Source organism: Bufo gargarizans, unplaced genomic scaffold, assembly GCF_014858855.1.
Source record: "Bufo gargarizans isolate SCDJY-AF-19 unplaced genomic scaffold, ASM1485885v1 original_scaffold_926_pilon, whole genome shotgun sequence".
Classification (NCBI taxonomy): domain Eukaryota; kingdom Metazoa; phylum Chordata; class Amphibia; order Anura; family Bufonidae; genus Bufo; species Bufo gargarizans.
This window is the reverse complement of record NW_025334759.1, coordinates 56887-128975: the sequence shown is the minus strand read 5'-3', so window position 1 is coordinate 128975 and position 72089 is coordinate 56887. Positions and strand designations below refer to the sequence as shown.

General features: G+C 44.5%; 1 protein-coding gene across 3 annotated transcripts; it reads left to right on the top strand.

The window, feature by feature from the left end:
- Positions 1-20119: 20119 nt before the first annotated feature.
- On the top strand, positions 20120-62994 carry LOC122924239 (pulmonary surfactant-associated protein D-like). Of its 3 annotated transcripts, none has more exons than XM_044275167.1 (10): positions 20120-20242; positions 23914-24100; positions 25192-25308; positions 27131-27283; positions 31876-32028; positions 32142-32294; positions 36253-36405; positions 36526-36678; positions 50814-50894; positions 62593-62994. In XM_044275167.1, the coding sequence occupies exons 1-10, from the start codon at positions 20240-20242 to the stop codon at positions 62967-62969; spliced, it is 1530 nt and encodes a 509-aa protein (XP_044131102.1). In that variant the 5' UTR covers positions 20120-20239; the 3' UTR covers positions 62970-62994. The 3 variants fall into 3 exon arrangements, with proteins under 3 accessions (XP_044131102.1, XP_044131104.1, XP_044131103.1); XM_044275168.1 differs by lacking the exon at positions 20120-20242 and adding an exon at positions 21533-21638; XM_044275169.1 differs by lacking the exon at positions 50814-50894.
- The last annotated feature ends 9095 nt before the right edge of the window (positions 62995-72089 follow it).

The following is a 72089-nucleotide window of genomic DNA, read 5'->3' as shown; positions in this document are numbered from 1 at the left end:
AATAGCAGTACCCTAAATCTGGTGTTTCAGCTGTGGCTAGCCAATTGTAATACTGTCTGCTGTCTGGCAAAGGATATATTTTTGTTCTGGGTTGAAATACAATTCCCAACTTAGCAATTCCCTAAATCAGTGGTTTCTGCTGTATCAGGCCTACTTTAAATCTATCCATAGAAGGGTATATTAGATTGAAGGTGCTGATAGGGTCATCCACAATAACTTCACACGCTACCGTGCATTTCCAAGTCTAATTCTGTCCGTAAACATATACCTGTCATCCAGCGCCTAAATACAAGGCCTACAATTTATATTTAGCTAAATCTGTCGTTATTGCTGTGGCTGGTCAAGGTTTTTGGTGTCCGTTAAAGCACAGTTTTTGTTCTGGGTTGAAATACAATTCCCAACTTAGCAATTCCCTAAATCAGTGGTTTCTGCTGTATCAGCCCTACTTTAAATCTATCCATAGAAGGGTATATTAGATTAAAGGTGCTGATAGGGTCATCCACAATAACTTCACACGCTACCGTGCATTTCCAAGTCTAATTCTGTCCGTAAACATATACCTGTCATCCAGCGCCTAAATACAAGGCCTACAATTTATATTCAGCTAAATCTGTCGTTATTGCTGTGGCTGGTCAAGGTTTTTGGTGTCCGTTAAAGCACAGTTTTTGTTCTGGGTTGAAATACAATTCCCAACTTAGCAATTCCCTAAATCAGTGGTTTTTGCTGTATCAGGCCAACTTTAAATCTATCCATAAAAGGGTATATTAGATTGAAGGTGCGGATAGGGTCATCCTCAATAACTTCACACGCTACTGTGCATTTCCAAGTCTAATTCTGTCCGTAAACGTATACCTGTCATCCAGGGCCTAAATACTAGGCCTACAATTTATATTCAGCTAAATCTGTCGTTACTGCTGTGCCTGTATTACTGTAATAAGGTACCTAAATAGATAGCCAGATGGTGTTAGGTGTCTGTAAAAAAAAGGCCTGAATTTGAATTCAATACATTGGGCCAAATAATTTTTTTCTTATTGTGGTAAACAGTAACAATGAGGAAAACATCTAGTAATTGACGCGGACATGGTCGTGGTGGTGTTAGTGGACCCTCTGGTGCTGTGAGAGGACGTGGCCGTTCTGCTACAGCCACACGTCCTAGTGAACCAACTACCTCAGGTCCCAGTAGCCGCCAGAATTTACAGCAATATTTGGTGGGGCCCAATGCCGTTCTAAGGATGGTAAGGCCTGAGCAGGTACAGGCATTAGTCAATTGGGTGGCCGACAGTGGATCCAGCACGTTCACATTATCTCCCACCCAGTCTTCTGCAGAAAGCTCACAGAAGGCGCCTGAAAACCAAGCCCATCATTCTGTCACATCACCCCCATGCATATCAGGGAAACTGTCTGAGCCTCAAGTTATGCAGCAGTCTTTTATGCTGTTTAAAGACTCTGCTGGCTTTCCCAAGGGCATCCACCTAGCCCTTCCCCAGCGGTGGAAGACATAGAATGCACTGACGCACAACCACTTATGTTTCCTGATGATGAGGACATGGGAATACCACCTCAGCACGTCTCTGATGATGACGAAACACAGGTGCCAACTGCTGCGTCTTTCTGCAGTGTGCAGACTGAACAGGAGGTCAGGGATCAAGACTGGGTGGAAGACGATGCAGGGGACGATGAGGTCCTAGACCCCACAAGGAATGAAGGTCGTGCCACTGACTTTCACTGTTCGGAGGAAGAGGCAGTGGTGAGACCGAGCCAACAGCGTAGCAAAAGAGGGAGCAGTGGGCAAAAGCAGAACACCCACCGCCAAGAGACTCCGCCTGCTACTGACTGCCGCCATCTGGGACCGAGCACCCCAAAGGCAGCTTCAAGGAGTTCCCTGGCATGACACTTCTTCAAACAATGTACTGACGACAAGACCCGAATGGTTTGCACGCTGTGCCATCAGAGCCTGAAGCGAGGCATTAGCGTTCTGAACCTTAGCACAACCTGCATGACCAGGCACCTGCATGCAAAGCATGAACTGCAGTGGATTAAACACCTTAAAAACAAGGAAGTCACACAGGCTCCCCCTGCTACCTCTTCTGCTGCTGCCGCCTCGGCCTCTTCCTCCGCCTCTGGAGGAACGTTGGCACCTGCCGCCCAGCAAACAGGGGATGTACCACCAACACCAACACCTCCGTCACCAAGCATCTCAACCATGTCCCACGCCAGAGTTCAGCTCGCCGTCTCATAAACATTTAAGAGAAAGCGTAAATTCTTACCTAGCCACCCTCGACCCCTGGCCCTGAATGCCAGCATTTCTAAACTACTGGCCTATGAAATGCTGTCATTTAGGCTGGTGGACACAGACAGCTTCAAACAGCTCATGTCGCTTGCTGTCCCACAGTATGTTGTTCCCAGCCGCCACTACTTCTCCAAGAGAGCCGTGCCTTCCCTGCACAACCAAGTATCCGATAAAATCAAGTGTGCACTGCGCAACACCATCTGTGGCAAGGTCCACCTAACCACAGATACGTGGACCAGTAAGCACGGGACCTCTCTCCTCTGTCTGGGTGCCGGGGCCTAAATATATGACAATGGACTGTTCCAGTGTTGGGTGACGTGAAGCCTGATTCTCTGCTATGACATGAAGACTGATTCTCTGCTGACACGATGCCTGAATCTCTGTTATGGGACCTCTCTCCTCTGCCTGGGTGCCGGGGCCTAAATATATGACAATGGACTGTTCCAGTAGTGGGTGATGTGAAGCCTGATTCTCTGCTATGACATGAAGACTGATTCTCTGCTGACATGAAGCCTGAATCTCTGTTATGGGACCTCTCTCCTCTGCCTCGGTGCCGGGGCCTAAATATATGACAATGGACTGTTCCAGTGTTGGGTGACGTGAAGCATGATTCTCTGCTATGACGTGAAGACTGATTCTCTGCTGACATGAAGCCTGAATCTCTGCTATGGGACCTCTCTCCTCTGCCTGTGTGCCGGGGCCTAAATAGATGACAATAGACTGTTCCAGTGGTGGGTGACGTAAAGCCTGATTCTCTGCTATGACATGAAGACTGATTCTCTTCTGACATGAAGCCTGAATCTCTGTTATGGGACCTTTCTCCTCTGCCTGGGTGACGGGGTCTAAATATCTGACAATGGTCTGTTCCAGTGGTGGGTGACGTGAAGCCTGATTCTCTGCTATGACATGAAGACTGATTCTCTGCTGACATGAAGCCTGAATCTCTGTTATGGGACCTGTCTCCTCCGCCTGGGTGTCGGTGCCTAAATATATGACAATGGACTGTTCCAGTGTTGGGTGACGTGAAGCTTGATTCTCTGCTATGACATGAAGACTGATTCTCTGCTGACATGAAGCCTGAATCTCTGTTATGGGACCTCTCTCCTCTGCCTGGGTGCCGGGGCCTAAATATATGACAATGGACTGTTCCAGTTGTGGGTGACGTGAAGCCTGATTCTCTGCTATGACATGAAGACTGATTCTCTGCTGACATGAAGCCTGAATCTCTGTTATGGGACCTCTCTCCTCTGCCTGGGTGCCGGGGCTTAAATATCTGACAATGGACTGTTCCAGTGTTGGGTGACGTGAAGCCTGATTCTCTGCTATGACATCCAGGTGTTCGCTCAACTCTAGTTGCCACCCCTACCACTGTCATAATCATCATAACCATGTCTTCGATGAGATTGTTTCTGGCACTCTCGCCCCATTTTTTGATATATGCACTTTATATTATCAGTAGTGTGTCCAGTAACTCTTGGCACGAATACTTTATCATGCCATGCACGATATTTTACTATAGACTGAGTTTTATTTCAGTATTAGTATCTTATACACAATATGCACTTTTAGTCTATTCTGAATCAAGGTGATCCAGCACATTATGAATTAATTTAGATTATGAATTAGATTTTTTATATGAATTATTATGTCAATCACTATGTCTATGGATTGTTATGGACTTCTTTTGTGGGGTTTTTCTTATGCGTCTTTTCTATTTATTATTGTAATATTTATTTAACTTTGATCATGTGATATACCATCCTTAGTAATCAATATTATACTGCAATCATGTGGATTGGTGGTATAATTGAACCTGGTGTATTAATTGCTGGATGTTTCGCTCATTTATGTATAGTGTATTTAGAGATATGTTACTGTTATATTTTAACATGCAAATAACAGCACCTATGAATATGTGATCATCGTAGGCCTAATATGGATGATTGTTATATACAGGGATTCCGTACTTCTTCTAAATAGCACCATCTTCCCCTTGAGATGTAGTTACATCCGCTTTTTCAATAGGTTCCATTTGCTTGTGTTTGCGGGACACCTGCAGTCCACTTGGTGGCGGTTCCACGCATGCGCTGCACGGCGCCATCTCAACGTGCTCCGATACGTCATCATGCGCCGGGCATGCACGGTCCATTGGCGGGGATGCGCTGAGAGATGGCTCCGTGGATCATGGTGCTTCCACGCCCGCTGTGTTGGACCACAGGTGTTCGCAACCCAGGTAAACCCTCCCGCTTAGGGTCACACATCCTTCTGGGCTATCATCATGTCTTCAGGTACGTCCTGTGTTAGGTGTAATTAGACACCATTCCACGCTTTACTATATACCATATTCATATTAGGCCTACGTTATCCCTTAGGCTGTGTATATGTACTGTGTTATAGACTAGGCTGCGGATACATTGTATTAAGTCTGCTAGTTATATGCTGTCTATGACCGTTTAGGACACTGGCAGTGTATCTCATGGACATCCCGGGAATTCCCATATATTGTGTATCACGCCTTATAGTCCCCCATTGGGGTGCTAATTATCATCAGTGAAATAGACTTTGGGTGCCCATGAGTCACAGTATTTGACCTTGTACCCACTAAGTGCCTAATTGCCTTGTGGGGTTACATGACAGTCCAGCTGTATATTTTGCGCTTCGCTTCTGTGTATACTGCTTTCCATCTTGCCTCCTTTTTCTACATATTTTAATATATAATAAAATTGATATTATTTTGGATATATGTTCTACTCAGCTGACAGGAGTGGAGGAGCAGGAGCAGCCAGAGGAGTTACAGGGCGATGAGGAAGACGAGACAGAGGACCCAGACACACCCTGTCAGTATGCAGTGGAGATGGAGGCAGGGGGACCCTCCGAGTCACTTGTACAAATGGCCCGATGCATGCTCACTTGTTTGCGTAGTGACAGCTGAATTGTCACCATTTGGTAGAGGGATGACTTCTGGCTCTCCACCTTGTTGGACCCTTCGCTACTGGTCCAAAATGGAGGCCTTTTTTACACCCACTGAGAGGGAGGACAAACTGAACTACTACAGAGACATCCTATGTAGTTAGTTGGCCACTGCCTATCTGTGCCATCGTCCATCCTCTCTCAGGTCTGACCGGGGGGCTCCCTGCAATCATATTCCATTGCCATGACTGCTGGAGGGGGGTGGGGTGGCATGAGCAGTACCAGCTTCATCAGCATCAGCCTGGGTCTACAGTCGCTGATGAATAGCTTTATTCACCCCCATAGTAAAGAAACTACTCACCAGCAGCAGCTAGACCTGGAGCAGGACCTGAACCGGCAGGTGGTGGCATACTTAGACAGTACCCTGCTAACTCACATTGAAGATCCGCTGGACTACTGGGCAGCCAAACTGGATTTGTGGGCGCAACTAGCAGGGTTTGCCTTGGAAAAGCTGTCCTGCCCGGGCAGTAGTGTGGCATCAGAGCGGGTGTTTAGTGCGGTGGGGGCCATAGTTACCCCAAGGAGAACTCGCCTGTCCACTCAAAATGTGGAGAGACTGATTTTTGTCAAGATAAATCAGGCGTGAATCAGCCAGGATTTCCACCTACCAATGCCTGTCTGATTAGATCAGGGGTGCACAACCTGCGGCCCGGGGGCCACATGCGGCCCTCAATACCATTCTATGCGGCCCCCAGCCATCTGGTAGCAGACATGTATGTCTATATCTTGTGGCTGCTCACATGAATCTTTCATGTATTGTCCCATTAGATGGAAGTACTAGAAGTGTAACTAGACATTTAGAATATATACTCTATGTTCAATATGCCATAAATATAGTATTTCACTTGGTAGTACCCCTTTAAAGATTATTTTCGGCCCTTGAAATTGTTTCAGGTTGACAATGTGGCCCCCAACCAGAAAAGGTTGTGCACCCCTGGATTAGATCATCTATGCCGCCTCACCCAAACCTTGGCTACCTGCACCAGCTACTACTCTGATGCTGCCACCATGCTGGGTGAGAGAAATATCTCGGCAAAAGACAACTTTTCACATTTTTTTTTATACAAAGTTGGCATTTGACCAAGATATTTATCTCTATATATATTTATATATGGGTATATGTAAAATGACACCCCAAAACACATTGCCCTACTTCTCCTGAGTACAGCGATACTACATTTGTGACACTTTTTTGCAGCCTAGATGCGCAAAGGGGCCCACATTCCTTTTAGGAGGGCATTTTTAGACATTTGGATCCCAGACTTCTTCTCACGCTTTAGGGCCCCTAAAATGCCAGGGCAGTATAAATACCCCACATGTGACCCCATTTTGGAAAGAAGACACCCCAAGGTATTCAATGAGGGGCATGGCGAGTTCATAGAATTATTATTTTTTGGGCACAAGTTAGCGGAAATTGATTATTTTTTTTGCTTTTTCTCACAAAGTCTCCCTTTCCGCTAACTTGGGCCAAAAAATTCAATCTTTCATGGACTCAATATGCCCCTCAGCGAATACCTTGGGGTGTCTTATTTCCAAATGGGGTCATTTGTGGGGTGTTTGTACTGCCCTAGCATTTGAGGGTTTCCGCAATAATTACATGTATGGCCAGCATTAGGAGTTTCTGCTATTCTCCTTATATTGAGCATACAGGTAATGAGATTTTTTTTTTTCGTTCAGCCTTTGGGCTGAAAGAAAAAATGAACGGCACGGATTTCTTCATTCGCATCGATCAATGTGGATGAAAAAATCTCTGCCCAAAAAAAAAAAAAAGGAGGGGAAAGGTGTCTGCCAGGACATACCATACCCACTTAGCTTGTATGCCCTGGCAAACCCGATTTCACCATTCACATCAATCGATGTGGATGAATAAATCATTGCCGGGATTTTTTTATTTATTTTTTATATACAAAGTGTTTGCCAAAGCATATGAACACCGCCGCCTCCTCAGCTCATATGCCTCGGCAAACGTTTCTTTTGCTGCAGAGGAGAAATCTCATCTTGCAGCGCCGCATACACTGACTTTTGTGTAATCTGACAGCAGTGCAATGCTTCTGTCAGAATGCACATCAGTGCTGCAGCTAGTCGATTGGTTGGTCCACCTGGAAGGTAAAAAAAATTAAAACAGGCCGCAACGCAATAAATTTATTAACTTTATAATAACATTTGAACGGAACATATAAACTTTATTTAACTTTTTGAACAGAACGTTAACTTTTATGCTTACTGGTGATTTTTTTTTTTTACCTTTATAGGACAAACCTCCCCTTTCCCATGGGACAATGTTCAAAGCGCAAATCGCCCAGAGATGTGGTGAAGTACATTATGCACTTTGTCCCAGGTGAAAGGAGAGGTTTGCAGCAGCTGTGTGTGAATGGGCCCTAATAGTCCTGTGTGCCTGTCCTGTGAGATGCAATCCCTATGCTAAGTGTACCTGTGCGTGGTACTTCCGGAAACACTCCCCTAAGCATAGGGCAGGGTGGTCAGGGCAGTCAGGACAGAAATAGCGGGTGTCACGCCTTATTCCACTCCTGCTACAGACACAATTTTTTTTCGGGGTGGCGGTCATTTTGAGGTACCGGCAACGACACTGGGGAAATTTTGCTCGTGTAGACGGCTCACTACACTGGTGGTTGAGGCCACTGAACCTCCTGGATACAGGTGGTGTCACGAGGGTGTCAAGAGCCACGTCTGACTCCGTTATACCCGGGGTCAGGAAGTCGCAGCGGGTGGCTGCGCGCTCTATGTCTAAAGATCACGGTGTTTCTTAGTGTTTGTTTTCTGTGTTTGCCTTGCTATCCTTTTTGTCTCACTCAGGGATCCGTAGCTTCTCCTCCTCAGCTGTTTCTTGTCTGCCACTCCCAAACTCCTTATATTCTCCTCTCACACTTCTCTTGTTGCCAGTTATAGAGCTTCCTGCCTGGACATCTATGCTGACCCACTGGAGCTGAGAATCTGGTTGTTGTTCCAGAGTGCTACCCTCCGGATCCCTGTTGGGCTTTTGTTGTCTCCTGTTGTTGCCCACCTGGGATTATATGTTTAGTTTGTATTGTCTGTCCTCCCCTTGGTGTTTTCCTTTAGAGCTAGTGGTGCGGACTAGTGTTCCCACCGCCCTGTTCACTATCTAGGGCTCATCCTAGGGAAAGCCAGGGTTTTAGGCACGTGATCGGCGTACGGGTGAGGAACCCGTCTAGGGACGACAGGGCAGCCAGGCGCCAGCCGCAAGGTGAGTCAGGGGTCACCACCTTCCCTCTCACTAGGGCAGGGCCTCCCTCTTTTCCTCCCTCCGTGTCACGTATGTGACAGTTACGCCGATCGTGATAGGTGGTTCTCAATGATCTCTTCCTGAAATTTGAGGAAGGATCCTGTTCTCCCAGCCTTACTGTAGAGAACATAACTATTATATACAGCCAATTGAATCAAATATACAGACACCTTCAGCATCTGGTTCTGCGGGAATCTGGTTCTGCGGGAAAGTAAATAGGGAGCCAACATCTGGTCATTGAAGTCTACCCCTCCCATAAGCAAATTATAGTGGTGGACACAGAGGGGCTTTTCAATGACACTGGTTGCTCGTTCAATTTGGATTGTCGTGTCTGTGTGAATGGAGGAGAGCATGTAAACGTCACGCTTGTCTCTCCATTTCACCGCGAGCAGTTCTTAGTTACACAAGGCAGCCTTCTCCCCCCTCGCAAGATGGGTGGTAACGAGCCGTTGGGGGAAGCCCCGGCGACTAGGTCGCGCGGTGCCACAGCAGCCAATCTGTTCTAGGAACAAATGCCTGAAGAGGGGCACACTTGTGTAGAAATTGTCCACATAAAGATGGTACCCCTTGCCCAATAAGGGTGACACCAAGTACCAGACTGTCTTCCCACTGCTCCCCAGGTAGTCAGGGCAACCTACCGGCTCCAGGGTCTGATCTTTACCCTCATAGATCCGAAATTTGTGGGTATAGCCTGTGGCCCTTTCACAGAGCTTATACAATTTGACCCCATACCGGGCGCGCTTGCTTGGGATGTATTGTTTGAAGCCAAGGCGCCCGGTAAAATGTATTAGGGACTCGTCTACGCAGATGTTTTGCTCAGGGGTACACAAATCAGAAAATTTGTTGTTGAAGTGGTCTATGAGGGGCCGAATTTTGTGGAACCGGTCAAAATCTGGGTGGCCTTTGGGACGGGAGGTGGTGTTGTCGCTAAAGTGCAGGAAACGCAGGATGGTCTCAAATCGTGTCCTGGACATGGCAGCAGAGAACATGGGCATGTGATGAATTGGGTTCGTGGACCAATATGACCGCAATTCATGCTTTTTTGTTAGGCCCATGATGAGGAGAAGGCCCAGAAAAGTTTTAATTTCGGAAACTTGGATGGGTTTCCACCGGAAAGACTGGGCATAAAAGCTTCCCGGGTTGGCGGCTATAAATTGAGTGGCATATCGATTTGTTTCTGCCACGACTATGTCCAAGAGCTCCGCAGTCAAGAACAGCTAAAAAGGGGGGCGGAGCTAGCGCCGGATGGAGATGGCTGCATAGTTCACAGCTCTCCCGAGAGGTTTGCTCATAACTCCAGCTACCAGACGCTTCATTGAGAGAGAATGGTCAAGATTGGCAACCCGAAGCAGGGTGAACATTCCACCACCTCTAAAACTCAGATCCCTCCTGGAGAGATGGAGAAATTCCTCAGAAAAGCTGCCGCCACGGTGACTCAGAGGGAAGCCAAGATGGCGCCGACACCACAGACGAAGGTGCAGAAGCGCGCTCCGGCTCTTTCAGAGGGAGAAAGTGACACGGAAGAAATGCAGGCTTGTGCCGATCTCCCCCTCACCAGAAAATATCTGGATCGAGCCCTGAGTAGGGTTATGGAACCCATCCTTACCGAAATCTCCGCGCTCAGGCAGGAGGTAAAGCACATCGGCGATCGGGTAGAGGCCGTGGAATCGCTCCAATCTGCGTCTCTGATCCACCAAGCTGCAACGACAGATGCCCTGAGCCGGTGTTCGTCTTACCTGAACGGGCTTCACAATATGATAGAGGATCAAGAAAACAGAGGGCGCCGCAATAACCTGAGGATCCGCGGGATACCAGAAGCGATACAACCAGGTGACATACCGGCAGCTGTCCTCACTATCTTCAGCTCTCTACTGGGGCCTGATTATACACGTGAAGTGATCGTGGAACGGGCTCACAGGGCTCTCCGCCCGAAACCCAAGCCGTCTGATCCCCCTAGAGACATCATCTGTAAGCTTCTGAACTTTCCGGTCAAGTCCGCCATTTTAGAGGCCGCCCGCAACGCCACAGATTTATCGTATGGGGACTCTAAGCTTGAAATTTACCAAGATTTGGCCCCCTCTACCTTGAGGAAACGCCGAGCACTGAAGCCCTTGACCGATTGGCTCCGGTCTAATAAAGTCCTTTATCGTTGGTCCTATCCATTCGGGCTGTCGTTCTCCTTCTCTGGGAAGAAAGTATTCATCGCTTCCTTCACCGACCTGTTCGCCACCTATGACATCCTAAATATCGATCCATTACCGATTGAGAACTGGGAACTCTACCAAGACCTGAAGGACCTTCCAGAACTGCCCAAAGTAGTTCCTTTTGAGGTCCCGCGTACTCCTAAGAATTCCAGATCCAGGAAGAGAGGTTTGCAGTTCACTCCAAGAAGCCTTTCCCAGGATCATTAGCCTAGGACACAGGAGTTCCTCCTCATTATGTCTGGGATCTATTTTTGTTTTTCCCATTGCTTTTTTCTCTCTTGAGTAGGTCCTGGTCTGCTGATTTAATGGCATGTTATTATAGGCAAGACTGCTTAGTTATATATCCCTGTCTATTCCTGTTGGAATGTTCAGGAAGACTCTCCCTCTCTGAAAAATCAATGGCCCTAGCTGAGATGTTATATGACCTCTTACTCGGTCACAAGACCACACTTCCCCCTCATGATTGTAGCATGTAAATGTATGCTTAATTCCTTATTGTTTGTTTTTTCCTGTTTTGTTCCGTATTCTCACCCTCTTTTTCTTCCAAGGTACGAGTCACTTCTATCCACTGCGTGTGTACGAGGCTGCGTCTTGGGGACGGCTGCTGATCTAGAGATGAGAACGCTTAATACCTTTTTGCTCTCTTGGAGGGGACACCACCGGCGCAGAGGTACTTGCATCTACACTTCACAATATGGCTGACTTACACATTGCTTCTTACAATGTTAAGGGCTTTCACTCTCCCTCCAAAAGGAGTCAAGTCTTTGCCATTCTAAGGAAAGCCAAGGCTGAAGTGGTGTTCCTCCAAGAGACGCACTTTCGGTTCAACCGTTACCCCAACATGCAGTTCTCTTATTTCTCCGATTGGTATCACTGTGGGGGTAACTCCTCAGCTTCATGTGGGGTTAGCATAGGCTTTAATAGGAGAATTCCGTTTAAGCTCTTAGACCAGGTTTTGGACCCAGAGGGTAGATATTTGTTGATTAAGGGTTCCATTGGACAGCAAATATACACCTTCATCAACATATATGGTCCTAATGCTAACCAACCCCAATGGGTAGCTACTCTGGTCCCAATTGTCAACCCCTTCAAGGAAGGGATCGTGATTATGGGGGGAAACCTAAATGTGGCCCTTTTCCCTCTCTTAGATACGTCGTCACGCAGATCTTCCCACTCAGGCAGAACTCTCAAGTTCATAAGGAAAAGCCTGTGGGATCTTCACCTGGTAGACTCATGGCGCTCCCTTCATCCCAACTCCCTAGACTACTCCTTCTACTCCCCGGCTCATGACACTTATCACCGGCTGGACTACATGTTCATCTCTAAAGAACACCTCCACCTCTGCAACTCAGCATCAATTGGCTCTATCCATATATCAGACCACTCCCCTATATATTTATTAAGATACTTGCTCCCTCTAAAAATCCTACATGTTTTAAATGGCGCCTTAACGAGACCTTATTGGGCTCCCAATACTTGATAGATCAGGCCTCCAAGCACTTAACAGATTATTTCTCACTGAATGATAGTACGGATATTTCCGCTAATACCCTGTGGGATGCCCCTAAACCAGTTATAAGGGGTCACTTTATCAGTGTGGGCTCCTTTAGAAAGAAACTCCAAGAAAAGGCAATGGATGAGGTCCTTAAAAAGATACGGGACCTTGAGTCCTGCCACAAATCTACCCTTCTAAAATCACAGCTAGAGGAACTCTCTGAATATAGGGCGAAACTCCAATCCCTCTTATCAGCTAAAACAGCAAAGTTCTTTTTGAGTGCTCAACATAAGTTCTTTGCTCATGGAGACAAGGCTTCAAAATTCTTGATAAGCAGGATTAAGGGAAGGAGATCTTCGAACTATGTTCACCAGCTTTCTTCTCCAGATGGCAAGTCTATCTTTTCAGTTTCCCAAATTGCGGAGCAATTTCGAGATTATTACAGTAACCTTTATAACCTTTCCCCTTCAGCCCCCACTGATCAACGAACCTCGCTCATTGGAAGTTTTCTAGACGCGTCCAAAATACCACAAATCTCAACAGACCAGAAATTAAAACTAGAAGCCCCTTTTTCCATCTTAGAACTTAAAAACGCAATGCTACAAATGCCAGCCGGGAAAAGCCCAGGTCCGGACGGGCTTCCCCTTGCTTATTACAAGACCCTTCAAGGAATTCTCTTACCCCATCTGTTGAAGGTCTGTAACCAATCCCTGTTGGGAAACCCGCTATCAAGAGACATGACCATGGCACACATTACACTTATACCGAAAGAGGGGAAAGACCCCAAATGCTGCTCCAATTATAGGCCCATCTCCCTCCTAAACATAGACCTCAAGCTCCTAGCCAAGATGTTAGCGAACCGACTAGCTTCCCTTCTCCCCACCCTCATACATGGGGACCAGGTCGGCTTTATCCGCGCAAGAGAAGGCAAAGATAATACGTCCAGAGTGATAAACGTCATCTGTCACGCCAAAAGACTTTCCTCCCCTTTGCTTCTCCTTAGTACTGACGCGGAGAAAGCGTTTGATAGGGTGAACTGGCAATACTTACGGCAGACTCTTCAAAGATTTGGCCTTCCTGGTCCCTTCATTGATGCGACCTTTACCATGTATGAGCGGGCATCAGCGAGAGTACAAATAAATGGAAGCTTATCAGCCCCTTTCCTGATAAGCAATGGGACAAGGCAAGGTTGCCCCCTCTCACCCCTCCTATTTATATTGGCGCTAGAACCTCTTTTGGCTATTGTGAGGAGAGATGGGGAGATATCTGGTCTATGTTTAGGAGGCAGGGAGCAAAAAGTTGCTGCATTTGCGGATGATGTTCTCATAATGACAAACAACCCTAAAGCTTCCCTACCGCGTATTCAATATCATTTAGACTGCTTCAGCGCAGCTTCGGATTTTAAAATCAATGCTAACAAATCCTTAGTCCTTTGCGTAGGGGTGCCCCAATCTACAAAAAATCAGCTAAGGGTAGGCTCACCCTTTAATTGGTCCTCACCCACGATCACTTACTTAGGAGTCAAAATTAGCCCTAATATTCAGGATCTTTTTTCCCTTAATTACACCCCCCTAAGGGAATCTATATTCGAAGCTATAGATAAACTGGCGCAATCTAACCCAACTCTCTCGTGGTTCGGTCGCAAAAACCTCCTCGCATCACTGATTCTTCCACGCCTAACTTATCTTCAACAGGTATTGCCCATCACAGTCCCCAGACACTATTATGAGCAAATAGCTAAAAAGTTTAGGGCCTTTATTTGGAATAACAAAAAAGCAAGGCTGTCGTACTCTTTGCTAACCAGGCCCAGACATGAGGGAGGGATTGGCCTGCCAAATCCTGAAAACTATGGTAGGGCTATCCTCCTAGCCCGAGTAGTGGCATGGTTGCGCCCCCCCCCCCCCCCCCCACTCGCTCTTGGTGGAAGCGGAAGTGGATATTCTACAAAGATCCCCTAGGGCTTTACTTCTTGGTTCCCAAACGATTATCCCGAGTCAATATGCCCCTTACCCATTAATAAAAGCAGCGCTAGAGGTCTGGAAATGGTTCTTGTCCTCACATAACTCCGTTCCTTTCCCCTCCCCGCTTCTGACAGTAAAGGACATCATAGACACTGCCCCTCTTACTTTACGTGCTGCTACCTCTCAAGAGCTCAAATCCACACCTTTACAGGTAGTGGCTCTGACACTACCTACAGGTGAATGGTTAGATCACCACTCGATGAAAGCCCTTTTAAACCCCCGCCCATGTGACACCTTTGCCATTACGTACTTTAGAGCTTATCTAAAACAACATGTACAAATAGGAGACCTTTATCGCCCCATAGTGTGGTTTGAATCAATCATCTCTTCTCACTCCCCTCCCAAGAAAGTTATATCGATGATTCATGGTAGGATCCGCTCGCCACCTTTGCTCGCAAAACCGGCATTCATTATGGTTTGGGAGAGGGATCTAGATATAGTTATTCCATATGGCAAGCTTCCTGGTCTCCTGAGCTCTCCCCATGGGGCCTCCCGCTGCGTTCGAATTCAAGAGAATAATTATAAGATTCTCACCAGATGGTACAATACGCCTGATAAAACATCTTTATATTCCAATTCGGCCTCGGACGTATGCTGGAGGTGCCATGGGGAGAGGGGTACATTCATACATATATGGTGGACCTGCCCTATTATTCATAAATGGTGGACTGAGATATTTGCCCATTCAAACAAGATCTGTAGGACCTCCATTCAGCCTTCCCCACAGTTGGCTCTTCTTTCTTTCCCCTCATCTGATCACAGGGGGAAACTGCCTTATATGTTTATGCAAATGCTTATAGCAGCGCGCCTCTTGCTTCCCAAACATTGGCTTCAGTCCCACATCCCAACTGTGGAAGATTGGATCCAAAAATTAGATCAAATCCAGAGGTTTGAAGAAATATCCTCTTGGGAAATGCGTGCTCATGGCACTTTTCTGAAGAATTGGGCACTCTGGTCAGATTTCAGGAACCCACAAAAATGAACTACTATCTTGCATGGCGAGGTCGCGCTACAGATCTGGGTGACCAGCATATACACTATTGACTCCCCTTCGGGAAGTCCTTACTCTATCTACAAAGGGAGGTGGGAGCCAATGTATGGAGTCAAGATGTCGCACATAGGTTTGGTCCTTTCTCCCCCCCTCTGCTGTACATTGGTCCTCGACTGTTGTGTTCTATACATATACGAACAAAATGAAGGTGTTTCCCCATAGCCAGGTCGAGCTAGGTTGATAATGTTTAATGATATGCTATTTACTCCCCAATGTAAGGCTGCTTCGCGTGACATCGTACTGCTTATGGTTGACCTGAACATGCAGTCTGGATTAATGTGATACTATCAAGTGGAATATGTTGTAATGTACTCGTCTTACTTCATGACTCTGATAAGGCCTGCGTGCTTTTACCTTGGTACCCTGTTACCCTTTGTTTCTTGTTGAAAAACAATAAAACGTAAATAAAAAAAATAAAAAAAAGAACAGCTAAAAAAAATAACTGTGCCAAACTGATCTGAGCTGTCTCAACCTGAACTCCAGACTGGGCGGTGAAAGGGGGAACTACTGGTGCGGCTGACGTTGGGGGCTGCCAATCAGGGTTTGCTAACACCTCAGGGACTCTAGGGGCTCTACGGGCTTGTCTGTGCGGTGGCTGCGACGGGGAAACTGCTGCACGTGCCACCGTACCAGCTTCAGCTGCCCTTCTGGTGCTCGCCACTTCACCATGTTGTACGGCAGTGCTGGTACTAGGTCCAGGATAGGCTGTGCTGCTGGTGTATGCCTCACCACGTAATCCGACAGCGCCAGCCCCACTCTGCTGCGCTTGAAGCGGATCCTGCGCAACCTGTGATCTAGCAACACGGGGCCGGGTACGCCTGGTGGTATCAGGGACCTCAACCTCATCGTCCGAACTTTGAGTCAGACTGCCACTGCTTTCTACAGGTTCATATTCTCACCCGCCTGATTCGTCAGATGAGGGTTCCCATTCCTCATCCTACTGGGTCAGAAGCCTGTAGGCCTCTTCAGAAGAATACCCCTTACTTGCCATTTGGTCAACTAAATTTAGGGGGTATTCCCTGAGACTACCTAAGAAAAAAAGCAAGCCTGTCTTACAAATGGGAGGCTAGCGAAGTACCGGAGGCCGCTGCGATTGATAAAAAATATCAAAACAGATTTTTTTTATCGCCGCAGCGCTTGTAAACTGATTGTGCAGTGATCAAATTTTTTTTTTTTTTTTTGTCACTGCGGCGGGGCGGGCGTGGGTGAACGCACGTATGCGCGACCGATCAGGCTTGATCAGGCAAACACTGCGTTTCTGGTGGAGGGCGAACTAAGGTGACACTAATACTATTATAGATCTGACTGTGATCAGTTCTGATCACTTATAGATACTATAACAGTACAAATGCTGATTAGCGATACGCTAATCAGAGAATCAGTGACTGCGGTTCGGTGGGCTGGGCGCTAAACGATCGCTAACTACCTAACCAAGGGGCCTAAACTATCCTAAAACTATCAGTCAATACCAGTGAAAAAAAATAGTGACAGTTTACACTGATCACTTTTTTCCTATTCACTAGGTGATTGACAAGGGCGATCAAGGGGTTAATTGGGGTGATGGGGGGTGATCTGGGGGCTAAGTGTTGTGTCTTGTGTATTCACTGTGATCTGTGCTCCTCTGCTGAAACCAACCAACGAAAAGGACCAGCAGAGGAGCACAGCAGCCATTTAACACATTATATTTATAAATATAATGTGCTAACTGGCTTCTGATTTGTTTGTTTTTTAAATCATCAGCCTGCCAGCCACGATCATTGGCTGGCAGGCTGATGACAAAATTGTGATTTAACTTTTGCCTGCCCGCGATGCGCATGCGCGGGCCGGCTCTGACCGAAATCTCGCGTCTCGCGAGATGACGCGCCAGCGCGTCCAGGAAGAATTACAGGGCCGCCGCAAAGACGCATCCCTGCGTGCTGCGGTCCTGAGGTGGTTAAGGCTAAAATTAATAATGTCACTAAGGTGCTTAAAATGCAATAGTGTCCCCTGAGTTATGCGCCAACAAGATTTACTGCAGACACACATTAAAAATCTACAATAAAAATAGTGACATTTTTGGGAGGGTTTTTCCAATTTTAACGTGACTGTTAGGAATTTAAACAACCTAGATCATTCTCAGGAGGTTGGACATCTTGTATTAAAGGGCATCTGTCAGCAGATTTGTGCCTATGTAACTGGCTGACCTGTTGCATATGCGCTTGGCAGCTGAAGGCATCTGTGTTTGACTTTCTTATGTGCTCACACTGCTGAAAAAAATGATGTTTTAATACATGCAAATGAGCCTCTAGGAGCAATGTGGTGATTGATAGGGCCAGGCGTGATGACTGCCATCTTCGGCACACAGAGCCACTGCCTTCCCTCACATTTCTTACCAGACATGCTGCCAAACTGCTCCCTGATGAGACGGTACCACTGGCTGATAGTTTTCAACATAGGTTTCAGTACCAGATTTAGGGGTCACCCTTCTCCAAGGGTGGCTGCTCCACTTCATATACAGATAAGCATAATCTCCTTCCATTCAGCCAGTGTACAAGGTATTACTATGGCGTTTCACTTATTGCCATTGCGCCTTCCTTGTACATTAGAGTTGGCAGCTTGTGGTTTTGAATTACAGCCATTGTGTTCAATGACAGTTCATACTACCACTACTTTGCATATCCCAGCATAGGTTACTTGTGGGCGTGAATTGTGCCAATGTGCTTGTATTTCTCTTTAATGCGATATTGCAATGGTTAATGTTTCCTGGCCTTGTGTCTGCATCTGTTTGACTAATAAGTTTGTTAAGTCTGCTATATATTTCTCGAGTTCCGTGTCAGTCTGATATGTTTTGAATTCTGTGACCTACCCTGGCTGTGCAACATTGATTCTGTTGGATCTTTGCACGTTATGTCTGCATCTGGATTTTATGATGTCTGTTTCATGGATACTGCCTGTGCATGTCCGAATTGTTCCCAAATTCTGTGTATGTCTGAACTTGATCCTAGTTCTGTTTGCCAATGGATTTCAATGTTTTATTTTTTGTCTGATTTGCCTAGCCAAGTTCCTGCACTTGGACGTGTTGTGTGTGAACTGTTTCCTACAGTCTTATGCCTGTTTCATCATGCCACGTTTCTGCATATGTATCTGCTATGTCTGAACTGTGTCCTGAAGTCTGTTCTGTGGATTTTGCATGTTCTATGATTGTTTGTCTGAAGTCTGGTTCTGTTCATGTTTTGCCTTGGATTTGCTTGTGTTCTGACTGTTAGTTCTTGCCTGGTTGTGTCTGTGATCTTGCCTGTGCTTCCAGTGCACTGGTAGTTCTGACCCAGTGTGACAGCTCCGACCTATACCAGAATTATTCCAAGAGGTAGCCTGGTGGCTTCCCTGCAGTGAAGTCCAGATTCCTGTATAGAGGCTAAAGGATGAATACCAGGGAACCAACAGGTCTAGCCCAATACCAAACCAGTGTGTTGGCACAGTGGTTCCACAACCATTGTCTGTAACATGGAATCCCATCTACAAGTCACTCCTTCCCAAAGAATTAGTTTGTACTTGGAGCAAAAACTGACTTATATCCCTTTTTGATAGGCCATGTGTGTATTTTTTTTATCAGTTAAAGTTAAGGTTTATTAGCTACACTTACAATTATTAGTTACCCTTACATCATCTCTCTCTCTGAGACCAATATATGAACAGAAGAGAGAGCACCATAAGAAGTATGCAAACCTGTACCCTGTCTTTTCACCATACGAAACACCCTCCTAACTTCCTCCTGGGTCCTGTTTGTCTAGATATATCCCTTTTCTTTCACCCCCATAAAAGAGGAGTTGCTACATATTTTATACTTGCATCAAAAATGATAATCCCCCTAAATTGGCTGTATGAACCCATCCTTCACCAAGCCTGGCAGAAGACATCTCCTGCAGAATGGACTTCTACAATGAAACATTTCTTAAGATATGGTTTCCCTCATCAATTTACCAAAGATATTGAGTTGACCAATGCAGACCTTTTCACATTTATATTTATACCTGTGGAACATCCTATCTTTCTTGCATTTCTATCTACAACTCTATTTCTGACCCATTTATTGGGTTTCACACGCGCTGTGCTGCTGAAGGATATCTATACAGAAGCAATGTTTTTTATTGTTTTGATTTGAATTATTATTCAACTCTTAAGTGCACAGTGAAACCCAACTTAGGTCTGTATCCTCTGTGATACAATTAAGCTCATATGCTAATACAGCAGTGTAACATATTATATTTGTCATATCTTTAAAGAGGATGATTCATTGATTAATGGTGGACTCTTGATTTCACAGGGTTTTAACACCCTCGTTGATGTCTATCTACATTTTTTCTTTTTGTATCATCTTTGTGCTTAATAAAAAGATGTTCATGAAAAACTAGCATGTGATAAATGCAAAGATGTACTAATGTTTTAATTACATGATCAAACATTTTTCATTTGGGTCACATAAAGAGGCAGGCAGGCAAATACACATGCCAAAAGGCCAAAGCAGACTAAGCCATGATAAGCTTCTCCATAAGAATTTGTAGTGAAATTGCTTGACGTAAATGAGTCATCATCACTGACTGTCTTCCATCTATTCAAATGTATATTCCTAACATAAACTATTGTTTCAGCTTCCTGGAGCTATTATATGCTAAAGTAAATGTCAATTCAGCTTAAAATATTATTGCTAATGCTATCACTATGCCTTCTGTGACTTAGTGAACTTTTGGTTGTTTTGTTAACTATGCAAGGAATGATTGCAACACTCTTGTAACATCTGAGAAAGTCCAGGTTTTGCAGCTACCATAACTCTAAGGATGTTTTGCAATCAAATTTCCCACAAAATTTTACGAAGGTATGTTTTGTTTGCCAATACCTGTCTTGAACTTATAAAAGGGGTCTAGGCTACAGTGTGTCTTTGCTATATTGCAACCAAGGCAAACCAGTATATGGTAAGTTATTTTCTCTGTCAGTCTAAGCTTTTATATATAAAGTATATAATCTTGTATTACAAATCTTTACTAAAAAAAATTAAACTAGATGAAAAGCTGCAATCCTGTGACTAAATACTTTAGACTAGTTTAGGTTCACTTTTCTAAAAAAAACAAACAAAAAAACTGAATTTAATAGGTAACACAATGATGTTGCATTGTAATAAAGTAATAATACTGTACATTATGGGGGGTATTTAATCCAATTTTCTGACTGCATTTTGTGAAAAGCATTACAATATGTAACATTTTTCACCACTTATGGCACTTTTCAAAAAGTGAGTGGGGCTTACTTAGATTTTAAAACTATACTAAAGGTTATTGTTCAACTGGATGTTGACACGGGGAGACCCAGGACCTGCAGAGCCAACATGGCAACAATGGAACAGGAACTAACCAAAAGGGATCAGTTAGGTATGATTATCACTGCAAATCCACTCAGTGAAGTCTGTAGTAAAGGTCACTAAAGATGAACAACCTCTTTAAAGCTGGCACTATCCCTAGAATATTTGTCACACTACAAAAAAGGCACTATGAAATCACTGCCCATAGGGAATGATTTGTGTAGCTTGAAAATGTCTTCAATATAACTGTTCTGAAATTACTACAGACAAGTGACTAGCTAGCAATTTTTTTTAATTGCTATATGCTGGGATTTCAGAGGGATTGCAGAGCTGTTTTTTCTCCGCAGAGAAATGTGAAAATCTTTAGCAAATTAAGTTTGTGAACATAGCCTTAAAAGGGGTTGTTTCTCACTTCAGCAAATGGCATTTATCATGTAGAGAAAGTTAATACAAGGCACTTACTAATGTATTGTGATTGTCCATATTGCTTCCTTTGCTGGCTAGATTCATTTTTTTCATCACATTATACACTGCTCGTTTCCACGATTACGACCACCCTATAATCCATCAGTGGTGGCTGTGCTTGCACACTATAAGAAAAAGCCCTGACCTCTCTGGTGGCCAGGACTGTGGCATGGCATGTAGGCTAGTGCTGTTTCCTGTGCAAGCACTACCACGAATGCGTTGCAGGGTGGTTGTAACCATGGAAATGAGCAGTGCATAATGTGATAGAAAAATGAATCTAGCCAGCAAAGAGAGCAATATGGATACTAAAAAATACACTAGTAAGTGCATTGTATGAACTTTGTCTACATAATTAATGCTATTTTCTAAAGTGAGACAACCCCTTAAAAGCATGCCTGAGTATTTTTTTATGTGTGCATAATGGTTGTGCTCCCTTCCATAGAATCTTCAAGCACGGTAAAGCAGTTACCTCACTTCCCTCTAGAAAGCTGATAAGGAGGAGTAGATCAGTCTTATAGACACATAGGAGCTTCTCTGCTCTTTAAAAGGTGTGTAGAGGAAGTGTTACTATCAGGCTGAAGAGCTTAGCTAGGTCTGACATGCCCCGATTTCCTGTGAATCTTCTCTGTTACTCTTTTACTAGAGATGAATCTAGCCTAACAGGCAGTAGACTGCTAATTAGGTAGAAGTGAGATCTCTAGTGGCCATTTTTTATTTTTCAGGTGAATGCAGGAAGACCTTTTAATTGAAGTGATTTCAAAATTATCCAATGACACCATTCTCTATTGAATTAAATTGTGTGAAAGTACAGTGACTGCTCAAATTGAGGGCTATAAAACATTGCTATGCATTATATAAACACAGAGCCATAGCTTTGCACTTGGGCCTTGGGTTCTGATGGATTTTAAAGGCCCCTTTGCCAAATGGAAAGACATCAATATTACAGATGGCTCTTTGTAGAAAAGTGGGCTCTGCCACTGATTTTGCATTGGGCCAGTAATATGTGGAAATAGATAATTCGATGTTGTAGTAGACAGCAGTTATGCTAAAGGGGTTGTCCCACGAAAAATATTCTATAGTTTTCCAACCAGCACTTGGATCTGAATACTTTTGTAATTGAATGTAATTGAAAATTTAGCATAGCCACTTAGTTATTCAATACAATATATCTGTATAGCACCACCTGCTGTTTTTTTTTTTTCCTATTTCTTTGATTTGCTCACTAAGAAGGTCGCACATGCTCGGTTTCATTCTTCAACTGCCTCCTGAGCCGTGATAGGGAGAGCTGAGACAGGCTTCCTTAGCTGCAGCAGAAAAGACACTCCCCATAAAGAGGTTCTGCACTTTCATTTAACTGATGATCTATCCTCTGCCGACCAGCTGTTTGAGAAGGCAGCGGCGCTCCAGTAGCGCCGCGGCCTTCTCACTGTTTACTGCCAGGCCACTGACGTCACGACTAGTATCAACTAGCGTGGGCGCGGCTAAGCTCCATTCAAGTTAATAGCGGTAAACAGTGAGAAGCTGGAGCGCCGCTGCCTTCTCAAACAGCTGATCGGCGGGGGTCCCGGGTGTCCAGAGGATAGATCATCAGTTAAATGAAAGTGCAGAACCCCTTTAAGCTTTCAGCTTGATATAAATCTAGAAGAGCAATGAATGGATCTCTGGATCCATGTGAGGTACAGAGTGGGTTCTAGTTTGGTTAGAAAGAGGCCCGATGTACTATATATCTATATTTAACCTCTACAAAGGACTACCTCATCATACAAGATATATTTTTATCAATTTTATCCTTTAAACAGTGGCCACCATTATATGGAAAACAGTTTATGAAAGACTCTATAGACTCCTTTTTTTCAGATTTTTATTCCATTTTTTCTTGATTATTTTTTTTCTTAAAATATATATTGTTTGATTTTTTTGATACTTTATAGGGTACTCACTACCCAGTGGTGATCACCCACTATTCTATTAAAATACTACTCCTTTAACTACATTTTTACTATTAAATTTCCACACTTATTTTATTTTATATTCACCCATCCTACCATGAGAACTATAAATACATTATTTAATTGTACCCAGATTTGAGTGTGCCTGCTTACCCTTGTTTTCCCGATGTACTTTATGATGTCTGATTTTCATTAGTCACTAATTATGAGCGGCAGGGGCTATATTCAAATTTGCAATATTTCTCAAATATTTTGTAGAATATTCATCATATATTTGCAAATTTTGAAAATTCAAAATAATTTTATTGAATGCGAAAAATCGGCAATGTAAAAATCACGTAATGTGAATTTGTAACTCTAAATACAGGCGTGGGTCACTTTGGCTACCTTTTACGAGCTGGCATAAGTTTAACGAGACTGGAGAAAATGGTTGGCATGGCAGAACCTTAGAATAGCTTTATATGCAGATAGAGTCAAGTGCTCCAATATATTCGCGATTGCGCTAATCGTCAGTGATTAGAATATTTTTACGTGCAACTTCACATTTTAGCAGGTCTGACTAAAGATTACTGATTGGTGAAGTATTGTTGTGAACTTGACATTGCTTCCTTCTCATTGGCCCACAAGCAAGAAGCAGAGAGGAATCATGTGTTCAGATGGAAAAAATGCGGAATATTCGGTATAATAAATACTCACACTATATTCGAAATATTAGCGAATTCTCGAAGTGGCGATAATCGTGATAAAAATTTGCCATTCGAATATGCGTGCTCAACACTATTAGTCATGGGATAACCCTTTTAATGAAAATACATTTCCATGTACAGTACACACTTCTGAGATGTAACCAAAATATGCTCTTGATATACCATAGATGTGTGAACTTATCCAGAAGAATATGCGGTTCTGCAAAAAAGTTGTCATTATTATGCTGACATCCTTCCTCCTGGCATCATGTGAAGCTCCAGAAAAACCAGTTGTATGCTCAGTTATCCAAGGATTTCAAGGTCTTAATGGCAGAGATGGTAGAGATGGTCCTCCTGGTACCAAGGGTGAACCAGGTAAATTCAGACAAACAGATGTAATTCTTTTTATATTACAGTAAATTACTTATTTGTGACATATTATTAGTGTTGAGCAAAGACAAATGAATTGACCTGGATCTGCATTTCAGGAAAAATTTGATTCGCTGTAAAATCGGAAATTTGTGGAGCTTTGTGGTAACGAATTACTTAAAAAAAAAACATTTTAAAAAAACATACTCACCTCATCCAATGCGTATGCGCGATCACGTTCACGAACTGTCTCGGCCGATGTTCGTCCATCACTACTCATCCTTAATCAGGATTCATTGACACTATACTGGAGCTGTTCTATGCAATATTTTAGCAGTTAAAAAAGCGACCCAGCATTTTGCAAAGGGAACATGTCATTAGTTTATTCTGCCCTCAGGACGGCATAAAAATGGAAATGTATTCCCTTTAATGTCTGAATGCTCTGTCCCTGTTTTTACAACACATCTGTCTCTTATAGCATAGATCAGGGCTGGCCAACCTGCGGCTCTCCAGCTGTTGTAAAACTACAATTCCCACCATGCCCTGCTGTAGGATGATAGCTGTAGGCTGTCTGGGCATGCTGGGCGTTGTAGTCTTGCAACAGCTGGAGAGCCACAGGTTGGCCACCCCTGGCATAGATGTTCTGCTTCAAAATAACTGAACAGTAATACAATGCTATAAATCTAACCCTATGTTATTAAAAATAATAATTTGCTATACTGGTTAGTATACTGAAATACTCCTAAATTTGGTGTATTTCAGGCACAGATGGCGCCGCAAAGGTTAGTTGCACAGCTATTTGCGACTTTGCCCTGCTCGCATCAGAAATAAAATTGTGGGCATGGCATGGGGGGACAAAGATGGCATGGAAAATGGTCTAAATGTAAGACCGCTTGGAAGCTGTCTTACATTTAGAACTGGCGCTGGATGCGCAGAAGTTATGGAAAGGTCGCGCCAGCACAGGGCCTTTATTAAGACCAGTGTCTAAAACGGCGGTCTTAATAAAGGTGACCCAATGTTTCTATCACACTAATATTTTTACCTAAAATACTGCTTTATATATATCATTATTGTCATGTGTTTTTTTTTTATTCTAGGTTTGATTGGGCCAACAGGAAGCTCAGGTTTAAAAGGAAATCCAGGAATTCCAGGCAAAGCAGGCCCCCAAGGTCTGAAAGGCGATCGGGGTGATAAAGGGATAAATGGGACACCAGGTAACACAAGTCGCTATTATAGAATGTACAGTATATCATACAGTTTGGAAAAAATCCACAGTAAATGTAATTTCCTGACACTGGCTGGTATAAATATTGGGGATTGTCCCAAAATATCCAGTAGGTATAAGTATAAAAATAATTTTCCTTTCTAAATGGTGGCTAGTCTCATGGTTCACTGTATGCTAAAATAGTCAAAAGATGTTTATGGTAGGTTTATATATTATCTCTATGCGAAATAAACGTAACATACACAAAAGGGCTTGCAGGCCATTGCTGAAAGGCATTTTATGGGAGTAAAATATTAATGATCTATCGTCAGGATAATATCAGACCAGTGGAGAATCTGACTCCTGGCATTATCACTGATCAGCTGTTTGAATGCTGCAGCCTTTTCTTAAAGAGAATCAACTTTATGCTGCCCATACTAAAGGCAGAATAAAGTAGAGACAGGTGAGTTGATTTCAGCGGTCTGTTATTTAAAGGTTAAAAGTAAGTGGCTGCAGAGAACCAACATCACAGTTATTGCAGACTGGGCCTGGAAAAGAGACATGGCCACTTGAGAAGAGTCCTGGTTATTCATGAATTCCTGCTCTAGACAGTCTTCTACCTAGTTTTCTCTCTTTCTCTTTAGGAGAGAACTGCCAATCATCAGCAGGTGGGCGGGGAGACCAGGAGATTATGAATAACCATGACTCTTTTCAAGTAGATATGACTCTTTTCAAGGCCTGGGCTGCAATTATTATGATGCTGGTTCTCGGTAACCACTTACTTTTAGCTCATGAGTGACACACAGCTGAAATCAACATTTCTGTCACTATTTAATGCTGCCACCCTCAGTGAGGTCAGCATAAAGTTGATGACAGGTTCCCTTTAAGCTATTGATGTCATGTTCATTGGTTACATGATCCACAGTATGTGTAGCTTAGTCCTATTCAAGTCAATGGGCCTGGGCTGCAATACCAAGCCCAGCCACTATATATGTATGGTGCTGTACATGTGTAGAGATAAAATTGGGAGAGTAGAGCGCCACATGTGCATTAAACGCTTCCTTATTGAGTTAAAAAGCTTACGAGTCTGCTTACAAGATGTTTTTGTGAAGAGTCACAACAACTGTAGATCGCTTTGCTGGTTATTTGGTGTCCCGACCAGCGTGTGGGCTGCGGCCACGGTTCTCTGCGTGTGCTCAAGGCAGGTGGCAGACGAAGAAATAACCTTTAAAAAATGTTGTTGCAGACTCCTTTGGCGCTGCCTAGACCTTGATTGAATAAACTTCACAATTGAAGCGCCTAGTATTAAGAGATCATTTATTATTTTATGATATAGTCAACACATTTCTGGGGCAGGATTACCCCCTTCGTCAGGACTATTACTCTATTAATAGTCCTGACGAAGGGGGTAATCCTGCCCCAGAAACGCGTTGACTATATCGTATAATAATAAAAGATCTCTTAATACCAGACACTTCAATTGTGAAGTTTATTCAATTAAGGTCTAGGCAACGCCAAAGGGGTCCGCAACATTTTTTATTTAAAGGTTATATATGGTGCTGTACATGGTATACTGATATACTGTGAGGAGGCTGCTGGCATCACCATGCGATGCAACTTTTTAGACAGTTGTTCAGATTGGTGCTGGGAGTTATACCCCCACCAAACTGATATTCTTGGGGATAGGTCATCAATATTGTACTTATGGAAATCCTTTTCAGTGTTAAAAAGTTAAATATTAATTGCCTTGACATTTGTATCAAAATAGCTGTCAAACCTGTGTTGAATTCTATGAATTACAACAATGATATGTTAATTATTTCTGGTTCAAGGTCCACAGGGTCTTAAAGGAGAAAAGGGTTCCCTGGGTCCCACAGGTGCTGCTGGAGTTCCTGGCGCTAAAGGTGCTACTGGTGCAGCTGGAGCCCCTGGGACTCCGGGCATTAATGGAGCCACTGGTGCCAAAGGAGACAAAGGTGACCTAGGTAATTTACGACATGATATTTTGTACTTATGATATCATCAATTGTGCCATTTTGTCTGTGTTCAAACTGTAGTAGCTGAGTGGAGGGAAGGAGCAACATATGGTTTTTAGAGCGCAGATTTTGATTGAATAATTTTATGGGCCCATGTTGCATTTGAAGACCACCTGATGCACCCCTACAGGGGAAACCCCCAAAAAGTGACCCCATGTTGGAAACTACACCACCAAGGAATATTTCAAGGGGGGCTGTGAGCACTTTGTTTCATAGAAAAAATAAACACTTGGACATGAAAACGAAACATTACATATTTTCCAAGAAAATGTCACTTTAGCCCATTTTTTTTATTTTAACAAGGGGCAACACAAGAAAATTCACCCCGCTATTTGTTTCTTCTTAATATATCAGCACCCCATATGTGGTCATAAACTGCTGTATGGGCACATGGCAGGGTTCAGAAGGGAAGGAGAACCATATGGCTTTTGGTGGGCAGAATTTGCTGGGATGGTTTTCGGATGCCATATCACATTTGAAGAGAACCAGAGGTACCCCTAGAAAGGAAAACACTAAAAAGAAGCCTCATTTTATAAAGAACACCCCTCAAGGAATTCATTGAGGGGTGTGGTGAGTGTATCGACCCAACAAATGTTTCATAACATATATAAACACTTGGCTTTGAAAAGGAAAAATGTAATTGTTTACAATAAAATGTTACTTTAGTCCCAAAATTTCATTTTCACAAGGGGTAACAGAAGGAAATGCATCCCAAAACTTGGTAGGCATTTTTTTCTGAATATGTTAACACAACATTGTGATTGTAAACTGCTGTTTGGGGGCACAGCTGTGTTCAGAAGGGAAGGAGCAGCATCAGGATTTTCTAACATGGATGTTATGCAAGTGGATGTAGACCCATGCTCTACTAACCGGCTATACCCTGGAGGGGCGTGACTAAGGAACTACCTGGTCTTCACTAGAGCCTCTGATGGTAAGGTTAGGCATTGTGCCATTAGGGTAGTTAACAGGTGCCACTCCAGAGCAGTTCCCAGGTCAGTGGCAGCTGACCTGGGTGTCAGAGATATCGGTGCAATCACAAAGGGGAAGGACGTAGTCATGAAGTCCGAAGTCAGGGCAGGCAGTGATCAAACAAAGTCCGTAATCGAAGTCCAAGGTCAGGCAGACAAACATGAAAAATCTGTCAAATCAAGAAGCAGGGTCCAGTACACAGAAAAGCATAAACTTCCAAAACACCTTTACACAACACAAGAAACTAGACAAGCTAGTGACCAAGATTGCTCAGGTGCCTTCCTGGGGAAGTAAGCGCCTTTAAATACTTCCTGCAACACAGCCACACAGAGGACGTGTACGTGCTGCCTTACAAGGGCGGAGAGACATGCCCAACAACAGTACAAGACTCAAGCAGGAAGTAAACTTTGGCAGGGAGCACAGATACAACAGTTAAGCTACCTGCTGCCCACGGTTGTCAGCATGGCGCACGTTAGCAGAAGGGAATGAGGGAGCTCATGCCCGCGTGTAGGGCCAGCGGCACAGGCACGAAGCGCTGGGCTAACAATGGAATGTGCCTAAATTGATTTTAGGTGCCATAACTTTCTTATTTTTTTGTTGTTGACTGAGCTGTGTGTTTTGCATGAGAAGCTGTAGGTCTTTTTTGTACCATTTTGTGGTACATATGACTTTTTTGATCAATTTTTATACCATTTTTTGGGAGGTCAGGTAGGAAAAATTGCAATTCTGTCAGTGTTTTTAATTTTTATTTCTTATGAGGTATTCCATGTGGTAAATATTATATCATAACTTTATTCTGTAGGTCGATACGGTTATGGCGATACCTCATTTATATAGTTCTTTTCATGTTTTAATTTTTAAGCATAAAATAATTTTTTATTAAAATCAAATTAGATTTTACATCGCCACATACTCATTACGGATGTGGCGATACGAAACATTTGTAATGCATTTTTTTTCTTTTTAACTAATTATAAATATGTGGATACAGTAAAAGCTATATATTTTTTTATTATTGAAATGTTTTTGTTTTTACTTTTATCACGTTTTCTTTTTTTAACACTTTTTTGTACCCTGTGGGTCTATTAGCTGTACAATACACTGAAATAGTGTATTGCAGTATATTGTCACTTACACTAAGCCTGATCAGGCTCCTGCCTCTGGCAGGAGCTGTCTGACTGGTACATTGCAAGCCAGGAGGCTTTTGTAAAGCCTCCAGTTGCCATGGTAGTCATATGGATGCTGCCACAGCAGTGCAGCAGCCAGTTGGGAGAGGGAGAGAGCTCCCTCTGTTAAACCCTCAACCATCTGGATGCTGCCACGGCGGAACAGCGGCCCGATAGCAGAGTGAGGGACATCCTCTACAGACTGCTGCATGGAAGGGGTTCAATGGCCAACATCGGTGCCAGCACTGATGTCGGCCATTGCAGCAGAATGTTAGCTGTATGTTACAGATGACACTTGCTACTAAGGCTCTCAGCCATCCTGAAAATGATTGGGGGGGGGGGGGTGATATTGGGGGGATGCTTAACTATCATGAAAGTGAATTGGGGGATCAGTGACATTGGGGGGGTTGCGGGGCCCCATAGGGGCACAAAGAGGACTCGTATGACAGTGCAGCTTCTTTCTCCTCATCGGTCACTGACAGGATGAGGAGACTGCAGCTGTGCTTTTACATTTGAGCCTGCCGCCAAGCAGGCTCATGCTGGGATTGGTCAGTCATATTGATTGCAGAGCAGGGACCATGCTGATCGGTCCTCTGTCAGGTGCCCGGACCACTCAGCTGTCCGTGAAATCTGTTTACATGCCGGTGTCGGCATGCATAAAGGAGGTGACACTTGTAGTTCATGACATACTGTGTCCTTCATGATGCGGGAACTAGCATCAGATCATGACATACACAATACTTCATGGGTCATTAAAGGGGTTTTCACATCACATACAATGGGGGCCTATCGCTAGGATATGCCCCCATTGTCTTAAAGATGCGGGTCACTCCTCTGGGACCCACACCTACAACGAGAATGGAGCAGGGAAATGGATGGAGGGCGCACTGCGCATGCGCAGCCACCCTCCATTCATTGCAAAGGGGCCGCCGAAAATAGCCAAGCGCTGCCGTGATGCCGGGATCACGCTCTTCTAGCGCATGCGCAGTACGCTGCCTGTTACAGCGCGACCCTCACTCACCCGCCTGCCTTTTGCTTACTGCGGATACGCCGGCCAGTTCAATCGCGCGCCCGGCCGTCACGCTGTAACATGCAGCGTACCGCGCATGTGCTAGAAGAGCACGATCCCGGCATCACGTCCATCTAATTGTAGAGGAGGGGTAAGGGGCGGGCTTAGCTTTACTTGAAGCAAAGAGGCCGCTGCCCCCTTGACTTCAAGCCTGACTCGGAGACAGCGCCAACCGTCATTAAAACAGCATTTTTAACAAGTATAAAGAAACACAAAGAGGAAAGAAAAACATGATTAGCAACACACTGGGGGATCCTGTAAGGTACTGTGGTCGGTTTAATATTCGTTTTCCAGGTGACAGGTTCCCTTTAAGATAAAACAGCCTGCTGTATTTATTCAGAATAATCACAGGATAAACATGTATAAAACATGTAGTAAAATAGTAGAAATCCTGTTGAATCCATTGATTCCTACTATTTTGCTATCTACACCAACTTGTGGTGGTCCAAACAAAGTCTACAGGAGGGATTGTCAACATGAACAGTGTCTACATTGCTGGTGAGTATATTGCTCCTTTTTGAGTAAGGGCTCATGCACATGGTTGTTGCCTGGGTCCGCAATGCAGAAGGTCTGGTGCTAAATGTTCTATTTTTTGCTCTATTATTTTTAAGTTTAATGGGTCTGGATCTGTCTGCGGAATCCACACGGATGTTGCCCGTGCATTGGGGACCGCAAATTGAAGTCCCCAATGCACGGAATGGCCGACGAACGGCCGTGTGCATGAGCCCTTAAGCAGATGTTTTCACATTGACTGCTCTGCTGACCCTTACTACTAAAGTTGAGGCCATTTTCAATTTACAGTATACTAACAGTGTTGTGCTTAGATTTTTAGGTTTACCTGTTGCACTATGGGTCTATGGTTATTTGTAGTTCTCATTTGTTTTACATTGCAGCCAGGGTAGTTTGCACCTAAACCCCCTTTTTAAACATAATTGTACTGTTTGCGAACTGCTGTTTTTAATGCATTTTTAATAATGCCATTAAATATATACAACTCTAACCTAAAAAGAACTTGTCAAGTCCAGCTGAAATGTTCAAGGAGTAAACTTTTTTCCAGCGGCTTTAAAAAACGCAAGTTTTTAAAGCCGCTGGAATAAAGTTTGCTCCTTAAACATTTGAGCTGAACTTCACAAGTTCTTTTTCGAGGTTTGATATAGTACAAACCAGGCGCTATGTCCGCGCTTGTGGCAAGAAGACGCAGGTGAGAGCTGTACTTTTCTGTTTTGTAACTTTAACCTAGGAAAAATAAGTAAGTTCTCATACAGCTGCAATGCTTTCAAAAAGAAGGAATAAAAAAATGATAAACAATTATTATAAATGTATATTGTTTTTCTAAGGTGCTCAAGGAATTAAAGGAGAAAAGGGACTACCTGGTGCTACTGGGACACCAGGCATTGCAGGTGCAAAGGGCTCTGTTGGTGCAACGGGATCTCCAGGCAGTCAAGGTTTAAATGGAAGCCCAGGTGCAAAAGGAAACAATGGAAGTCCAGGTATATAAAAAAAACCATACCTTATCTGAGGATTTCATTGATATAATAAACTCTTTATCAATATATCTTGTCCTAAGTAGTAAATTTAACTCATTTGCAATTTATATTCAAAGGTATTCAAGGAGTAAAAGGAGACAGAGGCCTTCCAGGCCCTTCAGGTGCTGCTGGTGCTCCTGGTATAGCAGGCACTAAAGGAGCAACAGGAGCAGCAGGTACTCCAGGAGCCAAAGGTGCAACTGGTGCTAAAGGAGACAAAGGAGATTTAGGTACGTTTGTTAGTAGTGTGATAACATTTGTAGAGGTAACTTAAGAACAATGAGAAGCAATGCCAAAGCTCATTGTTCTCTTTTTCACCATGTGGCTCCTGTATTACACCTGTTGATTTTTTGACAGATCATTGATAATGAGCGTTTATAGTAATGCTCGTTAGCGCTCATCTGGCAGTGTAGTACTGATGCTCCTTCATTGGGCAATCCAAATCTTTTTACAGGTAAAAAAATCATTGTATGCTGGCGGCAGATTGTGGAGTCTAATCACAATCTGCTGCCGGAAAACAATGATTCATTATAGGGAAGAGTGATGGTATAATCTCTCCTCCCCATACTGAGGAGGAGATCGCTGCATGTAATAGCAGCAGTCTCCTCCACTAAGCAGACTATTGCTGGGCAGGAACGCTTCCTTCCCGACAATTGCCTGTTAAATTGGGCTGTCTAATACAGCCTTTAGGCTGTTGCAAAAGTTAAACTCCAGGATATCAAAGTATGCTGGAAGTTGTAATTTCACAACAGCCATAGGTCAAAGACCACTGCCTTATGTCTGATTCATACATCAGTGTTTGGTCAATGATTTCCATAAGTGATTTTGAGCCAAAACCAGGAGCAGCTCTAAACACAGAACTGGTGCAGATATTTCCTTTATACCTTATGTCTGTGGAGGCTCCAATCCAGGTTTTGGCTCACAATCACTGATGGAAATCACTGACTAAGGCCTCATGCACACAACAGTTTTTTTCACGGCCCGCAAAAACAGGGTCCGTGGGTCCGTGATCCGTGACCGTTTTTTCGTCCGTGGGTCTTCCTTGATTTTTGGAGGATCCACTGACATGAAAAAAAAGTCGTTTTGGCGTCCGCCTGGCCGTGCGGAGCCAAACGGATCCGTCCTGAATTACAATGCAAGTCAATGGGGACGGATCCGTTTGATGTTGACACAATATGGTGCCATTTCAAACGGATCCGTCCCCATTGACTTTCAATGTAAAGTCTGGAGTTCTTTTATACCATCGGATTGGAGTTTTCTCCAATCCGATGGTATATTTTAACTTGAAGCGTCCCCATCACCATGGGAACGCCTCTATGTTAGAATATACTGTCGGATATGAGCTACTTCGTGAACCTCAGATCCGACAGTATATTCTAACACAGAGGCGTTCCCATGGTGATGGGGACGCTTCAGGTTAGAATACACTACAAACTTTGTACAAGACTGCCCCCTGCTGCCTGGCAGCACCCGATCTCTTACTGGGGGATATGATAGCACAATTAACCCCTTTAGGTGCGGCACCTAAAGGGGTTAATTGTACTATCATATTCCCCTGTGTGCCAACCACCATCGGCCCCCCTCCCTCCCTCTATTGTATTAAATCGTTGGTGGCACAGTGTGCCAACCACCATCGCCCCCCCCTCTATTGTATTAAATCGTTGGTGGCACAGTGTGCCAACCACCATCGGCCCCCCTCCCTCCCTCTATTGTATTAAATCGTTGGTGGCACAGTGTGCCAACCACCATCGCCCCCCCCCTCCCTCTATAGCAGTAACATTGGTGGCAGTGTGCGGTCTCAACAGTAGAAGATTCATACTTACCTGCTTGCTGCTGCGATGTCTGTGTCCGGCCGGGAGCTCCTCCTACTGGTAAGTGAAAGGTCTGTGCGGCGCATTGCTAAAGAACTGTCACTTACCAGTAGGAGGAGCTCCCGGCCGTTCACAGACATCGCAGCAGCAAGCAGGTAAGTATGAATCTTCTACTGTTGAGACCGCACACTGCCACCAATGTTACTGCTGTAGAGGAAGGGGGGGGGGCGATGGTGGTTGGCACACTGTGCCACCAACGATTTAATACAATAGAGGGAGGGAGGGGGGCTGATGGTGGTTGGCACACTGTGCCACCAACGATTTAATACAATAGAGGGAGGGAGGGGGGCCGATGGTGGAGGAACACTGTGCCACCAACGATATTCAAACTGGGGAGGGGGGGGTCTGCCCCCTGGTGCCTGGCAGCCCTGATCTCTTACAGGGGAATATGATAGTACAATTAACCCCTTTAGGTGCCGCACCTGAAGGGGTTAATTGTGCTATCATATCCCCCTGTAAGAGATCGGGTGCTGCCAGGCAGCAGGGGGCAGTCTTGTACAAAGTTTGCAGTGTATTCTAACTAGAAGCGTCCCCATCACCATGGGAACGCTTCTGTGTTAGAATATACTGTCGGAAATGAGTTTTCACGAAGTGAAAACTTAGATCAGAAAAAGCTTTTATGCAGACGGATCTTCGGATCCGTCTGTATGAAAGCAACCTACGGCCACGGATCACGGACACGGATGCCAATCTTGTGTGCATCCGTGTTCTTTCACGGACCCATTGACTTGAATGGGTCCGTGAACCGTTGTCCGTCAAAAAAATAGGACAGGTCATATTTTTTTGACGGACAGGATACACGGATCACGGCCTCGGCTGCAAAACGGTGCATTTTCCGATTTTTCCACGGACCCATTGAAAGTCAATGGGTCCGCGAAAAAAAACGGAAAACGGCACAACGGCCACGGATGCACACAACGGTCGTGTGCATGAGGCCTAAAACACAGACGTGTGAATGAGGCTTTGAAAAAACTTTTTTTATCTCTTCTCTTTTTGACAATGTTGTACCTCTATTTAACATATTTTAAAGATATATTTCTATACTTAAATTAAAATGCATTAATGAAAAAAAAAATATTCAAAACTATTTGATGTTCATTTACTGTGAGTTTTTTCATTTTAGATGCTACTCTTTCAACAAAAATTGTAAACTTAGAAAACAAAGTATGAACTCAGCATCTGAGGGGTACAATGATGGGGACCGGTGCAATCGCCGATCCTTGTCATTGCATCCGCTACTTACAAAGAAATGCCCTTCATGATGAAGTAATTAGTCACAAAGATATTATTTTGTAAAATTTGGTGAAGCAGTCGAATGGAAATTTTGAATAATTTGCTCATCTCTAGTACTCATCAATGGTCCTTCCTGTAGACTTGTATGGATCACCACAAGTAGGTAGCCCTCGGCAGCCCCTCACACTTTCAAATCACAGTTTACCAGCTGGAACTGTGTATCTTAGATCATGATTCCAACACTCACAGGAATATGGAGACACAAAGAGACAGAGCCTTGTGCAGGATCATTAAGATAAAACAGCCTGCTGTATTTATTCAGAATATTCACAAGATAAACATCTTCTATAAAACATGTAGTAAAATAATAGAAATCCTGTTGAATCCATGGATTCCTACTATTTTGCTCTCTACACCAACTTGTGGTGATCCAAACAAAGTCTACAGGAGGGATAGTCAACAAGGACAGTGTCTACATTTCTGGTGAGTAGATTGCTCCTTTTTGAGTAAGGGCTCATGCACACGGCCGTTGCCTGGGTCCGCAATCCAGAAGGTCCGGTGCTAAATGTTCTATTTTTTGCGCTATTATTTTTAAGTTGAATGGGTCTGGATCTGTCTGCAGAATTGAAGTCCCCAATGCACGGAAGGGCCGACCAACGGCCGTGTGCATTAGCCCTTAAGCAAATTTTTTCACATTGACCCTTACTACTAAAGTAGAGACCGTTTTCAATTTAAACTAACAGTGTTGTGCTTAGATTTTTAGGTTTACCTGTTGCATTCCGGGTCAATACTTGGTCTATGGTTATTTGTAGTTCTCATTTGTTTTACATTGCAGCCATGGTAGTTTGCACCTAAACCCCCTTTTTAAACATAATTATACTGTATGTGCTTTCTTTTACACTATGAAAAACGAACCCCTAAAATTTCAGAATTGCTGTTTTTAATGCATTTTCAATAATGCCATTAATAAATACAACTTTAACCTAAGAAAAATAAGTAAGTTCTCATACAGCTACAATGCTTTTAAAAAGAAGGGATGAAAAAATGAAAACCAATTATTATAAATGTATATTGTTTTTCTAAGGTGCTCAAGGAATTAAAGGAGAGAAGGGACTACCTGGTGCTACTGGGACACCAGGCATTGCAGGTGCAAAGGGCTCTGTTGGTGCAACAGGATCTCCAGGCAGTCAAGGTTTAAATGGAAGCCCAGGTGCAAAAGGAAACAATGGAAGTCCAGGTATATATAAATAAATAAAAAACATACCTTATCTGAGGATTTCATTGATATAATAAACTCATAATCAATATATCTTGTCCTTAGTAGTAAATTTAACTCATTTGCAATTTATATTCAAAGGTATTCAAGGAGTAAAAGGAGACAGAGGCCTTCCAGGCCCTTCAGGTGCTGCTGGTGCTCCTGGTATAGCAGGCACTAAAGGAGCAACAGGAGCAGCAGGTACTCCAGGAGCCAAAGGTGCAACTGGTGCTAAAGGAGACAAAGGAGATTTAGGTACGTTTGTTAGTAGTATGATAACATTTGTAGAGGTAACTTAAGAACAATGAGAAGCAATGCCAAAGCTCATTATTCTCTTTTTCAGCATGTGGCTCTTGTATTACACCTGTTGATTTTTTGACAGATGATCGATAATGAGCGCTTATAGTAATGCTCGTTAGCGCTCATCTGGCAGTGTAGTACTGATGCTCATTCATCGGGCAATCCAAATCTTTTGACAGGTTAAAAAATCATTGTTTGCAGGTGGCAAATTGTGGTGTCTAATCACGATCTGCTACTGGCAAACAATGATTCAGTATAGGGAAGAGTGATGGTATAATAATTAGTGATGATCGGCATAGGCAATATTCCAATTCGCAATAATTCACACATTTTTGGCCTAATATTCGCCATAAATTTGCAAATTCGAGAACTCGTGAGCTCCAGTCATTGTTTACTTGATTGCGAAAATTGTCAATGTAATATTTTCACGATAAATTTGCAATAAATTTGCGATTAGAATATTCAACAATTGGCGATATTCATGATTAAAATTTGCGATTAGAATATTCGAGCTCAACACTAATAATAATCTCTCCTGCATGTAATAGCAGCAGTCTCCTCCACTAACGAGCAGACGATTGCTGGGCAGAAACTCTTCCTTCCTGACAATCGCCTGTTAAGGGTACTTTCACACTAGCGTTTTTCTTTTCCGGAGCTGAGTTCCGTCCTAAGGGCTCAAATCCGGAAAAGAACTGATCAGTTTTATCCTAATGCATTCTGAATGGAGAGTCCGTCCTTCAGGATGCATCAGGATGTCTTCTGTTCAGTCTTTTTGACTGATCAGGCTTTTCAGAAAAACGTAGCATGCAGTATTTTTACCTCCGGCCAAAAAGCCTGAACACTTTGACTGAACGCCTGATCATGCTTTTTTCCCATTGACTTGCATTAACGCCGGATCCGGCCCCGTGTGTTCAGTCAAAACGGATCCGGCTTTTGCATGTTAAACCCGAAAAATGTGAAAAAAAAGTTAAAGTCCATAAATGGCGGATCCGTTTTTTTCCAATGCATTTTTCCATTGTGATCGAAAGCCTGATCAGGATTCAAATGTAATCCGTTTTCACACGTTTTTCCGGATCCGGCGGGCAGTTCCAGTGTCGGAATTGAACGCCGGATTAAAACAACGCTAGTGTGAAAGTAGCCTAAATCCGACTGTTTAATACAGCCTTTAGACTGTTGCAAAAGTTAAACTCCAGGCTATTAAAGTATGCTGGGAGTTGTAATTTAACAACAGCCATAGGTCAAAGACCACTGCCTTATGTCTTATTCCTACATCATTGTTTTGTCAGTGACTTCCATCAGTGATTTTGAGCCAAAACCAGTAGCAGCTTTTAACACAGAGCAGGTGCAGATCATTCCCTTATACCTGATGTCTGTGGAGACTCCAATCCTAGTTTTGGCTCACAATCACTGATGGAAATCACTGACTAATACACTGATGTGTTAATGAGGCTTTGAACAAACCTTTTATCTCTTCTCTTTATGACAATGTTGTACCTCTATTTAACATATTTTAAAGATAAATGTCTATACTAGGGATGAGCGAACTCGAACTGTATAGTTCGGGTTCGTACCGAATTTTGGGGTGTCCGTGACACGGACCCGAACCCGGACATTTTCGTAAAAGTCCGGGTTCGGGTTCGGTGTTCGTCGCTTTCTTGGCGCTTTTGTGACGCTTTCTTGGCGCTTTTTGAAAGGCTGCAAAGCAGCCAATCAACAAGCGTCATACTACTTGCCCCAAGAGGCCATCACAGCCATGCCTACTATTGGCATGGCTGTGATTGGCCAGAGCACCATGTGACCCAGCCTCTATTTAAGCTGGAGTCACATAGCGCCGCCCGTCACTCTGCTCTGATTAGCGTAGGGAGAGGTTGCGGCTGCGACAGTAGGGCGAGATTAGGCAGATTAACTCCTCCAAAGGACTTGATTAACTGATCGATCTGCAGCTGTGGATCATTGAGCTGCTGATCCTCAATTGCTCACTGTTTTTAGGCTGCACAGACCGTTTGTCAGTCTCATTTTTCTGGGGTGATCGGCGGCCATTTTGTGTCTTGTGGTGCGCCAGCACAAGCTGCGACCAAGTGCATTTAACCCTCAATGGTGTGGTTGTTTTTTGGCTAAAGCCTACATCAGGGTGAAGCTGTCACACCAAGTGCATTTAACCAGCAATAGTCTGTTCATTTTTTGGCCATATACAAAATCAGGGGCAAGCTGCGCCTGTCACCAAGTGCATTTAACCCTCAATGGTGTGGTTGTTTTTTGGCTAAAGCCTACATCAGGGTGAAGCTGTGACACCAAGTGCATTTAACCAGCAATAGTCTGTTCATTTTTTGGCCATATACAAAATCAGGGGCAAGCTGCGCCTGTCACCAAGTGCATTTAACCCTCAATGGTGTGGTTGTTTTTTGGCTAAAGCCTACATCAGGGTGAAGCTGTCACACCAAGTGCATTTAACCAGCAATAGTCTGTTCATTTTTTGGCCATATACAAAATCAGGGGCAAGCTGCGCCTGTCACCAAGTGCATTTAACCCTCAATGGTGTGGTTGTTTTTTGGCTAAAGCCTACATCAGGGTGAAGCTGTCACACCAAGTGCATTTAACCAGCAATAGTCTGTTTATTTTTTGGCCATATCCCAGTCTAATTCTGTCACTAAATCCATACCGGTCACCCAGCGCCTAAATACTAGGCCTCAAATTTATATCCAGCTAAATCTGTCCCTAGTGCTGTAGCTGGGCGAGTTATTTAGTGTCCGTTCAAGCACATTTCTTGTTCTGGGTTGAAATACAATTCCCAATTTAGCAATTTCATAATTTAGTGGTTCCTGCTATATCAGAGCTATTTGAAATCTATCCCAAAAAGGGTATATAATATTGAAGGTGCACATTGGGTCATTCAGAATAACTTCACACACACCCGCTACTGTGTATTTCCAAGTCTAATTCTGTCACTAAACCCATACCTGTCACCCAGCGCCTAAATACTAGGCCTCAAATTTAAATCCCTCTAAATCTCTCGTTACCGCTGTACTGTTGTTGCTGGGCAAGATATTTAGTGTCCGTCAAAGCACATTTTTTGTTCTGGGTTGAAGTACAATTCCCAATTTAGCAATTTCATAATTTAGTGGTTCCTGCTATATCAGAGCTATTTGGAATCTATCCCTAAAAGGGTATATAATATTGAAGGTGCACATTGGGTCATTCAGAATAACTTCACACACACCCGCTACTGTGTATTTCCAAGTCTAATTCTGTCACTAAATCCATACCTGTCACCCAGCGCCTAAATACTAGGCCTCAAATTTAAATCCCTCTAAATCTCTCGTTACCGCTGTACTGTTGTTGCTGGGCAAGATATTTAGTGTCCGTCAAAGCACATTTTTTGTTCTGGGTTGAAGTACAATTCCCAATTTAGCAATTTCATAATTTAGTGGTTCCTGCTATATCAGAGCTATTTGGAATCTATCCCTAAAAGGGTATATAATATTGAAGGTGCACATTGGGTCATTCAGAATAACTTCACACACACCCGCTACTGTGTATTTCCAAGTCTAATTCTGTCACTAAACCCATACCTGTCACCCAGCGCCTAAATACTAGGCCTCAAATTTAAATCCCTCTAAATCTCTCGTTACCGCTGTACTGTTGTTGCTGGGCAAGATATTTAGTGTCCGTCAAAGCACATTTTTTGTTCTGGGTTGAAGTACAATTCCCAATTTAGCAATTTCATAATTTAGTGGTTTCTGCTATATCAGAGCTATTTGAAATCTATCCCTAAAAGGGTATATAATATTGAAGGTGCACATAGGGTCATTCAGAATAACTTCACACACACGCTTCTGTGCATTTCCAAGTCTAATTCTGTCACTAAATCCATACCGGTGACCCAGCGCCTAAATACTAGGCCTCAAATTTAAATCCCTCTAAATCTCTCGTTACCCACCGCTGTACTGTTGTTGCTGGGCAAGATATTTAGTGTCCGTCAAAGCACATTTTTTGTTCTGGGTTGAAGTACAATTCCCAATTTAGCAATTTCATAATTTAGTGGTTTCTGCTATATCAGAGCTATTTGAAATCTATCCCTAAAAGGGTATATAATATTGAAGGTGCACATAGGGTCATTCAGAATAACTTCACACACACGCTTCTGTGCATTTCCAAGTCTAATTCTGTCACTAAATCCATACCGGTGACCCAGCGCCTAAATACTAGGCCTCAAATTTAAATCCCTCTAAATCTCTCGTTACCCACCGCTGTACTGTTGTTGCTGGGCAAGATATTTAGTGTCCGTCAAAGCACATTTTTTGTTCTGGGTTGAAGTACAATTCCCAATTTAGCAATTTCATAATTTAGTGGTTTCTGCTATATCAGAGCTATTTGAAATCTATCCCTAAAAGGGTATATAATATTGAAGGTGCACATAGGGTCATTCAGAATAACTTCACACACACGCTTCTGTGCATTTCCAAGTCTAATTCTGTCACTAAATCCATACCGGTGACCCAGCGCCTAAATACTAGGCCTCAAATTTAAATCCCTCTAAATCTCTCGTTACCCACCGCTGTACTGTTGTTGCTGGGCAAGATATTTAGTGTCCGTCAAAGCACATTTTTTGTTCTGGGTTGAAGTACAATTCCCAATTTAGCAATTTCATAATTTAGTGGTTTCTGCTATATCAGAGCTATTTGAAATCTATCCCTAAAAGGGTATATAATATTGAAGGTGCACATAGGGTCATTCAGAATAACTTCACACACACGCTTCTGTGCATTTCCAAGTCTAATTCTGTCACTAAATCCATACCGGTGACCCAGCGCCTAAATACTAGGCCTCAAATTTAAATCCCTCTAAATCTCTCGTTACCCACCGCTGTACTGTTGTTGCTGGGCAAGATATTTAGTGTCCGTCAAAGCACATTTTTTGTTCTGGGTTGAAGTACAATTCCCAATTTAGCAATTTCATAATTTAGTGGTTTCTGCTATATCAGAGCTATTTGAAATCTATCCCTAAAAGGGTATATAATATTGAAGGTGCACATAGGGTCATTCAGAATAACTTCACACACACGCTTCTGTGCATTTCCAAGTCTAATTCTGTCACTAAATCCATACCGGTGACCCAGCGCCTAAATACTAGGCCTCAAATTTAAATCCCTCTAAATCTCTCGTTACCCACCGCTGTACTGTTGTTGCTGGGCAAGATATTTAGTGTCCGTCAAAGCACATTTTTTGTTCTGGGTTGAAGTACAATTCCCAATTTAGCAATTTCATAATTTAGTGGTTTCTGCTATATCAGAGCTATTTGAAATCTATCCCTAAAAGGGTATATAATATTGAAGGTGCACATAGGGTCATTCAGAATAACTTCACACACACGCTTCTGTGCATTTCCAAGTCTAATTCTGTCACTAAATCCATACCGGTGACCCAGCGCCTAAATACTAGGCCTCAAATTTAAATCCCTCTAAATCTCTCGTTACCCACCGCTGTACTGTTGTTGCTGGGCAAGATATTTAGTGTCCGTCAAAGCACATTTTTGTTCTGGGTTGAAGTACAATTCCCAATTTAGCAATTTCATAATTTAGTGGTTTCTGCTATATCAGAGCTATTTGAAATCTATCCCTAAAAGGGTATATAATATTGAAGGTGCACATAGGGTCATTCAGAATAACTTCACACACACGCTTCTGTGCATTTCCAAGTCTAATTCTGTCACTAAATCCATACCGGTGACCCAGCGCCTAAATACTAGGCCTCAAATTTAAATCCCTCTAAATCTCTCGTTACCCACCGCTGTACTGTTGTTGCTGGGCAAGATATTTAGTGTCCGTCAAAGCACATTTTTTGTTCTGGGTTGAAGTACAATTCCCAATTTAGCAATTTCATAATTTAGTGGTTTCTGCTATATCAGAGCTATTTGAAATCTATCCCTAAAAGGGTATATAATATTGAAGGTGCACATAGGGTCATTCAGAATAACTTCACACACACGCTTCTGTGCATTTCCAAGTCTAATTCTGTCACTAAATCCATACCGGTGACCCAGCGCCTAAATACTAGGCCTCAAATTTAAATCCCTCTAAATCTCTCGTTACCCACCGCTGTACTGTTGTTGCTGGGCAAGATATTTAGTGTCCGTCAAAGCACATTTTTTGTTCTGGGTTGAAGTACAATTCCCAATTTAGCAATTTCATAATTTAGTGGTTTCTGCTATATCAGAGCTATTTGAAATCTATCCCTAAAAGGGTATATAATATTGAAGGTGCACATAGGGTCATTCAGAATAACTTCACACACACGCTTCTGTGCATTTCCAAGTCTAATTCTGTCACTAAATCCATACCGGTGACCCAGCGCCTAAATACTAGGCCTCAAATTTAAATCCCTCTAAATCTCTCGTTACCCACCGCTGTACTGTTGTTGCTGGGCAAGATATTTAGTGTCCGTCAAAGCACATTTTTTGTTCTGGGTTGAAGTACAATTCCCAATTTAGCAATTTCATAATTTAGTGGTTTCTGCTATATCAGAGCTATTTGAAATCTATCCCTAAAAGGGTATATAATATTGAAGGTGCACATAGGGTCATTCAGAATAACTTCACACACACGCTTCTGTGCATTTCCAAGTCTAATTCTGTCACTAAATCCATACCGGTGACCCAGCGCCTAAATACTAGGCCTCAAATTTAAATCCCTCTAAATCTCTCGTTACCCACCGCTGTACTGTTGTTGCTGGGCAAGATATTTAGTGTCCGTCAAAGCACATTTTTTGTTCTGGGTTGAAGTACAATTCCCAATTTAGCAATTTCATAATTTAGTGGTTTCTGCTATATCAGAGCTATTTGAAATCTATCCCTAAAAGGGTATATAATATTGAAGGTGCACATAGGGTCATTCAGAATAACTTCACACACACGCTTCTGTGCATTTCCAAGTCTAATTCTGTCACTAAATCCATACCGGTGACCCAGCGCCTAAATACTAGGCCTCAAATTTAAATCCCTCTAAATCTCTCGTTACCCACCGCTGTACTGTTGTTGCTGGGCAAGATATTTAGTGTCCGTCAAAGCACATTTTTTGTTCTGGGTTGAAGTACAATTCCCAATTTAGCAATTTCATAATTTAGTGGTTTCTGCTATATCAGAGCTATTTGAAATCTATCCCTAAAAGGGTATATAATATTGAAGGTGCACATAGGGTCATTCAGAATAACTTCACACACACGCTTCTGTGCATTTCCAAGTCTAATTCTGTCACTAAATCCATACCGGTGACCCAGCGCCTAAATACTAGGCCTCAAATTTATATCCCGCTAAATCTCTCGTTACCGCTGTACTGTTGTTGCTGGGCAAGATATTTAGTGTCCGTCAAAGCACATTTTTTGTTCTGGGTTGAAGTACAATTCCCAATTTAGCAATTTCATAATTTAGTGGTTCCTGCTATATCAGAGCTATTTGAAATCTATCCCAAAAAGGGTATATAATATTGAAGGTGCACATTGGGTCATTCAGAATAACTTCACACACACCCGCTACTGTGTATTTCCAAGTCTAATTCTGTCACTAAACCCATACCTGTCACCCAGCGCCTAAATACTAGGCCTCAAATTTAAATCCCTCTAAATCTCTCGTTACCGCTGTCCTGTTGTAGCTGGGAAAGTTATTTAGTGCCCGTCAAAGCACATTTTTTGTTCTGGGTTGAAGTACAATTCCCAATTTAGCAATTTCATAATTTAGTGGTTCCTGCTATATCAGAGCTATTTGAAATCTATCCTAAAAAGGGTATATAATATTCAAGGTGCACATTGGGTCATTCAGAATAACTTCACACACACGCTTCTGTGCATTTCCAAGTCTAATTCTGTCACTAAATCCATACCGGTCACCCAGCGCCTAAATACTAGGCCTCAAATTTATATCCCGCTGAATTTGAATACAATACATTGGGCCAAATAATATATTTGTTGTTGTGGTGAACCATAACAATGAGAAAAACATCTAGTAAGGGACGCGGACGTGGACATGGTCGTGGTGGTGTTAGTGGACCCTCTGGTGCTGGGAGAGGACGTGGCCGTTCTGCCACATCCACACGTCCTAGTGTACCAACTACCTCAGGTCCCAGTAGCCGCCAGAATTTACAGCGATATATGGTGGGGCCCAATGCCGTTCTAAGGATGGTAAGGCCTGAGCAGGTACAGGCATTAGTCAATTGGGTGGCCGACAGTGGATCCAGCACGTTCACATTATCTCCCACCCAGTCTTCTGCAGAAAGCGCACAGATGGCGCCTGAAAACCAACCCCATCAGTCTGTCACATCACCCCCATGCATACCAGGGAAACTGTCTCAGCCTCAAGTTATGCAGCAGTCTCTTATGCTGTTTGAAGACTCCGCTGGCAGGGTTTCCCAAGGGCATCCACCTAGCCCTTCCCCAGCGGTGAAAGACATAGAATGCACTGACGCACAACCACTTATGTTTCCTGATGATGAGGACATGGGAATACCACCTCAGCATGTCTCTGATGATGACGAAACACAGGTGCCAACTGCTGCGTCTTTCTGCAGTGTGCAGACTGAACAGGAGGTCAGGGATCAAGACTGGGTGGAAGACGATGCAGGGGACGATGAGGTCCTAGACCCCACATGGAATGAAGGTCGTGCCACTGACTTTCACAGTTCGGAGGAAGAGGCAGTGGTGAGACCGAGCCAACAGCGTAGCAAAAGAGGGAGCAGTGGGCAAAAGCAGAACACCCGCCGCCAAGAGACTCCGCCTGCTACTGACCGCCGCCATCTGGGACCGAGCACCCCAAAGGCAGCTTCAAGGAGTTCCCTGGCATGGCACTTCTTCAAACAATGTGCTGACGACAAGACCCGAGTGGTTTGCACGCTGTGCCATCAGAGCCTGAAGCGAGGCATTAACGTTCTGAACCTGAGCACAACCTGCATGACCAGGCACCTGCATGCAAAGCATGAACTGCAGTGGAGTAAACACCTTAAAACCAAGGAAGTCACTCAGGCTCCCCCTGCTACCTCTTCTGCTGCTGCCGCCTCGGCCTATTCTGCTGCTGCCGCCTCGGCCTCTTCCTCCGCCTCTGGAGGAACGTTGGCACCTGCCGCCCAGCAAACAGGGGATGTACCACCAACACCACCACCACCACCTCCGTCACCAAGCGTCTCAACCATGTCACACGCCAGCGTTCAGCTCTCCATCTCACAAACATTTGATAGAAAGCGTAAATTCCCACCTAGCCACCCTCGATCCCTGGCCCTGAATGCCAGCATTTCTAAACTACTGGCCTATGAAATGCTGTCATTTAGGCTGGTGGACACAGACAGCTTCAAACAGCTCATGTCGCTTGCTGTCCCACAGTATGTTGTTCCCAGCCGGCACTACTTCTCCAAGAGAGCCGTGCCTTCCCTGCACAACCAAGTATCCGATAAAATCAAGTGTGCACTGCGCAACGCCATCTGTAGCAAGGTCCACCTAACCACAGATACGTGGACCAGTAAGCACGGCCAGGGACGCTATATCTCCCTAACTGCACACTGGGTAAATGTAGTGGCAGCTGGGCCCCAGGCGGAGAGCTGTTTGGCGCACGTCCTGCCGCCGCCAAGGATCGCAGGGCAACATTCTTTGCCTCCTGTTGCCACCTCCTCCTTCTCGGCTTCCTCCTCCTCTTCTTCCACCTGCTCATCCAGTCAGCCACACACCTTCACCACCAACTTCAGCACAGCCCGGGGTAAACGTCAGCAGGCCATTCTGAAACTCATATGTTTGGGGGACAGGCCCCACACCGCACAGGAGTTGTGGCGGGGTATTGAACAACAGACCGACGAGTGGTTGCTGCCGGTGAGCCTCAAGCCCGGCCTGGTGGTGTGTGATAATGGGCGAAATCTCGTTGCAGCTCTGGGACTAGCCAATTTGACGCACATCCCTTGCTTGGCGCATGTGCTGAATTTGGTGGTGCAGAAGTTCATTCACAACTACCCCGACATGTCAGAGCTGCTGCATAAAGTGCGGGCCGTCTGTTCGCGCTTCCGGCGTTCACATCCTGCCGCTGCTCGCCTGTCTGCGCTACAGCGTAACTTCGGCCTTCCCGCTCACCGCCTCATATGCGACGTGCCCACCAGGTGGAACTCCACCTTGCACATGCTGGACAGACTGTGCGAGCAGCAGCAGGCCATAGTGGAGTTTCAGCTGCAGCACGCACGGGTCAGTCGCACTACAGAACAGCACCACTTCACCACCAATGACTGGGCCTCCATGCGAGACCTGTGTGCCCTGTTGCGCTGTTTCGAGTACTCCACCAACATGGCCAGTGGCGATGACACCGTTATCAGCGTTACAATACCACTTCTATGTCTCCTTGAGAAAACACTTAGGGCGATGATGGAACAGGAGGTGGCCCAGGAGGAGGAGGAGGAGGATGAGGAAGAGGGGTCATTTTTAGCACTTTCAGGCCAGTCTCTTCGAAGTGACTCAGAGGGAGGTTTTTTGCAACAGCAGAGGCCAGGTACAAATGTGGCCAGCCAGGGCCCACTACTGGAGGACGAGGAGGACGAGGATGAGGAGGAGGTGGAGGAGGATGAGGATGAAGCATGGTCACAGCGGGGTGGCACCCAACGCAGCTCGGGTCCATCACTGGTGCGTGGCTGGGGGGAAAGGCAGGACGATGACGATACGCCTCCCACAGAGGACAGCTTGTCCTTACCCCTGGGCAGCCTGGCACACATGAGCGACTACATGCTGCAGTGCCTGCGCAACGACAGCAGAGTTGCCCACATTTTAACCTGTGCGGACTACTGGGTTGCCACCCTGCTGGATCCACGCTACAAAGACAATGTGCCCACCTTACTTCCTGCACTGGAGCGTGATAGGAAGATGCGCGAGTACAAGCGCACGTTGGTAGACGCGCTACTGAGAGCATTCCCAAATGTCACAGGGGAACAAGTGGAAGCCCAAGGCCAAGGCAGAGGAGGAGCAAGAGGTCGCCAAGGCAGCTGTGTCACGGCCAGCTCCTCTGAGGGCAGGGTTAGCATGGCAGAGATGTGGAAAACTTTTGTCAACACGCCACAGCTAACTGCACCACCACCTGATACGCAACGTGTTAGCAGGAGGCAACATTTCACTAACATGGTGGAACAGTACGTGTGCACACCCCTCCACGTACTGACTGATGGTTCGGCCCCATTCAACTTCTGGGTCTCTAAATTGTCCACGTGGCCAGAGCTAGCCTTTTATGCCTTGGAGGTGCTGGCCTGCCCGGCAGCCAGCGTTTTGTCTGAACGTGTATTCAGCACGGCAGGGGGCGTCATTACAGACAAACGCAGCCGCCTGTCTACAGCCAATGTGGACAAGCTGACGTTCATAAAAATGAACCAGGCATGGATCCCACAGGACCTGTCCGTCCCTTGTCCAGATTAGACATTAACTACCTCCCCATAACCATATATTATTGGACTCCAGGGCACTTCCTCATTCAATCCTATTTTTATTTTCATTTTACCATTATATTGCGATGCTACCCAAAGTTGAATGAACCTCTCCTCTGCCTGTGTGCTAGGCCTAAATATATGCCAATGGACTGTTGCAGTGGTGGCTGACATGAAGCCTGATTCTCTGCTATGACATGCAGACTAATTCTCTGCTGACATGAAGCCAGATTGTCTGTTACGGGACCTCTCTCCTCTGCCTGGGTGCTGGGCCTAAATTTATGACAATGGACTGTTGCAGTGGTGGCTGACGTGAAGCCTGATTCTCTGCTATGACATGCAGACTGATTCTCTGCTGACATGAAGCCAGATCCTCTGTTACGGGACCTCTCTCCTCTGCCTGGGTGCTGGGCCTAAATTTATGACAATGGACTGTTGCAGTGGTGGCTGACGTGAAGCCTGATTCTCTGCTATGACATGCAGACTGATTCTCTGCTGACATGAAGCCAGATCCTCTTTTACGGGACCTCTCTCCTCTGCCTGGGTGCTGGGCCTAAATTTATGACAATGGACTGTTGCAGTGGTGGCTGACGTGAAGCCTGATTCTCTGCTATGACATGCAGACTGATTCTCTGCTGTCATGAAGCCAGATTGTCTGTTACGGGACCTTTCTCCTCTACCTGGGTTCTGGGCCTAAATTTATGAAAATTGACTCTTACAGTGGTGGGTGACGTGAAGCCTGATTCTCTGCTATGATATGAAGACTGATTCTCTGCTGACATGAAGCCAGATTGTCTGTTACGGGACCTTTCTCCTCTGCCTGGGTTCTGGGCCTAAATTTATGAAAATTGACTCTTACAGTGGTGGGTGACGTGAAGCCTGATTCTCTGCTATGATATGAAGACTGATTCTCTGCTGACATGAAGCCAGATTGTCTGTTACGGGACCTTTCTCCTCTGCCTGGGTTCTGGGCCTAAATTTATGAAAATTGACTCTTACAGTGGTGGGTGACGTGAAGCCTGATTCTCTGCTATGATATGAAGACTGATTCTCTGCTGACATGAAGCCAGATTGTCTGTTACGGGACCTTTCTCCTCTGCCTGGGTTCTGGGCCTAAATTTATGAAAATTGACTCTTACAGTGGTGGGTGACGTGAAGCCTGATTCTCTGCTATGATATGAAGACTGATTCTCTGCTGACATGAAGCCAGATTGTCTGTTACGGGACCTTTCTCCTCTGCCTGGGTTCTGGGCCTAAATTTATGAAAATTGACTCTTACAGTGGTGGGTGACGTGAAGCCTGATTCTCTACTATGATATGAAGACTGATTCTCTGCTGACATGAAGCCAGATTGTCTGTTACGGGACCTTTCTCCTCTGCCTGGGTTCTGGGCCTAAATTTATGAAAATTGACTCTTACAGTGGTGGGTGACGTGAAGCCTGATTCTCTGCTATGATATGAAGACTGATTCTCTGCTGACATGAAGCCAGATTGTCTGTTACGGGACCTTTCTCCTCTGCCTGGGTTCTGGGCCTAAATTTATGAAAATTGACTCTTACAGTGGTGGGTGACGTGAAGCCTGATTCTCTGCTATGATATGAAGACTGATTCTCTGCTGACATGAAGCCAGATTGTCTGTTACGGGACCTTTCTCCTCTGCCTGGGTTCTGGGCCTAAATTTATGAAAATTGACTCTTACAGTGGTGGGTGACGTGAAGCCTGATTCTCTGCTATGATATGAAGACTGATTCTCTGCTGACATGAAGCCAGATTGTCTGTTACGGGACCTTTCTCCTCTGCCTGGGTTCTGGGCCTAAATTTATGAAAATTGACTCTTACAGTGGTGGGTGACGTGAAGCCTGATTCTCTGCTATGATATGAAGACTGATTCTCTGCTGACATGAAGCCAGATTCTCTGTTACGGGACCTCTCTCCTCTGCCTGGGTGCTGGGCCTAAATTTATGACAATGGACTGTTGCAGTGGTGGCTGACGTGAAGCCTGATTCTCTGCTATGACATGCAGACTGATTCTCTGCTGACATGAAGCCAGATTCTCTGTTACGGGACCTCTCTCCTCTGCCTGTGTGTGTGCTGGGCCTAAATATATGCCAATGGACTGTTGCAGTGGTGGCTGACGTGAAGCCTCATTCTCTGCTATGACATGCAGACTAATTCTCTGCTGACATGAAGACAGATTCTCTGTTACGGGACCTCTCTCCTCTGCCTGGGTGCCGGGGCCTAAATATCTGAGAATGGACTGTTCCAGTGGTGGGTGACGGGAAGCCAGATTCTCTGCTATGGAACCTCTCTCCAATTGATTTTGGTTAATTTTTATTTATTTAATTTTTATTTTAATTCATTTCCCTATCCACATTTGTTTGCAGGGGATTTACCTACATGTTGCTGCCTTTTGCAGCCCTCTAGCTCTTTCCTGGGCTGTTTTACAGCCTTTTTAGTGCCGAAAAGTTCGGGTCCCCATTGACTTCAATGGGGTTCGGGTTCGGGACGAAGTTCGGATCGGGTTCGGATCCCGAACCCGAACATTTCCGGGATGTTCGGCCGAACTTCTCGAACCCGAACATCCAGGTGTTCGCTCAACTCTAGTCTATACTTAAATTTTTAAAACTATTTGATGTTCATTTACTGTGTTTTTTTTTTTTCATTTTAGATGCTACGCTTTCAACAAAAATTGTAAACCTAGAAAACAAAGTAGCCATTCTAGAAAAAAGTCTTCTTTCTCTCAAAAAAGGTAAATATTTTTCCCTGGCTTGATCATAAAAAATGGTTAATAACGTTAGTACATACGGTATTGTACAAACATTTTAGTCAGATTGTTCCAAGCATCATGGAGAATTAACCACAGATCATATGTGGATGTCAGCTGGCTCAAATCCTTTTGTTTCTTCATGAAATCCCAGACACAAGTGAGGGAGAGGGAGGGAGTTAAACAACTGTACTAATGAATAGGGTTGAGCGAACCCGAACTGTACGGTTCGTACCGAACTTTAGGATTTTTTGACCCCGAACATTTCATTAAAAGTGTTCAGTTCGGCAATTAGTTAAGTGTTCGGCAAATTAATGGCGCTTTTTTAAAGGCTGTAGGGCAGCCAATCAACAAGCGTTTAACTCGTGTGCCCTTAGAAGTCATCACAGCCATGACCTCAAGAAAATTTTTATATTTATGAAACTGGCACAGCCTTACTGTCAGTGAACCTAATTATTGACTATTGTCGGTTACACTATCAGCTGACATAAACCATCTGTTAGTTTGGTGGGTGAACGCAAAGATTGAAGAGAGTGTCAAATAAGAGACGTGGCCCTGGTCGTGGTGCTGCTGGTGTTGGTGGAGCTCCTGTTGCAGGGAGACGACGTGGTCAATCTGTGCCAGCTACACGCACAAGTGAAACACCTTCCTCAGGTGCGAGTAGGCGACAGAACCTTCAGCGGTATTTGGTAGGGACGAATGCGGCTCTACGAATGGTGAGGCCAGAAGAAGTACAGGCGATAGTACATTGGGTGGCTAACAGTGCCTCCAGTTCCTTTACATTGTCTCCCACCCAGTCACCTGCTGAAAGACCAGAGTTGACACCTGCAGCCAATGGCCATCAGTCTTTCACCTCACCCCCTTGCAAATTAGCCAAGCAGTCTGAGCCCCAAGTCATGCAGCAGTCTCTTCTGCTTTTTGATAACTCTGCTAGCAGGGTTTCCCAGGGCCATCCACATAGTCCTGACCCAGAAGTGGAAGAGATTGAGTGCAACCATTTATGTTTCAAAATGAGTACATGGAAGGACCACTGCAGCATGTCTCGGATGATGATGAAACACAGGTGTCAAGTGCTGTGGCTTTCTGCAGTGTGCAGACCAACAAGGAGGGCAGGGGTGAAGACTGGGTGGAAGATGATGTGGAGAATGATGAGGTCCTCGATCCCACATGGAATCAAGGTCATGCGAGTGACCTGTCTAGTTCGTAGGAAGAGGCGGTGGTCGCACAGAGACACCAGCACAGCAGAAGAGGGAGCAGGGTGCAGTGGAGCGGCCGTCCCCTAGACAGTACGCCTGCTACTGCCAACCGCACCAAGGGACCGAGCACACCAAAGCCAGCTCCAAGGAGTTCCCTAGCCTGGCAGTTCTTCGGACAATGTGCTGACGACAAGACACAAGTGGTTTGCGCGCTGTGCAATCAGAGCCTGAAGCGAGGCAAAAACGTTCTCAACCTGAGCACAACCTGCATGACCAGGCATCTAAGTGCAAAGCACGAGCTGCAGTGGAGTAGACACCTCACAAACCAAGAAAGGTCTCTGGCTCCTCCTGCTTCCTCTTCTACTGCAGTCTTGGCCTCTTCATCCACCTCTGGAGTGACAGCGCCACCCCGCAAACAGAGGATTTGCCAGGAACGCCACCCACTTGGTCACCAAGCCAAGCATCTCTACAATGTCTAATGGAAGAGTTCAACTCTCTGTCTCCCAAACACTGAAGCAAAAGAGGAGGTACCCCCTACCCAAGAGCGATCCCTGGCCCTGAATGCCAGCATTTCAAAATTCCTGGCCGTTGAAATGCTGCAATTCTGTCTGGTGGAGACGGAGAGTTTTAAAAACCTTATGGCGGTGGCTGTCCCACAGTACGTCGTTCCCAGCCGCCACTACTTTTCCAGGCGAGCCATCCCTTCCCTGCACAACCAAGTGGGGGACAAAATCAGGTGTGCACTGCGAAACTCCACCTGAGGCAAGGTCCACCTAAATACGGATACGTGGACCAGTAAGCACGGTCAGGGATGTTATATCTCACTAACAGAACACTGGGTAAATGCAGTGGTGGCTGGGCTTGAGGCTGATAGAAGTTTGGTGCATGTCCTTCCACCACCGAGGATTGCAGGACGTTTCTCTTTGCCTCCTGTTGCTTTCTCCTCCTACTCTTCTTCCTCATCCTCTACCTCCTCCTCATCCGGTCAGCATAACACCTTCACCACCAACTTCAGCACAGCCAGGGGTAAACGACAGCGGGCAATTTTAAAACCTATCTGTTTGGGGGACAAACCCCACACCGCGAAGGAGCTGTGGATGCTATGGAACAACAGACCTATGAGTGCTTGGTGCCAGTGAGGCTCGAGCCCGGCCAGGTGGTGTGCGATAATGGGCGAAATCTCGTAGCAGCTCTGGGACTAACCGGCTTGATGCACATCTCTTGCCTGGCGCATGTGCTGAATTTGGTGGTGCAGAAATTCCTAAAAAAATTACCCCAATATTTCAGAGCTGCTGCAGAAAGTGCAGGCCGTCTGTGAGCGCTTTCGGCATTCTCAACCTGCTGCTGCTCGCCAGTCAGCGCTGCAGCGTAACTTTGGCCTTCTCGCTCACCGGTTCATATGCAACGTTCCCACAAGCTGGAACTCCAACAATGGATAGTGTTATTATACCACTTCTATGCCTCCTTGAAAAAACGCTTTGGGCGATGATGGAAAAGGATGTGGCAAAGGAGGAGGAGGAAGAGGGATTATTTACAAGGGTTTCAGGCCAATCATTCACAAGTGGCTAAGAGGGTGGGTTCCTGCATCAACATATGCCAGGTACACAATTGTCCAGCCAGGGCACAGTTCTGGAGGATGATGAGGTGGAGGATGAGAAGGAGGAGATGGAGGAGGAGGAACTGTGTTTACAGCAGGGTGGCACCCAAACCAGCTCTAGGCCATTACTGGTGCATGGCTGGGAGGATACAGAGGACACAGACGATTAACCTCCCACAGATGACAGCTTGTCATTGCTTCAGGGCAGTCTGGGACACATGAGCGATTACATGCTGCAGTGTCTCTGCAACAACCGCTGAGTTGGACACATTCTAACTTGCGCTGATGGATGGCCACGCTGGGTGGAAGATGATGTGGAGGAAGATGAGGTACTAGACCCCACATGGAATAAAGGTCATGTGAGTGACGTGTGCAGTTTGGAGGAAGAGGCGGTGGTCGCACAGAGGCACCAGCACAGCAAAACAAGGAGCAGGATGCAAAACCATCTGTTACATTCTTGGGTGACATTTTACAATTTTTGCCATGAATAAACCCCTGCTCTGGATAGGTGACAGGGACCTAAATTTCTAAAAATCATCTGTTACATTCTCAGGTGACATTTTATCATTTTTGCCGTATACAAACCCCTGCTGTGCATAGGTGACAGGGACCAAATTTTTGTAAAACAGTCTGTTCAATTGGTGGGTGACATGAACCCAGTTTTGCCGTGAATAAACCCCTGCTCTGCATAGGTGACAGGGACTTAAATTTAAAAAATTTGCCTTTAATTGATGCACGCCCCCTCCGTTCACTCGATTCTTCTGCTTTAATAACTTGTCCCACATTGACCTCCCTTGGATGTGGTATCCCTTTTTCACGCTCCCTCTCCGGCATGGAACCCTGATTCCCCGTTACCCGTGATCACCATGGTAGGAGCATAAAAGAACATCGAAAGTTGATAGAGAAGATATCCAATTGGATCGTGGACGTCACGGGACGTGCGATCAGGCAAAAGTTATCTAGAGTGAACAAAGCGGCAGCAGGGCCTCTCCTGTATAATCTTTCCTAATCCAAAATACTGCAGTGACATTCCCTTAAATTTTTTATTACTCATTCCAATAACAGGGCACTTAAGAGTCCTGTATTGTTATTTATTGTCACTACCTACCCGAGTCGGGAGTGGGTAATTGCTGCTCCTTTACTTGGATGCTTCTGTTTCAATAACTTGTCCCACATTTCCACAAGATCACATTTCAGCCATTGACCTCAATTGGATGTAGTAGCTATTTCTCACGCTCCCTCTCCGGCATGGAACCCTGATTCCCCGTTACCCGTGATCACCATGATAGCCGCACAAAAGAACATTGAAAGCTGATAGAGAAGATTTCCAATTGGATCGTGGACGTCACGGGGACGTGCAACATGGTGGAGCAGTATGTGTGCACACACCTACACGTACTGACTGATGAGTCTGCCCCATTCAACTTCTGGGTCTCCAAATTGGGCACATGGCCTGAGCTTGCCCTTTACACCTTGGAAGTGCTGGCCTGCAGCCAGTGCATTGTCTGAACGTTTGTTAAGCACGGCAGGAGGGGGTTATCACAGACAAGTGCAGCCTTCTGTCCACAGTCAATGTGGACAAGCTCACTTTCAGTAAAATGAACCAGGACTTGTCCGTACCTTGTACAGAATAGACATGTATACCGGCCTCACCCAGCCATTGTTGTACTCCAGCGCACATTCTCTATCTTTAATTTTTAATATCTCCCAATGTTTTGGGGTCTACCCAAATTTAAACAAAAAAATAATAATAATGAAATAAAATTAAAAAACAAAAGCCAGTGTTGGCAATCTCCTCCTCCTCCACCACCGCTTGCACCTACACTGCCACATCCAGCGCCTCCTCAACCTCCTACTCCATATGGACCTCCTCCTCCAAAATAAAGATTATTATTTTTTATTTTTACGTATTTTATGTTATTTTAAGTAATTTCCCTATCCACATTTGTTTGCAGAGCACTTACCATGCTCTTAACCACATTTTGCTGCCTTTTGCAGCCCTCTAGCCCTTTCCATGACTTTTTTGTGAAGTTCGGCCTAACCTATCGAGCCCGAAAATCCAGGTGTCCGCTAAACTCTATTAATGAGCGCTCCACAATGGAAGCGCTCATTAGTAACAGTCCATATAGGAATCTACCGGCAAAAATCTCCAGCAGCGGCAGCCACTAAGTTACCAGCTTGGCCGATGAGTTACCTACTCCCAGCATGCAACATTACTCCCAGCATGCCCAGGAGGAGGTATAAAAGGAGAGGACTACAACTCCCAGCATGTCTATGCCATTATTATTTAATATCAAAGCACGTCACAGAAGGAGTTATGGTTTAAGAGGAGAGGACTATAACTCTTAGCATGTCTAGACCATTATTATGCAATATAAGAGCACATTACAGGAGATATTAGAGGAGAGGACTACAATTTCCCACATGTCTAGGCCATTATTATTTAATATCAGAGCATGTTACACACGCACACACATTCCACATCCTGCCAATGCCCCTCTAAGTGCCCCAACAGTAAAAGTGACCCTCCATTGATAACTGGTTATAAGGTGATGCCTTAGGGGCAATGATGTTTGCACAATTTTAAACTGGTTGAACTTGATGGGCTTATGCCTTTTTTAACTGCACAAACTATGTAACATCAGTATTGACAGCCTTTATATGGCCCACATATCTTGAAGACCTTCTATAGTAAATAAGGGGCATTTATATATTTATCCTTTGTTTAGAGGTGCTAACAAGCTTTGTTTTTCACACTATAGTAAATGAAGTGGCATATGAATGTGTTGGTCACTTGGGGAGTTAAAGGGCTTCTGTCACCCCCCAAACAGCAATTTCCAGTTTTGGACTTAATACATTTGTTAATGTACGCAGATTCCATATATACCCCTCTTACCTCTGGCTGTGCTGTAATGGTACTTTTGTGATATGCAAATTACTTCACTACCAGACTCTCTTCCGGGTGTAGGGCAGACGTTATCGGCGCAGGCGCACTGAGGAGAGAGCAGCCAAGCGAGCGTCCTTCTCTCAGAGCATCTGCGCCGAATGAGGACCGATACGGCGCAGGATTTGAGCTGCAGGCAGGGCCAGCTGGAGGATGAGAGCACTCGCTGGCCCTGTCAATCAAGTGGAGGAGGGGCGTTTTTTCAGACCGAGGATGCGGCGGCTACCAGCAAGTCCACCCAACTGGCTGGTAGTGAAGAAATTTGCATATCACAAAAGTAAGATTTTTACTGAAATGACAGCACATCCAGAGGTAAGAGGGGTATATATGGAATCTGCGTACATTAGCAAATATATTTTTTTTTTATTTTGATATTTTATTTATGATACAAAAATACATATCGACATGACATTTATAATATCTTAAATATTGAAATCATCCCCAACCCGCCCCAACCACCCCCCTCCCTCCCAGCCTTGCAGGGAAAAAAAAAAATAAAAAAAAAAAAAAAATAAAAAAAAAAAATTTTTTTTAATGAATTAAGCCGTAACCCACTCTCCCCACAGACCACTCCATTTTAAGTAGGCTCCTCTTTGTTTATACAAGATCTTCTCGTAGTTTTTCACCTTCTCAACCATAGCCATCCAGTTACCACAATCTGGGATGGAGGAGCTAAGCCACAGTCTAGCAACAATAAGCCTGGCCAGAAACATAACCTTAATCAATAATTGACGATTTATGGGCTGATAGTTAACCTCCGATAGGTCTCCCAGGACCCATATCCTGGGGGACAAAGGAACAAGCATATTCAGTTTGCAGGCCAAAGTGGTCTGGACTGATCTCCAATAACCGCCCACCATCGGGCAATCCCAGAACAGATGTAAATGATCTGCCCCGGAGTCGCCACAGCGTGGGCAATCAGAGGAGGTCCTAAATCCTCTTCTATATAACCACATAGGTGTCACATATATTTTGTGCAGAATATTAAATTGTACAACAGTGTGATTGAAGTTGTGTGAAACATATTTTAAGTTTTCCCCTATAGTTTCCCAATCTGGGGGACCCACCTCTGAGAGTAGCAAAGACCAGGACTTCTGTCCTGGAGAAAGAAGACCCATAAAAAAGTGTTTCATTAAGTGTCTATAACAATATGACATTTTGATTTTTGTAGCAGTTTTCTTAATAATAAGATTGTGTAAAAATTCAGGGGAATCTATAAAAAGAAGGTGACTATTCAAAGTGCTAGAGAGTGCAGACCTCAATTGGAAATATGCGTACCAAGCCACCTCACCCATATCTGCCCTCTGCCCTATTTCCTTTGAGGACAGAATTTGTCCACCACTAACCACCTGATGTAAGTACTGAACTTTCTTCGTCCTCCAATACTGGCAGCACTTCAGGTCCCTTATATTCACAAGCTTTAGGTTATGCCACAGTGGGGTGCAAATAAGCGATGCCTCAACTCCACACCAGCTCCTGATGACCCGCCAGGTCTTTATAGCCGTTCTGCAAAAAAGTGTATACCCGGTCTGTGAATTTAATAGATAGTCGGACTCCAATACAGTAAAGAAATCCGTAAAGCCTGAGTCTTTCACCACCTTATTGCAGAAATGGCTATTCTCCCAATCACTAAAAAGGCAGAGCTGAGAGGCCATGAAGTAACCCCATTAGCAAATATATTAAGTCCAAAACTGAAAATTGCTGTTTGGAGGGTGACAGAAGCCCTTTAAGACTACACAGAGATAAGGTGTAATAGAAAGATTTGCACCTGTTCTGTGTGTCTGACCCCCACCTGGTTGTGGCCTCATAATCACTAATGGAAAACACTGATTAAACACTTGTGTGAATAAGGCCTTAGGGCCATATTACACCAAAAGAATATCTGACAGATATCTGACAGATTACTGACTAATCATTTGTCAGATGGCATATTACACACACAGATCTGTTGTTATATACATCAACTATTGGTCTGATTGGCCAGATATTGGTCAGATAATCTGTTGGTGTAATACAGCCCTTATTCTGTATTCCAGACTGTTTAGTTCACAATGTTGCCTATACTAGATACAGCTGCATCTTCTTCTCAGCTTAAAGAAGGAATAGTTTTGCACTGGTTTGTGTTATGACCAGAGGGTGGGAACCCAAATCTCCATGTGAACAACTCACTCTGATGGCAATGTCTGAGCACAGCAGTCCTTCATCACACAATACCTCTGGTGGTGAGGAGAGACTTTCCCAAGGGGAGTACCAGGTGCAATCTCAGAGAGGAATTGGAACACATCGGGACCAGAGTGTGAATCCACTGGACTGACCTCCAGTTGACACAATATACCCAGTGGATGCTGGGAGGCCAGAGACTGATCAGACGGTCAGGGTACGAAGGCAGAAGTCAGGGCAAGCAGCAGTCAGGCAATGTCCGTAAACGTAGATCAGGGTCAGGGCAGGCGGCAATCAGGCAAAGTCAGTAATACGTAATCCAAAATCCGGTACACAGAAAGACAAGAACCAACAGAACATCTTAGCTCAAACAGACTAGCTAGAAACCTAAGTTTCTCAGGCATCTTCCTGTAGAAGGAGACGCCTTTAAATACCTCCTGAAGACCAGCCATAGGCTGGGGAAGATAGGAGACGTACGCATGCCGTCTCACATAGGAAGGAGAGGCTGACGCCTTTTCCTGTAGTGTGCAAGCACGACCACGACTGATGGATTGCAAGGTGGTCTGTAACCATGGAAACGAACAGTGTATAATGTGATGGAAATATGAATCCAGCCAGCAAAGGAAGCAATATGGACAATCACAATACATTAGCAAGTGCCTTGTATTAACTTTCTCTACATGATAAATGCCACTTGCTGAAATGAGACAACCTCTTTAAGGTCTGGCTGTCTTCTAAATATATCCGGCTTAAATGCCAGGATGAAATTGAGGAGGACTCCTGCTCCTCCTATCTGCAAAGTCCTTAATTTTTGCAGCTATTTCCTTCAAGGCAATCTCGGTTTCCTTCCAAATCTGAAATAAAATATCCAGTAAAAGGAAGACCCGAAGTATATGGTACTGGAAGTGAGATATTGGGTTGCTGCACATAAAAAATGAAGAATAGTGATTTCTGGGAGGCTTCGTTGACATGATAACTATAGGACCCTGTCGTCATGATGGAGATTAACAAAATGGCGCAGAAAATTTGTAAGGATCTGGTTGACCTGCTCCACTTGGCCATTAGACTGAGGATGATATGCTGACGAGAAGTCCAGAGACACATTCAACAGCTTGCAAAGTGCCCTCCAAAACCTAGAAGTGAATTGAATGCCTCTATCGGAGACAATACAAAGAGGAAAACCATGAAGATGGAAAATGTGATGGATGAATCTCTTGGCCAGTTGAGGAGCTGAAAAGGAAGACCTGATAGAGGGACAAAATGCGCCATTTTGGAAAATCTGTCCACGACTAACCAAATGACGGAACAGCCAGAAGAAACAGGCAAATCTGTGATAAAAATCCATGGCTATTTGCTTCCAGGAAGCCTCAATAAGAAGTAGCAGGAAACCAGCAGGGCGCTGTTTAGGCATCTTATTCTGTGCACACAAGGGACAAGCCAAGACAAAATCTTGAATATCCTTCCGCATGGATAACCACCAGTACCATTGAGCAATGAATTGGAAGGTCCTTTGCTGATTGTCATGACCTGCGACTTTCGAGGAGTGACCCCGGTGTAGGACCCATCTACTGAGAGACTCAGCAACAAAAGTCTTTGCAGGTGGGATCTCAGATAACTTGACAGGGCAGACAGCAATCTTAGCTGGATCAATGATGCGTTGAGGCTCCTCTCCTGACCAGTTTAATCAAAAGAACTGGAAAGAGTATCTGCTTTGATGTTTTTATCTGTCGCTCGGAAGTGGAGAAAGAAATCAAAGCGGGCAAAGAACAATGAGCATCTAGCTTGATAAGGATTAAGTCTTTGTGCAGACTGCAAATCGGTAAGATTCTTGTGGTCAGTATAGATCACCACATGATCAGCTGCTCCCTTCAGAAGGTAACGCCATTCCTCCAGTGCTATCTTGATGTCCAACAACTGTCTGTCCCTAATCGATTAGTTGTGCTCAGGAGCAGAGAAGGCTCTGGAGAAGAAGCCACAGGTTGTCATCTTGCCAGAGGAAGATATTTGTGACAGCACCGCCCCAGCCCCAATATACGATGCACCCACCTCAAGAAAAAATTGCTTAATCGCATCAGGACATTGGAGCACAAGAGCCATAGAGAAGGTCTTCTTTAGAGCTTGAAAAGCCGATTCAGCCTCAGCTGTCCAATTCTTGGGATTCACTCCTTTGAAGGTCAAGGCTGAGATGAGAGCTGTCAAGGACAAGAAATGAGGCACAAACTGGAGGTAATAGTTGACAAACCCCAGGAAACGCTGGATTGCTTTCAAACCAGAAGGACGAGGCCACTTTAAAATCTCTTGTCAGGATCTATCTGTAGGCCAATATCAGAAATTATATATCCCAGAAATCGGAGGACTGCTCAAAAATAAATTTTTCGATCTTCGGAATTCAGATAATTCTCTCTTAATCTTAGCAAGACCTGACAGACTTGTGTCCGGTGGAAAGCCAAATCTGGAGAGAAAACAAAAATGTTGTCAAGGTACACCACAATTCAGGAATAGAGGAAGTCTCAAGATGTAATTCATAAACTCTTGGAAGACTGCTGGGGCATTGCTTAGGCCAAAGGGCATCACCAAGTACTCATAGTGACCATCTCGGTTGTTAAAAACGGTCTTCAGCTCATCCCCTTGATGGATCCTGATCAAGTTATATGCTCAAAGTATATCTAATTTGAAGAAGATCTTTCGAACAACTCAGGAATTGGAGGAAGAGGATATTTGTCAAGTGAATGGGGGTGAGCGTGATACTGAGTACAGCTGCCATACAAGGGACGACGCTGTGCTTGGTAAGCTCACAGGATTGCTGCTGCCTTCTCAAAACAGCTGATTGGCAGGGGTGCCGGGTGTTGGACCTCCATGATCAGAAACTGATGACCTATACAGAGGATAGGTCATCAGTTAATAAATCCCAGAAAACCCTTTTAACTTGGTATCTGTTAATCTCTGTGTTCACAGAAGCTTAGTCTTAACGCTTTTTCATACGTCAATATTTGGTCAGTGATTTCCTTCAGTGACTGTGAGCCAAAACCAGGATTAGAGCCTACACAGAGAAAAGGTCTAAGGGAAATATCCGCACCTATTCTGTGTTTAGAGCCACACCTGGTTTTGGCTCAAAATCACTGAGGGAAATCACTGGCTGAACACTGACTGTGTGAATAAGACATTATATTGAGTACCTGACTTTCTGTGAACTACAGTATTTGTTGTATAACTAGTCCCTCCTGATCCTCCCTGCTTCTTCCATTCTCTTCCTCACCCTCCCATTATTTTCCTCTCTGCCTTGTAGCACTGCATCTGTGACCTCCATGCCATGAGGGCTTAAAGAATAGGGCACAGTGGAACTTATATTACTAGGCAGTGAGTCAGGCAGCATAACAACGCTGGGGTGGGATTTTCATTTCACTGAATACAGCAGAAAAACAGGCCAAACTGGTGCACATACCCTAAACAATAAACATTGCAATTTTTACAGTAAGTAAATGCATATTATGGCTATAGTACACAATACTGTAAAACGTGGACTGTATTCTAGCTTAACAAAATCCTGCAGTGCTATTGTAAGTTTTTTTTTTTACATAAAGCTGGATCAGTCCTGTAAGGCTAAATTTTGCCTTTTTATTGAAATGACATACTGCACATTTCTCTGTTGCTCCATGAACATTTACTAAACTTACTTGCAAAATACGATTGCCGTGCAAACATGAGATCCTGTGGTTTTCTGTTAATTCTTTTTACACTACATGTTACAAAATTGTACCGTAAACTCAAACTTCCTTTCTTTGACAGTGAGCTATTTCCAAAGTGGAGTTGTGACATCTGGAAACAAACTATATGTGACAAATGGAATGGAAGCTAATTACAATGCAGCCAAAGCTCTTTGCCAAGGAGCCCAAGGAATGATAGCCACACCACTCAACAGTGCTGAAAATGCTGCCATACAGCAAATTGTGAAGGCTAGAGGAAAAAGAACCTTTCTTGGCATTAATGATGAAAAAGAAGAAAATAAATATGTATACTCTAATGGCAACCAAATTACTTATAAGAACTGGCATCCAAATGAGCCTAATGGTGGCCGAAAGGAAAACTGCGTAGAATTAATTGAACAAGGACAATGGATTGATAGATCTTGTGATCATAGAAATATTATTGTCTGTGAATTCTAAGAATAAAGCATAATTTCCTTTTTTACCTGCTGTACTCAAGTCAATGCAGAGGGAAATGGAAATTAGTGAATAAATGAAGTCAGATTCACACTATATTTTAAATCCTATTAAGGCCTTAATGCACACGATCGTTCCGTTTTTTTGCGGGTCCGCAAATTGCAGATCTGCAAAACACTGAAGCCGCCCATGTGCCATCAGCAATTTGCGGAACAGAACAGGCAGCCCAGAAATGCCTATTCTTGTCCGCAAAACAGACCAGAATAGGACATGTTATATTTTTTTTTTGCGGGGCTACAGAACGGAGCAACGGATGCAGACAACACATAGAGTGCTGTCCGCATCTTTAGCGGACCCATTGAAGTGAATGGGTCCACACCCGAGCAGCAAAAATTGCGGCTCGGATGTGGACCAGAACAACGGTCGTGTGCATGAGGCCTAAAAGACAGGGGCGTAATTACCATAGCGGCAGACCAGGCGACTGCTATGGGGCCCAGGGCAAGAGGGGGCCCAGTTGTAGTTGGAGTATATCATCTTCTACTAGTGGTGAAAACTTGGTCAGGACTCTACCCTCTAAAGGAACAACTTTTAGCAAATGAGGCAGTGGAAAAATGGCCCATGGGTCAATGAAACGGGTTTAGGCGGAAACCCTTCTGTCCTGTGTGGGGGGGCCTGGTTTGATCCTTGCTATGTACGCCACTGTTAAAAGGTACTTTTTTTTGTTAAATGTATCATTTTATACAGAATACGACAGAAAATTCAGAACCATAATGCAAACTCATGCCAAATCATTCAGATCCCATATTCAGACCCACAATGTAACTCAGACCAGACCAAAAATGCACACCAATGACTTAAACCACCAACATTTATTCAGACGCCAGATTTAAACCAATAATGTAATTCAGATTCTATAAACAGACCCACAATGTAACTCAGACCACAGACTTAGACCCCCAAAATAAATTCTGAGACCCCAGACTGAGACCCCTAAAATGAATTCAGAACACCCCCCCCAACACTATCAACAGAGTGTAAAACATAAGAGCTTAGAACACTAGAAGGTAGTAAGTATAAGAAATCCAGTGGTCATGCATTAAAGTTTATTGCCACAGGGAGGGGAGATTGAACTTGTGCCAAACACCCCTGGCTCCAATTATTTCCTATTTGAACAAAATATTATTCACATGAAATATAAGTTCTTGATGACATTGGGGCAGTTCCTGTACACTTTATTTTACCAAGGGAAATCCACAAAGACCTGTCTCATTTAAACAGGTTCTAAAGGATTTGTAAAATATGGCTCCTTTCTTCCGCAAACAGTTCTGTGGGTTGAGTCTGGTATTATAGTTCCATGCTGCTTATGGAACAAATGGCCCAAATTTGGCAAAAGGTTCATGTACACGGCCGTGTTTTGTGGGCCGCAAATCTCTGATCCGCAAAACATGGATACTGGCAGAGCGTACACCGCCATATTTTCTTTTACTCCTGCAGAAATGTCCTATTCCACGTTCTATTTGTTTGTGGGATTGGATGCAGACTGAATCTGCGGCTGTGTACATGAGGCCTTATCCTGAAGAGCCCCTTTTAAGACTAGAACAAGCTTTGTACACCAACTGAACAGATAGCTAGTGCTTGAAGACCTGAGCTCAAATGTGGGAGAATAGTGATGTCTGCTGTGTGTGTGAATGAACTACATGTAATTTTACTTCCTAAAAGGTGCAACTTTGTATGTTGCTAAAAATGGTTGCTGGTTGTATAATCTATTATAATCTATTATGCCTATACTGTAAATCAAAAGGACATCAATATAAAGGAGACAATTTAGGGTCCATTCAGATGTCTGTAGAATGGGTCTGGATCCGTTTCGCAACATTGCGGAACAAATCCAGACCCATTCATTCTCTATGAGGCCGGAAGAGATGCGGACAGCACACAGTATGCTGTTCGCATCCGCATTTCCGGAATGCGGCCTAGATCTTTCGGTCCACGGCTCCCGAATAAAAGTAGAACATATCCTATTCTTGTCCGCAATTGCGGTCAAGAATAGGCAGTTCTATGGGGGTGCCGGCCGTGTGTATTGCTGATCCTTATAGTAATTAGCAAATACTTGAAATTCAATCATTTATTGTGATTTTTTTTCCCAGATGATTTTCTGGAAATATAATTTCAGACAAGGAATGTACTTGTGTATACTGTAATTATGATATCATTATTTTGAGCACAAAAAAAAAAACTAAAAACTTTTACGCAAGCGTGACATATTAGGTCCGGATGCGTTCACGGTGCATTCAGTGAAACTCGCACCATTTTGCAAGCAAGTTCAGTCAGTTTTGTCTGCGATTGTGTTCAATGTGTTTTGATGCGTTTTTCACGCGTGTGACAACAACATCTCCTGGCAACCATCAGTGAAAAACGCATTGCATCCATTTTTTCACTAAAGCCCCATTCACTTCTATGGGTCCAGGGCTGCATGAAAAACTTAGAATATAGAACATGCTGCTTTTTCACGCAGCGCAGAACTGATGCGTGAAAAAAAACCGCTCATGTACACAGACCCATTGAAATGCATAGCTTAATGCACAAGTATATATTCTGTTTATTATCAATTTAAATATAATAAACCCAAAAATAAAGTTTATTTTTGCGATATTTCAAATAAATGCATGAAATTTGAACAGTCTTACCATTCGATGCAACAAATGCCCTTACGATCAGTGGCGTAGCTACAGGGGTCGCAGCGGTCGCAATTGCGACCGGGCCCCTGAGCCAGGGGGGCCCACGGCCCCCCACCGCCTCCTATTCAAAATGTTATCTAATAGTGCCGGGGGCAGTGCGCACGGCGCAGCGCAGGCTGTAGTAGGCACTGCAGGCACTAGGCAGCTCACGTGTGTCAGAGGGGGCGGCCGCAGAAGCAGACATGTGAGGTCTGAGTGACTGGGAGCCGGAGGCGTGGTTTGCGCGCATCTCCGGCTCCCAGTCAGATACTGTCAGAACTTAGCAGCAGGCGGCAGCGGCAGTCACTGTGCGGACGTGCAGCGCGAGGTGAGTTTTGACTAGCCTCGGCCCTCGGCTCTCTCTGAGACTAGTGACAGTGACAGGCGGCGGCAGCGCAGTGAGCAGAGCCCAGCTTGATGATGGGATGCCATGGCCTGGGATCTCTGAGTGGCAGGCGGTGGCAGTGCCCAGCACAGCCCAGGGATCAGATCAGCTTGATGATGGGATGGCCTGGGATCTCTGAGTGGCAGGCGGTGGCAGTGCCCAGCACAGCCCAGGGATCAGATCAGCTTGATGATGGGATGGCCTGGGATCTCTGAGTGGCAGGCGGTGGCAGTGCCCAGCACAGCCCAGGGATCAGATCAGCTTGATGATGGGATGGCCTGGGATCTCTGAGTGGCAGGCGGTGGCAGTGCCCAGCACAGCCCAGGGATCAGATCAGCTTGATGATGGGATGGCCTGGGATCTCTGAGTGGCAGGCGGTGGCAGTGCCCAGCACAGCCCAGGGATCAGATCAGCTTGATGATGGGATGGCCTGGGATCTCTGAGTGGCAGGCGGCGGCAGTGCCCAGCCCAGCCCAGGGATCAGATCAGCTTGCTGATGGGATGGGATTTGGGAATCAGCTTGATGATGGGATGGGAATGGGATTTGGGCGGCATTATGGAATGGGATCATGTAGTGGCCAGTGGGACAGTGGGAGTCTGGGATTAATACACAAATCTCAGAAAGCAGCAACTTTACCCTACATTAAGGCGTGGGAAAAATAACTTCACTGCTCATTTTCAGATTCAAAATTGCCACTTATACTGCCAGCTCTGAAAAGGGTCTCTAGATGTCTTAGGACTGTTAGGAAAATGCCTATAAGGTTTATATTGTACCTTATGCACTGGACATTACATAAAATAAATCATACGGACCGCAACAGTTGTCAGTGTTCCCTATACAGAGAAGAAGGGGGCCCGTATAGAAAGGATCAATATGAGGCTTCGTTCACATCACCGTTTAGCCATTTCGTTCTCCTCCTCAGTTTAGGAGCAGGAGAATGGAAAGGACAGATTCGGAACATAACGGTAAAAATGTGAAAATAAATACAAGACGGGTTCGTCTGGCCGCATGACAAGCGGAGAGACGGATCCATTCTTGCAATGCATTTGTGAGACAGATCCGCATCTGGATCCGTCTCACAAATGCTTTCAGTCACATCAATATCAGCGGATCCGGCGGGAAGTTCTGGCGACGGAACTGCCTGCCGGATCACACTGCCGCAAGTGGGAAAGTAGCCTAGGTGGCTGTTTCTTCGCCAAAATGCCATTAACCATTACCACACCACACTATTAAATAATGCAGCTGCGCCTGCCAGGCTTGAGCAGGTATATGTGTGAATAGGGAAGATGCTGAGATCCGGCTGTACCTCACAGTGATCTCAGCATCTTCCCTAATCCATATTCACACATATACCTGCTCAAGCCTAGCAGGCGCAGCTGCATTATTTAAAGGGGGGGGGGGGGCCCATACATTTTTTTTGCTATGGGGCCCAGTCATTTCTAGCTACGCCCCTGCTTACGATGCTCTAGACATTGGTCTTTCGATGTAATCAACCGTAGTCTTGCGAGTTGTACGAATTACTTCTGTCTGAATTCCCCACGCCGGTTGCTTGTTTGCACATGGACTTCAATATTTGTGCCGATCTTTGCTTCATCAAGCTTTAAATCGCCTATTGCGTAGCAGACAGTATTTAGACGGGCAATTTCTTATATCAATATTCCATTGCAAGTGATCCTTTGGGGCGTTTGAACCAGACGTGTTTCGGGATATTGGATAACCCCTTCCTCAGTGGTTACTATTCCCCCCACAATGCCCCTCTTTTATAGGAGATATAATGTCATCCAAAATCTGGTTCGGATCCTCCTGTTCTTTGAACAACCCATAATTGAACACTGATCAAATATAGTCAATGCTGCTGTGTGTTCTCCCTAATATCCACTTCAGGTGATAGGCATATACATTCAAACATACAATAAAATAAAACTTTTTAACCATCCCAGGACCGCTGCACGCAGGATTGCGTCCTGACTGCGGCCCTGTTATTCCTCCTAGACGCGACGGAGCGTCATCTCGCGAGAGGTGAGTTTTCCTGTGAACGCGCGCACATAGGAGCGTGCGTTCACAGGAACTGAGGGTAAACCAGTGGATCTACAGCCTGCCAGTGGTGATCATTCGCTGGCAGGCTGTAGATGTGATTTTTAACCCCTGAAAGGTATATCAGATGCTGTTTTGTTAACAGCGTCTGATATGCCTGGTCCTCTGGTGGTCCCTTTTGCTTGGATCGACCACCAGAGGACACAGGCAGCTCTGTAATAAGTAGCACCAAGCACCACACTACACTACACTACACCCCCCCTGTCACTTAATAACCCCTTATTAACCCCTGATCACCCCCCCTGTCATTGATCACCCCCCTGCAAAGCTCCATTCAGACGTCCGTATGTGTTTTGCGGATCCACAAAACATGGACACCGCGGATCTGCAAAACACGGACACCGGCAATGTGCTTTCTGCATTTTGCGGATCCGCACATTGCCAGAACTATATAGAAAATGCATTTTCTTGTCCGCAATTGCAGACAAGAATAGGACATGTTCTATAGGCTCTACAAAAAATGCAGTGTTCGCCAGATCAGGACTGATCTTGTGCGCACACTTGCATTCAGTCCATCCCACCGCAGTGACAGAATATTTTTTTTTCTGATCACTGCAAAAACACCGTAAAATTACTGCAGCGCTGTAAAGATCACTTTTGAGGGGCATAGAAGATTTTTTCTTTTTTGGCACAAGTTAGCAGAATTTTTTTTCTTTGTTTTTTGTTTTTTCTTACAAAGTCTCATATTCCACTAACTTGTGACACAAATAAAATCTCACATGAACTCACCATACTCCTCACGGAATACAAATGTGTGAAAAAAAATTGACATTTATATTCCAGACTTCTTCTCACACTTTAGGGCCCCTAAAATGCCAGGGCAGTATAAATACCCCATAAGTGACCCCATTTTGGAAAGAAGACACCCCAAGATATTCCGTGAGGGGCATGGCGAGTTCCTAGAATATTTATTTTTTGGCACGTTAGCGGAACCTTTACAGCAAGCATCTCTGCACTTGATTACCTTAAATATATTATTTCTTGTGACCGTAACATCAGCCAGAAGAATAAGTGAGCTCCAAGCAAGCTCTGTCTATCCAGGACCTATCCAGGACCTATATCTCAGAGACCTGGGTCACTGTCTGGTTTTTCGAACCTGGATCCCTTCCAAAGATGGCTTCCAGTAATAATATTATAAATCAAGACATCAACTTACCTGTGCTATGTCCAGATCCTGTTGGAGAAGAACAGGCATCACTTCATCTGTTAGATGTAAGAAGAGCTACAGTATCTTGTGTTATCTAGAGAAGACAGAACAGTTTAGATCAGCAGAGAATCTGTTCATACAGCATCATGGTCCAAAAAGAGTAACAGAGCGAGCAAGGCCACTCCTGCCAGATGGATACACAGTACAGTAGAAAGAATGGAAGGAAGTTCAGTGATGCCTTAACATCAAGGTCACTCAACCAGATCAATGGCAAATTCATGGACAGAGCTAGCGCAGGTGTCCCTTCACCAGATCTGCTTGGTGGCAACCTGTTCCTCAAATTCCACCTTCATGAAACATTATCAACTGGATCTGTTGAAAGCAGAGGGCTTTACTTTTGGCAAAAAGAGTGCTTGAGTTAGCATCTTCTATACCCCCCCATTCACTTTTTGCTTTTCAAATCCCATATGTATTTGTGCTGCCGTAGGACGTCCAGGAAGTGAAAATTTACCCACCTGAAATTTTTGTTTCCTGTAGTCCTTAGGCAGCACATCTTTCCCTCCCTTAATAATTAAATGTTTTGCTTCATTATAATACAAGGAGGCTTTACAGGTGTCAGGGTTTTATGGGTGAACCTGGCATGTGATTGGTTGATTAATTTAGTTTTTTTATTAAGCTTGTTAACCTGTCTCTTTTGGTTGTACCTATAGGGAAAAAAAACATATGTATTTGTGCTGCCTAAGGACTACAGGAAATGAAAATTTCAGGTGCGTAAATTTTCACTATATATAGTACTATACATTATCATGCAAAAGAGAGTTAGACCAACACCTCCAAACTACAGTATGTACAGTAGTAAGGGAATTCAGGTGCAAGTTCAGATGCAAGTTACCACCTAATTATATACAATATGTAATAAATTAAAAACATTATAGATTAGGCAGATAATACAGAGCAAATAAATAAATAAGCAATGGTTTTAATAGTGAAACATAAAATCTATGAAATTCTTCATTACTTTAAAATTCAATATGTGCCTTAGGCCTCATGCACACGACCGTGGCATTTTTTGCTTTCCGCAAAAAACAGAAGCCGCCCGTGTGCCTTCCGCAATTTGCGGAACGGAACGGGCGGCCCATTGTAGAAATGCCTATTCTTGTCCACAAAACAGACAAGAATAGGACATGCTATATTTTTTTTTTACGGGGCCTCGTAATGGAGCAACGGATGCGGACAGCACACAGAGTGCTGTCCGCATCTTTTGTGGCCCCATTGAAGTGAATGGGTCCACACCCGAGCCGCAAAAAATGCGGCTCCAATACGGACCACAAAAACGGTTGAGTGCATGAGGCCTTAGTCTAATAGATAGTGTTTCACATTACCACCTCAAGGGGGAACCCTGACCTTCTAAATACCTCAAACAAAACAATCCTTTCTCCATTCCATTCTCTAAAATGTTTGGAAGCTCCAAAAATAGTACTGTCTACAGATTTTTGGATATTATTGAGATGTTCAGTTCTTATGGCATAATCTACAAGAGATCAAGTAACTCACTAACTCACTGAATAACAAGTAATATAATCCTTTATATAACAAATGTGGGAGTTGTCTGAGTTTTTACACGCTACAGATTTTGTTGCAGTATTTTCCACGACTCAAAATCCGAGGCAAAGGGGCAGAGCCAGCGCCAGACCGTGATGGCAGCTTAGTCAGGAGCTCTCCGTCACAGATCCCATAAACACCAGCTTACGTTAGCTGACAGCCGGAGAGATGGTCAAGATAGGCCAATCCAAGTATGGAGACTCATCTAGCTCCAACAAAACTGCTAACCCGGGTGGAGAAATTGATAAATTTATCCGAAAAGGAGCCGCCACAGTTGCAGCCTGGGAGCCCAAGATGGCGCCAACACCCTTGCTTAAGGTCAGGATGCTGTGGCTGTTTGGTGCGCCAAAATAGCGGCCTGGTGGGACTCTAATGAAACCACTCTATCCCCGACATGCAGCATGTCGCTGCGGACCTCTCTGAAGGGGAGACGGACACCGAAGATTCTCATAACAGAACAGCGCTCCCGATCACCCGCAGATTTCTAAAGCAAGCACTTAGTAAAGCTATGGACATGCTGCATGTCGGGGATAGAGTGGTTTCATTAGAGTCCCACCAGGCCGCGATTTTGGCGCACCAAACAGCCACAGCATCCTCCCTACAAAAGTGCCATACTCACTTAAATGACCTCCACAGTGCTATGGAGGATCAGGAAAACTGAGGACGGAGGAATATTCTCCGGCTCAGGGGGATACCCGAAACAGTCCTTGCCTCTGAAATACCAACTACTGTCATGGAGTTGTGCAAGTCCCTGCTAGGCCCGGAACATCCAATGGATATTACTATCGAACGCGTTCAAAGAGCGTTGAGGCCTAAACCGAAGCCATCTGACCCCCCCAGGGATGTCATCTGCCGCTTCCTAAATTTTCAGGTCAAAGCAGCAGTGCTGGAGGCGGCCAGAAATCAAGATAACATAATGTGCGAGGGGTCGCCTGTTGCGATTTTTCAGGACTTAGCTCCCTCAACATTAAGAAAACAGCGCTCCTTAAAGCCCCTGACCAATTGGCTTCGGTCCAACAAGATCCTGTATCGGTGGAACTTTCCATTTGGACTTACCTTTGCCCATGAGGGTCGCCGTCTCACAATCTCTGCGTTCGCCGATTTAGCCGAAGTATTCGACCATCTACAGATTCCGTGCATGGAAATCGAGAACTGGGAGCTATATCAAGACATCCTG

Coding starts and splice junctions, on each gene's coding strand:
- LOC122924239 (XM_044275167.1), top strand. Junction 25,309..27,130: donor AGGGATAAATGGGACACCAG/GTAACACAAGTC, acceptor TTCTGGTTCAAG/GTCCACAGGGTCTTAAAGGA. Junction 32,029..32,141: donor AGGAAACAATGGAAGTCCAG/GTATATAAAAAA, acceptor TTATATTCAAAG/GTATTCAAGGAGTAAAAGGA.